This window comes from Elaeis guineensis, chromosome 7, assembly GCF_000442705.2.
Source record: "Elaeis guineensis isolate ETL-2024a chromosome 7, EG11, whole genome shotgun sequence".
Lineage (NCBI taxonomy): Eukaryota > Viridiplantae > Streptophyta > Magnoliopsida > Arecales > Arecaceae > Elaeis > Elaeis guineensis.
Window position 1 is genome coordinate 62,135,040 of NC_025999.2, and position 69,321 is coordinate 62,204,360.

At 42.2% G+C, this 69,321-nt stretch overlaps 1 protein-coding gene across 1 annotated transcript; it reads left to right on the top strand.

Moving 5' to 3' along the window:
• The first annotated feature begins 49,421 nt into the window (after positions 1-49,421).
• LOC105035019 (pentatricopeptide repeat-containing protein At3g26782, mitochondrial) lies at positions 49,422-54,295 on the top strand. The gene is made up of 2 exons (XM_010910409.3): positions 49,422-50,448; positions 52,930-54,295. The coding sequence occupies exons 1-2, from the start codon at positions 49,528-49,530 to the stop codon at positions 53,971-53,973; spliced, it is 1,965 nt and encodes a 654-aa protein (XP_010908711.2). The 5' UTR covers positions 49,422-49,527; the 3' UTR covers positions 53,974-54,295.
• Positions 54,296-69,321: the final 15,026 nt, after the last annotated feature.

The window sequence follows — 69,321 nt, forward strand, 5'->3', positions numbered from 1 at the left end:
CTCCCCTCCTCTCTTGCAGCCACCCAAGCATCAGGTCCAGGACCTAGAATCCCTTGAGAAGAGTTTGATACAAGTTTCTTTTTGATCTGGAGTTGATCTGAGGTCGTTTGAGGTGTGGGTGAGATCTCCATCAACAGATCTACAGGAAAGGCTGCAGCAGGATAGATCTGCAAGGTCTGTCTCCATCTACCTTCTTCCCTATCTAGAACACCCCGATTTGAGATCTACAAATTGAAAGACCTCAGTCCAGGCCTGTTCTAGTTGGGTACTAGATCTTGTATTTTTTAGAGGTGATTTCAGAGGCATTCTTCATCTGGAACGAAAGGCTGATGAAGAAGACAGCAACCAGGCTGATTTCGTCAAGGGCCTTAGATCGAGTCCAGGAGTCTCCAGATCTGTTCGTTGCTGGTTCCGCTACACCCAAGATCCATGGGAGGAGCCAGGATCATGCTCCAATATGTACATTACACTAACAGACCATGATATTATGTATATTCCATGTTTTAATTGTTCACGTATAATTATAGTATTATTCATAATGATATCACAAAACTCATCCTTTATTATAAACTTGAAACCAAGTTTGGCTAAAAGGCCTATAGAGATGACATTCATCATAAAAGAAGGACAATAATGACAATCATCTAACATGACACTAATGGACTCGAAGACAAGCTGCAAAGTTTTTAAGATCAGAACTGGAACAAAGCTTCCATCTCCAACGTTAAGGAACCGCTCACCCTCTCAAAATTTTCTACTTACCTGCAGTCCCTGCCATAAATTGCATATATTAATAGGACTTTCGGCATCCAATACCCAGGTAGTAGTATCACAAACAGAGAAATTATAAGGTGTTATCATATAAATACCTTGTGAAGCAACCACTTGCCTCTTTCTCTTATTCTTAGGCCTGTTTGGGTCAAAGGTGGCTATATAAGTAGGACAATTTCTTTTCCAATGATCCAGCTCCTTATAGAAGAAGCACTCTGCCTGGCTCTTATCAACTTTTGATAGTTTGCTCTGCTTGGGATCGATGGCATGAGATGTTTGCACATTTTTCTTCTTTTCTCTTTTAGAGCTGGTGATCCTTCTCAAAAGTCTGCAATAACCCTAGCAAACCATGGTAGTTTACTGTAGGCTTCGTCAGTCTATAATGACTGAGAAAGGATAGATAGGATTTTGGTAGCGAATTGAGGATAGCATCCTTGCCTAACTGTTCATGCAATAGAAAGTCAAGTTTGTTAAGGCATTCAATCTACTCAATCATGTATAATACATGATTGGTGACTGAAGCTTCCTCTCACATACGGGCATTAAACACTGCGCAGGAGGTTTTATATCTCTCTGCATCCTCATAGGTACCGAAGGACTCATTCAACATTTGAATCATTTCCTCAGGCTGCGCATCCTCAAACTTACGACTAAGTTCATCGTTCATAGCTGCCCTCATGACGCAATGCACATTCGTGTGATCATTAAGCCACTTCATGTAAGTATTTTTCGCAGCACGAGGAGCATTAGCTGTAGGTTCTTCAGGTGCCTGATCTATAAGGGCATACAAAATTTTCTCGTGCTCCAATACGATCTTCAACTTTTGATACCAGCTATCGAAGTTGGGTCTGGTGAGCTTGTCGCTATCCAATAGCAAATAAAGGAATAGTGTGTTGGCCATAACTAAAAGGAAAAAATATTAGTGTTGCCCAGCTATGCAACCCAAGAGGGGGGGTGAATTGGGTTTCTAAAAATTTTAAGCCCAACAGATAACTTATGAAGAACAAAATAATGGCTTTAAATCAATATTAATTAACTAAAGCAGTATTGCAAGGATATAAATATGATAAAGCGATAAAGCACACCACAAACACAAGGATTTATAGTGGTTCGGTGCTAACCTTGCACCTACGTCCACTCCCCAAGATCCCACTTGGGAATTTTAATCCACTATCCTTTGTATTCAACCCGAATACAAAACGTCGGAAACTCCGACACTAGCTATCCCAAGCTAGAACACTTGTTTCCCGGGTACAAGCCAACCCACAACACTCCGATTTCAGGTTCGGATCAACCTTTCCTTGTTTTGGAAATCCTCCAAAAACAAGAGCAAAAACTCACAAAGAGTAAGAATATTTAGAGCACAGATGAATACAAAAACAGCTCCTTAAATGAGCAAATATAACAATAAAAACTTTACTCAAATGAAGAACCCCTTTTTCAGATTTTCTCAAGATGAATGAACGGTTGAACGCTTGAGAAGAGGTTGATTGTTGATTGAAGATCTCTTGAAAGCTTTGAACGATCTCTAGATCAAGGTTGAAACGATAGGCGTGAAGAATTCTCTCCTTGAAAGATCTTCCTTTTCTCTTTCACAATCTCTCTGGTATATTGTGGATCCTCTCTCTTTTTCTCTATGGATATTTCGTTGATCTCAGGCTTTTTCTTGCAAATTTCGGATCCTCTCTTCTGTTCTTCTCTTTTTCTTCTCTTTTCTTCTCTACGTTTGATTTCACGTTTGATCCGCTATTTAATCTGCAATTTCTTTCATCATTTAAAGCATTTTGTAGCATTAGAAGCAAGAGAAAACAATTTAGGCAGATAAAGAGCCGTTAGAGGATTTTTAGGAAGCATAAATGGCAATTAAAACGGGCAAAAAATAGCCGTTGCTGACATTTCCCGTCGCAGGGGTCGACTCATGAGTCGACTCATGCTTCAGGAGTCGACTCATGAGTCGACTTCTGTTGCAACAGACCAGAAGATCTGATTTCTGAATTTTTCGGTTCAAATCAGCAGGGGTCGACTCATGAGTCGACTCATGCCTTGTGGGTCGACTCATGAGTCGACTCACAGGTCGTGCCAAGCCAAAAAATCCAGCGTGCCATGGGAATTTTTTTTTCGTGCCATTCAGCTCATAGTGCCATGAGTTGACTCATGAGTCGACTCATGCACTTTAAACCTTCATAACTTCAAAAATATTAGTCCAAACACAATGAAATTTTCACCAATAGATTTCAAATCATTTGTTCTACCAAATGGTACTATCAAATCAGGATTTTAGCAAAATTACGATTTTGCCCTTGAAGAGCATAAGGACTTTTTCAATTGTTTGTATCCCTTCAATCTGCTTTGTAATCATCAAAATCAATCTAGGAGCAACAATCTCCCCCTTTTTGATGATGACAAAACATATGAACAAAAATATTTATGTTAAAGCATTAATTTCAAAAGAATCCATTATGGGTGTATATGCTTGAAAAGAGTATGATTCTTTTGGCATGTAATATAAATGCAAAAATAGTTTGTCCATTTTCTTAAAGATTTGAAAAGGGTATTAGATCATTTTGAGTTCAAGATATTTCAGAGCAAGAGAAGATAAATAACTTTTTCTATGTATCAGAGCAAAAATAATTTTTACAATGATATCAGAAAAGATTTTATAATGTATCAGAGCAAATTTCATACAGTATTAGAGCAAATGTTATAATATTTTAGAGAAACCTTCACACTGTATCGGATCAAATGTTATCATGTATCAGATCAAGTTGAAAGAAATTGTAGGATGAATCAGAGTAAAACAAATTTCTTATTGATGTCTCAAGGTGAGTAAAATTTCAAAAGCAAGTTTGAATATCAGAGCATATATATAAAAAATACTTATTTGCATTGTACTCATGATTTTGCTTTTGATGGATTAAAGTTCTGTCTGATACCAAATTTCTCTGTCTGATACCAAATTTCGATACCAAAATTTCTCAAAGTTTTGTTTGTCTAATTTCTCCAATATTTATTTAATTTTTTCAATATTTGTTTTAATTTAATTTCTCCCCCTTTTTCTCATAATTTAGGGTTTTGCTTTTTGTCTAATTTCAATTTTTGTTTAATTTTAATTTCTCCCCCTTTTTGACATCATCAAACATAGTTAACTCTTTCTTTTCCTTTTCTGAAAATATTCTTTAATTTCTTCCTCTTTAGAGTTTTTCACAGATGTTTGCTCCCCCTCAATATAGCAATTATCAATAGCAAACAACAATAAGGAGAAGATAAATTTCAACAGATGTATCGGAGATTGAATTATAACCAAAATATAATCATTACAAAGAGGTAGAAATATAGGTAAAAGATGATTCCATTTATATCATAATTGTTTCAATACATAAAATTCAACCAGCTAAATGTCAATACATGGCCCCAAGGTATAGATCCTAGAACAAGATACTAACTCCTAGAACCTAGTAAAGATCAAGATAAGTCAATGATCAAGACAAATCATGGATCGGAGTCATCAGATATAGGGTGAGGAGATGATGGATCAGAAGTGCGTCCTCTACCCCGTCTGCCTCTGCCACGAGTAGGAGAACGAGATGAACTGGGAGGCTGAGAACGCTGAGATACTAGGGCTGATACCATGAGTCTGATAGAATCAAGTACGTTCAGTGCTCTGGAAACAGATTGAAGTAGAGCAGTGAACTGGGTGGTAGCATGCTCACTCGATCCTCTGATCTCTTTCCTCAGTAGCTCATATCCACCTTCTAATGCTCCTCTGAGCCTTCCAGCCTCTGCAGTGAGGTCTGTGACCTCAATAGTAGACTCCTGTGGCTGGGGATGGGCCAATGCAAGAACTTGCCCCTGCAAGTCAAGAACTCTGCCAGTAAGTCTCCAGACTGTATCCTCAAGCTGCTGTATCCTGACGGACTGATCTGAAATCATCTGAAATACAGTGGAGATGTGGGGAGTAATGGTCTGATCAGAAGAAGTAGCTCCAGGTGCAAAAGAAGTACTACTCCACTGGCTAGACAACAAAGAAGCCACACGCTGAGATATATGCTCGATCTGATCGTCAGCCAGTCTGAACTCTGAATGAGGTGCTCTGCTCTCTGGCTGATACACTGGTGTGGGCATCCTAGTAAACTCAGAAGGGCCAGCCTCAGTATCATGAATGAACTGGGTATCTGGTGAAGCTGCCCTGAAATCATGTACAGGAGAAGTTGGACCTTCTTCTTCTACTCTGCCTTCAGTTCTGTCTTCAGCTCTTTCCTCAGCTCTCTCCTCAGCTCTTTCTTCAGAGCCCTTGATCCAACCACCAACAGTCTTTGTAATTCCCATTCGGTGCAGGCTGTGTTGGTTGAAAGTGTCCACATGTGAGAGCTTGGTAGGTGTCTCCCCTTCACAGCTAACTCCAAACCTCCTAAAAACTCTAGTAAGGGCCATACCATAAGGCAAGTGTGCCTTGGATCTGTTCAAAGTTTCTCTCATGGCCTCTATCATAAGTGTAGGGAGGTTTAAGGGGGTCTGAGTGATGATATGAAACATGACACATACATCTCTGCCAGATAGTAAGTCATGTCTACCACTCCTAGGAAAGAATAGTTTTGTCACAATCTGATGCAGGACCCTCATCTCAATGGACAGTAGCTTTGCTTCCAATCTGTTTAAACTTCCTGAAAAATCTTCTCCTAAGATAATTCTGATCCCTTCTTCTTTAATTGGGAGTTCCATATATGAGTATCCTTCACTAGGCAACTGAAGTATCTCTCCCAATATCCTAGAATCCAAACAGATGTCAATCCCCTTTACAGTTGAAGTCACAGATCCGTTTCCATAATTTAGGTTCTGGTAGAACTCTCTGACTAGATCAACATAGGTGACTTCCTTAAGAGAGCAATAAAGTTCCCATCCTTGATTTTTGATCTTGGTAGCAAAATAAAGCCTTCTTTCTCAAAGAACCGAAAATCTATATTTTTCCCGGTTTCTACTTTTCTATCAGAAAGAAGATTTACATGGGGCTTATGGAGGGTTGAGAGGGACCTTGAGCAGGTACTGAAACTGGATTGGGAACAGTGGAAGACTGAGCATGCCTTTTCTTTCGGACAATTTCTCAGGTCTCGGATTGATTTCCTTCTTTGGGGAAGTTTCATCTTTGGAGCCATATCCAATAAGGTAGCAGACAAGAAGACTTGAATTCAGTGGAGGAGGGATCACTAAAGAGTAAAGAAGAATTTTGGTGGAAAAAAGAAGTGGATTTTGAATGAACGGTGAAGTTCTAGGGCACGTTCCACCCGCGCCAAACACTGCGAGAATGCACAGAAAAATCCTTTTCAAGGAGGCGATTTTTGGTGGAGAGAAGGATGGAGAATTGCCTCGAAATTAATCTTTGAATTTGGAGCAAAACAGAAGTTTGGAGAGGACGGCTTTCGGAAGGAAGACGACGAGAAGATGAGTCGTCTCATAAACAGGTTTCCCATTTTTAAAAACAATGAACCCGATGGAAGTTGGTGGGATTTACAAGTTTGCCATTGAGTCGACTCATGGGGGTCGACTCATGAAGTTCAGAAAATCAGGAAAAATGCAAATAAATTCCAGAAAAATTCAAAATTTTGGGAGAAAGAATTTTGCTCAATGATAAGTTTTTAGAGTGATAAACCTGAGCTTTTGGAACTAGGATAGATGTTGAAAATTGAGCTCTAAGAGATTTTGACATCTATTCTTTGGAAATTGAGAAATTTCAGACAAATGGATCTAGAATTCCTAGATTTCTCCTAATTTCACAGAATCTTTCCTCACTAAGGGCCTTTGTAAAGATATCAGCTAATTGATTTTCAGTGCAAACATATTCAAGAATTATATTTTTGTTTTGAACATGTTCTCTTATAAAATGATGTCTTATCTCAATATGTTTAGATCTTGAGTGTTGTATTGGATTTTTAGATAGATTTATAGCACTTGTATTATCACATTTTATTGGTGTTTCATTAAGTTTGATTCCAAAATCTTCGAGTTGTTGCTTAATCCACAAGATTTGAGCACAACAACTTCCGGCTGCAATGTATTCGGCCTCAGCCGTAGACAGTGCTACCGAATTTTGTTTCTTGCTAAACCATGAGATTAGGTTAACTCCAAGAAATTGGCAAGTTCCACTTGTGCTTTTTCTATCTAATTTACATCCAGCAAAATCAGCATCAGAATATCCTAACAAATTAATTTGTGAGTCCTTAGAGTACCATAACCCTATAGTTTGTGTACCATTTAAGTATCTAAGGATTCTTTTAACAGCATTCAAATGAGATTCCTTAGGATTAGATTGATATCTTGCACATAAGCAAACACTAAACATGATATCAGGCCTACTTGCAGTTAAATATAATAATGAGCCAATCATACCTCTATAGTATTTTAAGTCTACGCTTTTACCTTCATCATCCTTGTCAAGCTTACATGAGGGACTCATTGGTGTGCCAATTGGTTTGCAGTTCTCCATTCCAAATCTTTTGAGTAGTTCCTTGGTGTACTTGCTTTGGGTGATGGAGATTCCCTCTTTTGATTGTTTGATTTGGAGTCCGAGGAAGAAGGTGAGTTCTCCCATCATGCTCATCTCGAACTCTCCCTGCATAAGCTTAGCAAAGTCTTGACAAAGGGATTCATTAGTAGACCCAAAAATTATGTCATCAACATAAATTTGTATAATTAGCATATCATTTTGGTTTCTTTTAATAAATAGAGTTGTATCCACATTGCCTCTTGAGAAACCATTATTTAGTAGAAATTTGCTTAGCCTTTCATACCATGCTCTAGGTGCTTGTTTTAGACCATATAAAGCTTTATTTAATCTAAAGACATGATTGGGAAAAGCATGATTTTCAAATCCAGGGGGTTGTTCTACATATACTTCTTCAGAAATATATCCATTTAAAAATGCACTTTTAACATCCATTTGAAATAGTTTGAATTTCATAAAGCAAGCATAAGCAAGTAGAAGTCTAATGGCTTCTAATCTAGCAACAGGTGCAAAGGTTTCATCAAAATCAATTCCTTCTTCTTGATTATATCCCTTAGCAACCAGTCTTGCTTTATTTCTAATTACATTTCCATGCTCATCTAATTTGTTTCTAAAGACCCATTTAGTGCCAATTATTGAATAATCTTTAGGTCTTTTCACTAAGGTCCAAACATTATTTCTTTCAAATTGACTGAGTTCTTCTTGCATAGCATTAATCCAGTTATGATCATTTTCAGCTTCTTCAAAAGTTTTAGGTTCAAGTTGAGATACAAAAGCACAATGATTAAGTTCATCTCTAAGTGAAGAACGTGTTTTTACCCCATGCATAGGATCTCCGATAATTAATTCCTTAGGGTGGTTGTGAACATACCTCCATTCCTTGGGTAAGTCATTTGTACCTTGAGGTTGTTCTTGAATTTCTTCACCTTTCTCATTTTGTTCATCTTCTTGATCCTTGTCTTCTGGAGTTGCTGAATCTTTTAGAGTGATCTCCTTCATACCTTCTATTAGTGGATCTGCATCATCAACACCCTTATTCTTCCTTGAAGGAAGATCGTTAGATTCATCAAAGACAACATGTATGGACTCCTCAACTACTAAGGTTCTTTTGTTGAACACTCTAAATGCTTTACTAGTGGAGGAGTAGCCTAGAAGGATTGCTTCATCTGATTTTGCATCAAATTTACCAAGTTTTTCTTTGCCATTATTTAATACAAAACATCGGCAACCAAAAACATGAAAATAGGCAATATTTGGTTTTCTTCCTTTCCAAAGTTCATAGGGGGTTTTCTTTAAAAATTGTCTTATTAAAGCACGATTTAAAATGTAACATGCTGTGTTAATAGCTTCCGCCCAAAAATATTTTGGAAGGTTGCTTTCACAGAGCATGGTACGGGCCATTTCTTCTAAGGTTCTATTTTTCCTTTCAACTACCCCATTTTGTTGGGGTGTCCTAGGAGCAGAGAAGTTGTGGCCAATTCCATTTTCATCACAAAAATTTTCAAAGTCATGATTTTCAAATTCTGTTCCATGATCACTTCTAATATTTTGAATTGAAAACCCTTTTTCATTAGTGACTTTTCGATGAAATTCCGTGAAAATTTGAAAAGTTTCATTTTTGAGAGCTAAAAAGAAAACCCAAGTAAAACGAGAGTAATCATCAATTATTACAAATCCATATCGTTTTCCTCCTAGACTAGTGGTTTTAGTTGGTCCAAATAAATCCATATGTAAGAGCTCTAAAGGTCTAGAAGTTGAAATAGTGTTTTTGGATTTAAATGATATTCTAGTTTGTTTACCTAATTGGCATGCATCACAAATTCTATCCTTTTCAAAATTTAATTTTGGCAAACCGAGAACTAAATCCTTTTTGATTAATTTTGAAAGAGAATGCATGCTAATATGTGCAAGTCTACGATGCCACAGCCAACTAGTCTCATTTATTTTAGCATTTAAGGAAACTAGGCATTGCATGTCTAATTTAGTTAAATCATTCAAGTCTACCATATAAACATTGCCATGCCTATGTCCTATAAATTTAATGCCATCGTTAATAGGACTCGTCACAATGCATACAGATGATTCAAAACTTACTTTATACCCTTTATCACAGAATTGACTAATGCTAAGTAAGTTATGCTTTAAACCTTTAACAAGTAAAACATTCTCAATGTATTTGGAGGGAGTGATACCAATGTTACCTATCCCGATGATCTTTCCTTTGCCATTATCTCCAAAGGTGACCATCCCTCCATCAAGCGTGATGAATTGTGATTCATCACCAGTCATGTGTCTCGAGCATCCGCTGTCAAGATACCATTTCCTGTTTCCTTCTTGGGATGCTAGATACACCTGCAAGCACAGATCAAGTTTCTGTCTTAGGTACCCAAGCTTTCTTGGGTCCTTTCAGGTTAGTCAGAATGGTTCCTTTTGGAACCCATATTTTCTTTGTGTTTGCATATCTGTTAATAAGACATGTGTATGATTTATGTCCTATTCTTCCACATTTAAAACAAGTAATATTTGTAGGCTTTTTGCTTGAATAATTTGCATAAATATCCTTCAAAAATTTTTGTTTCTTCAGGGGTTTATAACCAAGTCCAGCCTTATCATATATAGCTTTCTGATTATCAAGGATCATATTTAGCTTGTTTGAACTTAAGGTGAACTTATCTACTATAGATTTCAGTTTGTTAATTTCATCCTTAAAGTTTTGATTTTCTTGAATCAATGTGAATTTTTCAATTGAAAGAATTTCAGCTTGTTTCACTAAGGACTGATTTTCCAATTTCAGCTCTTTGTTTTTCTTCCCTAGTTTCTTTAATTCATCAATTGAATCATAGAAAGCTTCATGCAATTCTTCAAAAGTAAATTCACTAGTGGATTCAGAAGTTACCTCATTTTCATGTGCCATCAGGCACAGATTGGCTTGTTCGGTTGAGGTTTCCTCGTCGGAGCTTGAGTCATCACTAGCACTCCAGGTCGCCATCATTGCCTTCTTTTTGAATTTCTTTGGACCTTTCTTCAATTGAGGACATTCGGATCTGAAATGTCCTGGCTTCTTGCACTCGTAGCATATAGGGGTTTGATCTTTCTCCTTTTCTATGCTTTGATCCCCTTTTGTAAATTTCTTTCTCATCCCCTGTTTTCTTTTTCTTAGAAACTTCTTGAATTTTCGGGTGATGAGAGCCATCTCCTCATCCTGATCTTCATCTTCAGAGTCATCTGTTTCATAATCAGGTGAAGTTGTGGATTTGAGGGCAATGGTTCTTTTCTTTTTGATTTCATCCTCTTGATGTTGTATCATGCTAAGTTCATGAGTCATCAAGGATCCAAGAAGCTCTTCTAGAGGTAGAGTGTTCAAGTCCTTTGCTTCTTGGATGGCAGTCACCTTGGCTTCCCAAGTTCTTGGCAGTGACCTGAGAATCTTCCTTACAAGTTCACTGTTAGTATAAGATTTGCCAAGACTCTTTAAACCATTGATTATATCAGTAAAACGAGTGAACATAGCAGTTATGGACTCATCATGCTCTATTTTGAACAATTCATATTTATGTACAAGCATGTTTATTTTAGACTCTTTTACTTGATTTGTTCCCTCATGGGTGACTTCTAACCTATTCCATATTTCTTTAGCAGATGCACAAGTAGAAATGCGATTAAATTCACTAGCATCTAGTGCACAATAAAGAACATTCATAGCTTTGGCATTTAATTGTGCTAATTTCTTGTCAACCTCATCCCATTCTTTCTCGGGTTTGGTTGACTCCTCACCATCTATAATCTTGGTGGGTGTGTGAGGACCATTCACTATGATACTCCACATATCATAGTCGAGTGCTTGTATGAAAATCTTTATCCGAGCTTTCCAATAGGTGTAATTAGACCCATTGAAAAGTGGAGGTCGGTTTGTTGATTGCCCCTCGGCTAGAGAAGTTCCAACATGGGTTGCCATAGATCTTTGGCTCTTTGATTGTTAGATCAAAGAAGGGCTAGAGCACTGGCTCTGATACCACTTGTTGCCCAGCTATGCAACCCAAGAGGGGGGGTGAATTGGGTTTCTAAAAATTTTAAGCCCAACAGATAACTTATGAAGAACAAAATAATGGCTTTAAATCAATATTAACTAAAGCAGTATTGCAAGGATATAAATAAGATAAAGCGATAAAGCACACCACAAACACAAGGATTTATAGTGGTTCGGTGCTAACCTTGCACCTACGTCCACTCCCCAAGATCCCACTTGGGAATTTTAATCCACTATCCTTTGTATTCAACCCGAATACAAAACGTCGGAAACTCCGACACTAGCTATCCCAAGCTAGAATACAGGACGTCGGAAACTCCGACCCTAGCTATCCCAAGCTAGAACACTTGTTTCCCGGGTACAAGCCAACCCACAACACTCCGATTTCAGGTTCGGATCAACCTTTCCTTATTTTGGAAATCCTCCAAAAACAAGAGCAAAAACTCACAAAGAGTAAGAATATTTAGAGCACAGATGAATACAAAAACAGCTCCTTAAATGAGCAAATATAACAATAAAAGCTTTACTCAAATGAAGAACCCCTTTTTCAGATTTTCTCAAGATGAATGAACAGTTGAACGCTTGAGAAGAGGTTGATTGTTGATTGAAGATCTCTTGAAAGCTTTGAACGATCTCTAGATCAAGGTTGAAACGATAGGCGTGAAGAATTCTCTCCTTGAAAGATCTTCCTTTTCTCTTTCACAATCTCTCTGGTATATTGTGGATCCTCTCTCTTTTTCTCTATGGATATTTCTTTGATCTCAGGCTTTTTCTTGCAAATTTCGGATCCTCTCTTCTGTTCTTCTCTTTTTCCTCTCTTTTCTTCTCTTCTCTACATTTGATTTCACGTTTGATCCGCTATTTAATCTGCAATTTCTTTCATCATTTAAAGCATTTTGTAGCATTAGAAGCAAGAGAAAACAATTTAGGCAGATAAAGAGCCGTTAGAGGATTTTTAGGAAGCATAAATGGCAATTAAAACGGGCAAAAAAATAGCCGTTGCTGACATTTCCCGTCGCAGGGGTCGACTCATGAGTCGACTCATGCTTCAGGAGTCGACTCATGAGTCGACTTCTGTTGCAACAGACCAGAAGATCTGATTTCTGAATTTTTCGGTTCAAATCAGCAGGGGTCGACTCATGAGTCGACTCATGCCTTGTGGGTCGACTCATGAGTCGACTCACAGGTCGTGCCAAGCCAAAAAATCCAGCGTGCCATGGGAATTTTTTTCGTGCCATTCAGCTCATAGTGCCATGAGTTGACTCATGAGTCGACTCATGCACTTCAAACCTTCATAACTTCAGAAATATTAGTCCAAACATAATGAAATTTTCACCAATAGATTTCAAATCATTTGTTCTACCAAATGGTACTATCAAATCAGGATTTTAGCAAAATTACGATTTTGCCCTTGAAGAGCATAAGGACTTTTTCAATTGTTTGTATCCCTTCAATCTGCTTTGTAATCATCAAAATCAATCTAGGAGCAACAACTTCCAACCTGTGAGTCCTGTCTTCTTGATAAAATGATCAAATCACTTTTTACTGAAAAAAGTGAGCGAGCTAGTGAACTCTTGGCTCTGGTACATTCTGATGTATGTGGACCCATGAGCTCAAGTGCAAGAGGTGGATATTTCTACTTCATAACCTTCACAGACGACCTATCGAGGTATGGGTGTGTCTATTTAATGAAGCATAAATCGGAGTCGTTTGAAATGTTCAAACTATTCCGAAATGAGGTAGAAAAACAAACTGGAAAGTATATTAAAACTCTTCCATCTGATCGAGGAGGTGAATACCTTTCCAATGATTTTCTGACATATCTTGGGGAGAATAGGACTCTCTCTCAGAGGACTCCTCCTAGAACACCACAACATAATGGTGTGTTTGAAAGGAGAAATCGGATCTTGTTGGACATGGTTCGATCCATGATGGGGTTTGCTGGTCTGTCGATCTTTCTTTGGGGATATGTGCTCGAATCGGCTTGTTACCTTCTAAATAGAGTTTCGAGTAAGTCTGTAACCAAAACGACATATGAGATATGGATAGGACGTAAGCCAGTACTCTCGCACCTTAGGGTTTGGGGGTGTCCGGCTTATGTTAAACATTTAATTACGGACAAGCTTGGACCTAGGTCTGACAAGTGTAATTTTATAAAGTACCCAAAAGAGACCAAAGGATATTACTTCTACCTAACTGATGAGCAAAAAGTATTTGTCATCCTTAAGGCAATCTTTTTGGAAAAGGAGTTTCTTGGTGAAGGGACTGTTGCCTCTAAGATCGAACTTGACGAAGTTCGGCAGGTGAAAAAATCGACACAAGTTGCTGAACCTGAACCGAATTTGGTTAGATCAGATTTGGAGCCCATTGTTCAAGCACCCTTAAGGCAATCTGGTAGAGTACCACATCAACCGGACAGATACTATGGTTTCTTGGTCCGGGATGACGATCTTATCGAACTTGATGAAAACGATGAGGATCCGATCACCTACATAGATGCAATGCAAAGATCCGACTCTGAGAAATGGCTAGAGGCCATGAAATCCGAAATGGAGTCCATGAAGGTCAATGATGTGTGGACATTGGTTGACCCACCCGAAGGAGTAAAACCCATAGGGTGTAAGTGGGTCTTCAAGAGGAAGAGAGGCACAGATGGAAAGGTGAAAACCTATAAAGCTCGTCTGGTTTCCAAGGGATATCGTCAACGTTATGGTATAGACTATGACGAGATATTTTCTCCTGTGGCAATGCTCAAATCTATTCGGATTATGCTTGCAATAGCTGCCCATCTGGACTATAAAATCTGGCAGATAGATGTGAAGATAGCTTTCCTAAATGGAGAGCTAGATAAAAAGGTGTATATGATACAACCTGAAGGATTCACATCCACAGATGAGTCTAAGGTGTGCAGGCTACAGAGGTCCTTTATGGACTTAAGCAGGCATCACAGAGTTGGAACATACGTTTTGATAAGACGATCAAGACGTATGGCTTCGTTAAGAACGGAGAAGAGCCATGCATTTATAAGTAGGCTAATGGTCCAGTAGTAGTATTTCTTGTATTGTATGTGGATGATATTCTCTTAATCGAAAATGATGTCCCTGCATTACAGAGAATAAAGATTTGGCTGTCGTCACAGTTCTCCATGAAGGATCTGGGAGAAGCTTCTTACATCCTAGGGATGAGGATCTATAGGGATAGATCTAAAAGGTTGCTTGGTTTATCTCAGTCCACGTACATTGATACTATGCTGAAGAGGTTCAGCATGAAGAATTTCAAGAAAGGCTATCTTCCGATAGGCCATGGAATTTCTCTCTCGAAGAGAGATTGTCCGACAACACCTCAAGAGAGAGAGTGTATAGATAGAATTTCATATGCTTCGACAATGGGATCTATCATATACACCATGACATGTACACGACCAGATGTGGCATACTCACTAGGGGTAGTGAGTAAATACCAATCTGATCCAGGGGAGAATCACTAGAAGGTTGTTAAAACCATCCTGAAGTATTTAAGAAATACGAAGGAACAGTGGCTTGTTTATGGTGAATCGAACTTGAGACTTATAGGGTTTACAGACTCTAGTTTCCAGTCTGATCACGATGACAGCAAAAGTGTGTCAGGATTTATTTTTACCCTTAATGGTGGGGCTGTCTGCTGGAAAAGTTTCAAGCAGCACACAATGGCTGATTCAGTTTGCGAGGTGGAGTATGTCACTGCATCAGATGCTGCCAAAGAAGTGGTGTGGCTGAAAAAATTCATCACCAAGCTCGGAGTAGCACCCTCCCTTGTTGGTCCAGTTTTGCTCTACTGTGACAGCTCTGGAGCCATTGCTCAGGTGAAGGAACCAAAGGCACACCAGCGGATGAAGCATATTCTGCACTGCTACAATCTCATCCGAAAAATTATGGATCGAGATGACGTCGATCTTCAGAAGATCGACGGGAAGGAGAACCTGGCTGACCCATTCACTAAAGCCATTGCGATGAAGTAGTTCGACAACTACAAGTCGAAGATGGGTATTAGATACTGCACCAATTGGCTTTACGTCAAGTGAGAGATTGTTGGGAATAGTATCTCAAAGCCAATCGTCAGTCTGTTGATGGTTGTGCTTATTTTTTATATTTGTACATGAATCATGAATCAATAAAAATTATTTTAGTATTTTTTCATCACAAAATATTTCATCTTCTAATGAACTCCTATGTTGTGGTGAAGTCCTTAGGACTATTTAGACTCGACAAAGGAGGATTTGTCGTTTAGTCCTTAAATCTATTCATGATCAAATGATACGTTGTTATCAAGGACGACAACGTTTATCAAGCATAGGTCGTTGTGTGCCATATAGGTTGGTTGTCCTCTTAACCAATGAGTGTGGAGACACTGGTATGGCATACAGGTGAGATGTAAGGGTACATTTGCACTGAACGTGACCGACTCCGGAGCTATTTCTGCTATCAAGATTTGCTCCGATGGAATATGGGTATAAATATTCCTCCGACCTGAGACCGCCACGGTAACTTACAAGCAACTCACTGCACTTAGGCACTGGACTACCTGAATTTTTAATTCAGTGACGGAAGGCTGCTGGGTGTAGTCAAGTACTTGACTTATCGGTGCGTGTGTTAAGATGGGATTGACCACTCCAGTTTAGGAGCAGTGTACAGTCATGTTTTAATTTAGCAAAATCTTGGCCAGGGTAGTTCTTGTGAGGAGTCACAGGACTGTTTGAGTTGAGCACGATTCGGATGATCTGATCAGGGTTGACAGTTTAATCCTGAGTCATCCTAAACACAGGGGTCAAAAGGATGAATTATACAGTAACCATATTCATGTAGGTTCTGAGTATTGCGATTGCGACTCTTCGACCTATCCAGATGTCGGGTACCATTGCTAGATGGTCACTTCGATTAATACAGAAATTGGTTCCTGTGCTACTAGCTTAGGTTCGAACCTACGGGGTCACACACATTAGAAGTTCCTATCTGATCTGATGGCTGATGTAGAATCTTACATGTTTGAGACTCAGTGATCGAGAATCAGGATTCTTTGATCATGAGTTCCACACATTATGGGTACCGGGGTCAAGAGTCCCATTGGTTGGGATTTTTCGATCAGGGTTACATATCGATGAATTCTGATGCCTGATTGCCCATCGGATTTGGACTCAGTATTTATGAGAGGTTTAATTAGTGATTTGATCGCTAATTAACTCAATTTGATTGAGTAATTATTTTTGGATCAAGTCCAATTGAATTGGATTCAGTTCGGTTTGATCCGATTAGGTTAAGAGTTGACCTAATCATCGAGATGGTTTGGTCCCTGATTTGATCAGGAGTTGGGCTTAATCAATTCTTGATTTGATTAAGATTTTATTGAGCTTAATTTAGTTGGATTTAAATTAGTCTAATTGGACCTAACTTATTTGGTTCAATTAGGTTGGTTTAAATAATTAAACCACCTTGACCCAATCTCCATGCGCCACCTCATTTCCATTGCACCCATTTGAATTCATGAGAAGGAACTTCTCATGAATTTTTTTCTCACGCCAAGCCCTCTCCATGCCCAACTTTAATGTGCCATATGAATGGATAAGGATGATTGGTTGGCCATTCAAATTCAAAATAAAGTTTGAATTTGAATGGACAATCGATCTTTGCACCTTATCTCTTTTTTTACGTCCTATTTATTACATGAGAAAAAGTTTCTCATGAAATCACTCCATGCACAATTTAAGCCATGCCTCACGCCTTTAGTGGATAAGGAATGAGTTAGTATCCATTTAAATTCAAAATTTGATTTGAATTCAAATGTGCAATTACTCATCTTTATCTTTTCTTTTGGATAAGACATTTGACGTTGTTATAAAAGGAGGAGAAGAGTGGGGCATGAAAAGAAGAAGATTTTTGGAGAAAAATTTTGGGGCGTGAGAAGTCTTGTACGTGAGAAGGAAGTCCATATCCTTCCAAGAGAAAAAGAAAGAAAAGAAAGAAAAGTGGGTGCAAGGTTTCCGGTGAGTTCCCTAGAGTTTTAGCCTGGGGTTCGGGAAGTGAGAAAGTGAGCTACGAGTGTCGTGAGCCCATAAAATCTTAGGGAGATCTTCAACATCCTCTCAAGCACATCTGTTGATGATCCAGAATATCCAAAAAATTGACAGACATCGATCGAAGGAGTTCGATCAGCATCGGTTGTCAAAAGGGCTCTACAACGAGCTAGCACTCGTGAGTCGATCAGACCGGGAGCTTCGTGTGGATGATCCGCAGAGGTCAGACACGCTATGTGGCTGTGTCGTAATGATCAGACTCTCCCGACGGTAATCAGATTGCGGCGATCTACTACCCGCACAAAGGTATTATGTTCTGAACACATTACAGTAAAGTGTTTACTGTTCGAATTTGAATTTTAAATTTAAATGAATGCATACTATATATCATATTTAGATCCTAGTGTAGAATAAATTTATATTAATTAATTAGATTAATTAATAATTTTTACTGTAAAATAATAATTTTGAAAAAGTTTTAAAATTATCATTTTATCCCTACACTGAATTTTCCCACACTAGAATCTACATGGACTGCACATGGGCTCGAATGTGATTTGGCCAACCCCTGTACACCCATGGGTCTTAACCAATTATTTCATCAAATAATTTCTAGCATTCAATTTTACCCCAGACACCTCTTCAGCAGGCATATGGCGCCTTCACTGAAAGTTCTGGTTAGGTCCAACCATTAACATATTAGAATTTAGTACATCTAACAAATGAGTGACTAGATCCGAATGTGGCTCGACCAACCTAACTATATCAGAAAGACACAACTAAATCAACATATTATGAATGATAATTTCAACAGCCAGATGAGCACCAGGCATGTGGCGCCTCCAATGATCATCTAAACTATTGGATCCATTATCACCTAACTTAATGGGAGGCTATGATCTAGTTATCACCATAACTATTTTATTTTTAAGGACCTAATAATTTTAAAAAATTTAATTAATTAAATTAAAAGATGAGAAAAGATTTGACTAGTTAATCTTAATTCTCCCACTGACTTCATCAAGTTAGATTAAAAAAGATTAGGTATAAGTTGGCCAGCCAACTAGTCATAAATCTTTCCACTGACTTCACCAAGTCATGAAGAGGACTCAAGACAAGTTGAACTAGGGGTACCTAAATCAGTCATATCGATTTTTTAGTTAGCATGGGTCAACCCCAATCATTAAGTGATCTAATCAAAATATGATTCACCATGTTGGTCAGGTAAGTGAGATCAATGGGAGGGATATGCCATTAACTCAATATAGATTCAATCTATGCGAATAGCTCTCAATTAATGATCATCGATCAAAGCTGCCATACTTATCTTAGACACCAACTGATTAGTCATTTTTAATTTGATCAATTTATAGACTTGAGTTCGACCATAGAGCTACAATCAAAGTCTATATTGATATAATCAAAGATATAGACTTGACCAACTACAACTATTAAAATTGATCAAGAGAAGAAATTGATCCAATCAGAATTAACTTTTAATTAGATTTGATCAATTACTAACATGGTCCATTATCAATGATTTCAAACCCTAGGTCTAATCCAGTTAAATGGACTTAACTCGAGCTAACCCATTAACCCATGAATTATGAAATTAATGCCTTAGATCTTTGATTATTCTCAAATCTAGATCGCTTAATTCTCAATTAAGTTTTTGGACTGACATGGATTTGCATTCGATGTTTAAAAATAATTTTTAATTTTATAAAATATTTTTATAATCAATCATTTAATAATTAAAATATTAATTTTAGATCTAATATATACTATTTCAGATCTAAAATAAAGTTTTAATTTTTTTTTTATTATTGATTATCATGAAAAAGATCATGCAGCACCCCTACATGCCATAGGAGATCCCATCGAATGGATAAATAGAGTTACGAAACTCTAATTTCTCCTATGATCGGATGGCTATGAGGATCTATCTAATCAGATTACTATATTTCTTAGATTTTAAATTAATTATTTAGATCTAATCTAAATAACTAAAATCAAATTTTATAAAGATCAGTATAAACTAGGACAATCTTTTCACTGTAAGGGGTAAACCTTACAGCAGGATAACCTTATATCAGTTTATGCGATCAGATCTATAATTAATTTTAAATTTAAATATTATATATCAGATTTAATATAAATTAAATTATAGATCTAAATACATGTAATATCAGGTTATATGCAAAAAAATTCATGTCGTAAGAAACTGCACTCTGATATCAATTGAAAAGAAAATTGATAGTTCAAAGTATGTATTTTTAAAATTTTATAATAAAAAATAAAAAATTAAATATTTTAATCTTCTAAACATATCTTAGATCAAATCTAAACTATTAATTAAGGATCTATAATATAAAAAATATATATATAAAAATTGATATAAAACAGAAAACTGCATCGATCACATCGATGTCCTGAAATTGATCTAACCTTTAGATCACATTGGTTGAGTTCAGAACTCATCATCTTTTTATGGATTGATAATCTCTATTGCTAGTAGATATGGTATGAAGCTCTCACTGATGTTGAGCAGTTGCACAGATCGTCCACTCGAAGCCCTGATCGGATCTTCCTTCGCGGGAGTGCTAGCTCGCATCGAAGGCTCTAGATGGCTGATCCAAGCTCCTTTCTTTGGATCTTCTAAACTCTTCTAGATTATAAGATAAAACTTTATAAGGAGGTGGTGGTGTGGAAGATTGAACAAGACTCACTCTTGTATTTTTCTTCTCACAAAGTCTAGAGTTAAAACCCTAGACCCTACACCTCACACCCGAGAGAAAGAACACTTCCTCTTGTTCTCATGCACAAAAGCCTAACCCACTCTCAACTTTTTATGCCCCCCCCTCTCAGATTTCTTATACTAAAAATCACTTCTAATCTCGCACAAAACTGATCCCTTTTTAAGGGTGGCATCCCATGGAAGATAAGGATAAGGAAAAGGTAGTTTCGGTTCAATTTTAAATGTTGGTTGATCCTTATCACCAATTTAAATCAAATTTGAATTAAATTTTGAATCAAACTTTATTCTCATCTTATGAACTCAGAAAGGGGTCGACCAATATCAAATTAATGCAAAAATCTTACACAAAAATACTTTATGCATAGAGAAAGGTGATGGCGTGAAGAGAAGAGTCCAACTCAATTTAGACTCTAAGTTTTTATTAAAATTCAAACCCATTTGAACCCAAATTTAAAACAATCAATTTTTAATTCAAAAAAAATTAGATATGGACATAGAAAAGCTTTTGGGTATGAGAAAAATTTATATAAAATATTTTTCTCACATGAAGAATAAGAGGGCACAGAGAAAGGAGGCACAAGAGATTTGAATTCGAATTATTTTCTCATCCAATTAGATTCTTAACCCAACCAAATTAGGTTAGACCCAATTATATCATTAAACTTAATCTAATTAAATAGTAAATAGTTTTGATTAAATCTTAATCAAATCAAAAATTAATTGAGCTGAAGTTCTGATCAAATCAGAAATCAAATATCCTTAGCAATTAGGTCATCTCATAACCTAATCGGGTCAAATCAAATTGAATCTAATTCAATTAGATTTGATCCAAATCTTAATGCTCAATCAAATTGAGCTAATTAGTAATCAATTACTAATCAATCCTCCTATAATTCACTAACAATTAGTGAATTGATTTATTACAACTTTTGTACAGAGTTAATCATCAATCGAATTGACTGTTTTATCTTAGAATGATTCTTAATCGTCGATCAACCATATGATTAGTCAGAAAGTTTTTTTGAGTATGACTCCAGAGGTTCGATCTTAAGTTGGTAGTATAGAAATAATCTTTCTATACCAATCAAAGTGACCATCTAGCAATGAAACCCGACGTCCGGATAGGTCAAAAGATTGTAAAGCATCATTCAAGAATCTATTGGCATATGGTTATCGTATAATTCATCCCTTTGACCCAAATGCTCAAGGTGATCTAGGATTTAACTGTCAATCCTAATGTGGTCATCCACATTGTATTTTAATTTTTAAAATCCATCATATGGATTACCCCGATCGAGATTTTACTGAATTAAAATACACTGATACATTAACTCCTAGTTATTCGAAGAGATCAATTCCTTTTTGACTCACATACCGACTTCTCAAGTACTTGATTGTGTCCAAAAATCTTTCATCACTGAATTAGAAATTTAGATAGTCTGGCACCAAAGCACAGTGAGTTGCTTGCAAGTCATCATAATGATCTCAGGTCAAAAGGATATTTATATCCATATCTTTCGTGAGCTACTCTTGACAGCAGAGTGCTCAGTAGTTGGTCACATTCAGTGAGATGTACTCCTATATCTCACTTGCATGCCATGCCAGTATCTCTACACTCCTTGGATAAGAGGACAACTAACGTACATGGCACACAATAACCTATACTTGATATAGCTATCATCCTAATAATAGTATATCATTTAGTCATGAATTTAAGGTTTAAGAACTAAACGATATATCTTCTTATATCGAATCAAATAGTCCTAAGGACTTCATCACATAACAGGAGTTCCAAATAAGATGTACACAGTGATGAAAAAATTAAATTATATTTATTAATTTAATAATTCATATATAATTACAATAATAAGCTCAACCATCAACAGACTGATGATTGGCTTTGAGACATAATTTTTAATAGCTGACGCATTGCATGATCCACACCACCGCACCTCCTGACTGTTCATCACACCCAATCTATGATTGTGCCACATAGGGCAAGATCCGTAGGAGCGATCCACCACCAACCACTCTCTAACATAGAGAAGTCACAGTCAATTCAAGGATGATCTTGCAAGACATTGAATCAATCGAGATGAGGGTGACACGATGCTTTGGTTAACTCTACCATCATTATAAATGTATGACTCACAAAATGATGAAACATCCAGATGCCACTTTCTAATGTGGTAATAAATGTTGGGCAGCTAAAAGGATGACTCTCCATAAAGAGCTAGGGATTAGGATTGACATGATGACAATGCTACCCTTTCCATCCAAGTCCAATGAAACTGATTTGGGACCTAACGAGGCAACATTTTTGACTTTTAACCACTTTAAGAAATGGTGAGGAAATGCTTGGGATCCTACTGACTCACACCGCTCACCCTCATTCAAATCAGATGATCACCGAGGATAACGATGATCAAAGGCAATGATGCCACTAGTCCACCTCTAACGAGATCCTGTTGGTCTATGGCTGAACATATAACCAGCTAAAAAACAACATCACCAATTTGGTGAAGGTGAGACTCCTTGCCTAAGGTCATCTAAAAATCGACCTAGAGTATCATGACTACCAAGGAAAAGGCGGCTGATATAGACTAGAACACACCTCACTCTACTGGAAATTCAACCTGTCGAGCTGACAGCCACACAATGCAAATGGAAGAAACATTAATGAAGGACTACTTCATTCAAAAGGTTTGCATTCATTTCAAAAAAAAAATTATTACAAATCAACTTCATTCGAATAAAGTTCATTACAAAAAGAAAAAAGAAAGCTCAAACTCGGGCTCGATCAATATCTTGGGGCTCGATCAATGTCCTCAATGCAAGATTGAACTACACCTAGTAGGGCCCTCAATGACATCCATGCGAGAAGATCCCCTTGATAGTCGTCGATCCCTATCAAAGGATATCGGGGATGGCATAAATGGTTCTCCTCGGAAACCCATCCATCTTCCAGATATTCCTCTAAGGAGGGTTGGAAAGCTAACTTGGAGGAGGCAAAAAACTATTTCCTAAAAGGGTCCAAGACTTTTTTGTAGAGTACAATGTAGAAGAAGCCCCCAGGTGATGGCCATTGTAGCTCCATGGTCAGAATGATAGAATTTTTCAATACCTACCATGCCAAACCAAGGCACCTGTGGACACATCCCCTTAAGGCACTCTACGGCTAATCGAAGGTAGGAAAAATCCCTCCAAAGAGAAGTGAATACTAACAACTCTCGGGCACTGGGTGGAACGGCACCACCACAACATTGCGGTAGATGATCAAAACAAGACCATCTTCTAGTGGCAAACCCCCTATTTATAGGAGGGATGGATCTAGGCATATCCTACCACCTCCCTAATTGCATGACAAGTGTCACCATCTAAAAGCCTCAGAGACCATGTCTTTAAGAGAATAGTACCCTAGCCATCTTTTTTGACACATTGTCATTTTTGGGAAGCACCGGCATTAAAGACCATGCTCTCCTAGGCCTCTAGATTGTATGACTCCTCACTGCATGCTTCTCAAAATAGACCACCTCTGACAATCCGTGAAGCATAGCACGATGCCCACTAGTGTACAACACGTGTTAGGCATAGACAAATTTGGGATTTCCAAGACCCCACTCGCCATGTGCTACCAAATAAATGCTCCAAGGAGAGAGGTCTGGGGACAGTGATCGGTAACTAAATACTCCCAATGTCAAAAGCAATGAAGCCACTTAAGACTCGGGAGTGGGGGACAACTGTTATGGGGATTACTTGTTATCAAACTCAAGCTCTCCTCAGGTTGAAGCCGAGCACCCATTAATGGCTCGATAAGACTAGACCGCCTCCCAAGGTAAGGCAGCCCTATGAGATCAGTCTCCATCCGACCTTCACCTTGACCAGCTACTAATGCCAAGGTCGAGACATGCCCGACAGCATCCGACAATTTATATGAGTGATTCTAGATAGAACCTCACCTTAGGTTTTCAGTCCACTTGACCGTCTAGATAATCTCTAAGATTCTCCAACTACCTTTAGATCGTGGGCATGACCTATAACCAACATTCATGCCTAACAATCTGGATTATGGAGTAGGCAAATCCCAAAAGCTTGCCAGGTCATAGCCTCATAGGCCTTGATAGCCTATCAAGTTCTGGCATAGCAACCTACAACACCCTCTCAATATAAAAGAGGTAAGGAGGAGACCCTCAGGTAAGGCCAACTCTTGGCAGAAGAGGCGAGCACTCTCACTCACCTTTCTTTCTCTAACTGTTTCCTAAGCTTCGACTGACTTAGACATCGAAGAGTCTCCCACATGACAAACTCCAATGAGAGAATTTTTTTTGTAAGTCCCCCAGTCATGGATGACAACTCGCATCTGGGGCACACCCCACCAGCCTCCCAATGCGGCACCACCAGAGCTTAGTGGCAACAGCAACATTAATTAATAAATCTTTTGTTAATTTTCTAAATTTAGAGTTTTAATATTCAAATCACCCTTAACCCTAAACCCATTGTCATTCCCTGATGCTAAAATTAAATTAGTAAGGAAATTATGGTTTGTTTTGAGGAGTACAATGTAAAACTTCTTGTTCGACTTCTATTTGGATGATTATGCCCCTACATAGTTGAAAATGGTAATCAAGAAAAACTATAAAGCGATTATGGTCATTGGTGAAAAAGTACAAGACAAAGAAAAAGGATAATGATGTCTATAGCTAGGTGGGTCCGATTTGGGTGAGTCAATTGGTGGACATGAAGCAAGAATCTAATCAAGGCAAAGATATATGTTAAGATAGTGGTTGTCAATGATGGGTTTCAAGGGTTCCTAATGAAGGCCAGGTTGGAGGTTGACATGGTAGGCAGTTATAGCAATGCCAATTCAGATCTTATACTAGGGTTATCTTGGGAGGTGCACAAAGAAAAAATATGGGACCCTCCTATTATGATTGGCTGAGCTATGTTAAGAGAGAAAGAAATAAGACGAGAAGAGGGAGAAAGAGAGATAAAGAGTGTTGGTACAAAAATCCGCTTGCGTCGGAGAAGCTGGAGTCGAGGAAGTCGCGGTCGCCGTCGGGACCTGCAAAAGAAGTCTAAACTGGAGGTGGGGTTGCTCCGGCAAGACCCTCCGACGCTCAAGTCAGTTCTCTGCCTCAACAAGAATGGAGTGCTCGAATGGAGAATTTAGCAGAGTTTTTAGATGAAAGATGAGAGCTTATCGAATAACGTATCTGGGGTTTTTCTTTTATAGACGGAGAGGGCAACAGGTTGATAGCGACACCTGTAACCGTCTGGTAGTGGGCCGCCCAGAGTCAGGAGGAATTTATTGCGGAGAGTAGTGGAGCGGGGTCGTGGCTATTACTGTGGCTTGCCACGCGGGATCAGTTACGGGGAGTGGAGCGACGTCCGCTGTCGTGACTCATCTGGAGGTGGTGGAATCGCACAGGATCCGCCGTAGGGAGTGGAGCAGAATCATGACCGTTAATACAGCCTGTCAGGGAGTAATGGGGTCGCGTAGGGTCCGCCGCAGGGAGTGGAGCAGTGTTGTCCATTATTGTGGCCCGCCAGGGGGTCCAGACTTGTCGGTCGAAGCTTGGTTGGAGTCGGTAGCGAGGTCCGGCACCCGTAGAAGTCCGGACGAAGTCTACTTGCAGTTGGGGTCGTGGGCAGAGTCTGGCTCCCGCAGGAGTCCAGACGAAGTCTGTCTGCAGCCGTCGGTGTCGAGGACGGAACTCAGCTCCCGTAGGAGACCGGGTGGAGTCCTCTCAGAGTTGATGTGGCGGACGGAGTCCGGCTCCCGTAGAAGTTCGGGCGGAGTCCTTCTGCAGTTGAAGTTGGTGATGGAGCTCGGCTCCCGTAGGAGTCCGGGCGGAGTCCTCCTGCAATTGAAGTTAGGTGCGAAGTCCGACTCCCGTGGGAGTCCGGATGGATCTTATCGGCGGTTGAAGTTGGTGACGGAGCTCGGCTCCCGTAGGAGTCCGGGCGGAGTCCCTCTTGAGGTTGGAGCTATGGACAGAGCCCATCTCCCATGGGAGTTCAGGCGGAGTCCTTCTGCAGTTGAAGTTGACGATGGAGCTCGGCTCCCGTAGGAGTCCGAGCGGAGTCCCTCTTGAGGTTGGAGCTGTGGACAGAGCCCATCTCCCGTGGAAGTTCGGGCGGAGTCCTTCTGCAGTTGAAGTTGGCGATGGAGCTCGGCTCCCTTAGGAGTCCGGACGGAGTCCTCCTGCAATTGAAGTTAGGTGTGAAGTCCGGCTCCCGTGGGAGTCCAGACGGATCTTACCGACGGTTGAAGTTGGTGACGGAGCTCGGCTCCCATAGGAGTCTGGGCGGAGTCCCTCTTGAGGTTGGAGCTGTGGACAGAGCCCATCTCCCGTGGGAGTTCGGGCGGAGTCCTTCTTCAGTTGAAGTTGGCGACGTAGCCCGACTCCTGTAGGGGTCCGGGCTGAGCTCGCAAGGGCTAATCCCGCTGAGAACTTCGGCCGTGGGTATTTTATACCCAACACTAGTCTCCCTACTTCCGAGTTTGAATTTCGAATGAAGGAAGTACAGAGAGATGGGCATGGCCGAAGTTATCCCCTCGAATCCTGCGCATAACCGCCCTTGGATATGTTGGCATTTAATGTGCGCACGTCAGAGCCCTTTTTTCGGTTAAGGCGACCTGAAGAGTCTTTTCGAAACTCCCGCCGAAACGTGATCCCAAACGTCGCGCTACGAAAATTTGCGAACAGTCAATCCTCGATAGCAGTGAGTGGGACACGCGGGACACGTGGTATGCACCAGTTGGCCTAGGGACACCCGCCGCCATAACTGCGCTAAGATCCGTTGGCTATTTAAACCCCCTGCTCTTCCTTCGGGGTTTCATCCTGCCGAGAGGATGGCACCTTTCTTTCGTCTAAGAGCCTAGCTACTCAGCCACTTCCTCCGCACCGATCCTTGCCGTCTTTAGCCCCTCGATTCTTCTCTAAGGGGTTCCCACGTCATGTCCTCCACCCTAGAGGCCATCCTCGAAGGGATGTCTAGGGCTTGGAGGAAGGCGAGGAAGAGAACAGCGGCCGGTGAGTTCTCCGGTCATCAAGTGGCCGCTGAGGATCCCCATCATTTCAAAGGGGGCTCAAGGAAGAATTTCTTCAACAACAGGGGTTTAATAACGGGGGCCGCCGGTAAAGGTATTCTGCCCGAGAATTTTGGAGTAGCAAGGCGGGGTGATACCGGTCAAGAGGGCAGAGCTGTCGTCACAAGCTGTGGCGGGATCCTTGATGCCGTCGGGGTCGAGGGACCAGAAGCGGTCGATGTCGACGGTGGGGCAGTAAAACTTGTTGCGGAGGCGGCGGAAGTAGCGCATGCCGACCTTGCCGGAGCGTTTTGGACGGTGGCTACCACGGAGTATTCGGTGATGACGCATATCTCTGGCGCCACCGTTGCCCCCAGGGTGACTCCGATTCTTCTTGAAATAGGTCTTCGTCGCCGCTGCCGTTGCCCTTACCGCCCCCGGGAATCTATCCCATCCTTTTCCCCCTGAGGTTGGAACTTCGGAGGTGGGGCGAAGCAAGGCGGGACGAAAGCCGATAGGCCCGCCACACGCACTGGACACGAAATGGGAAGAGAAGTTTGCAGCTTGAAGCGGCTTCCGGTGTATCCTTTCCAAACTGTGTTCTCGATGTCGTCGATGATGTATTTATTATTTTTTTTCTGGCCCACCGGGTCTTGTAACGTACACCTTGTTGGTTGAAAAATGAAAAGAAGATTTTGTTACCTCGTCTGCATCTTGCATCGAATAGTCGTCTGTCGAACTTCTTTATTCTTCTTTCTTCTCTCTCCCTCCTTTTCTTCTTTTCTTTTTCACGTCGTCCTAAGGTCATCGACGACCTCTTTTATTCGTGTTGGATTGTTATTTGCCGAGCTCCTTTTCGACTTTTACGCCGTTCGAAGATACCCGGTTGTCATTTTTCCGTCAATGGCTACAGGCTCGCTTGGGGCCATTCGGGCCTGGGGTCCCTCCTAGGGCTTGAATTCGGGGATCCGAGCTTCTGTCACCCTAAGTAAGTTGTCCTATTTTGTGTCGAAAACTTCCTCAAAAGCTGGGACTCCCGATGGGAGCCCCAGTCCTTGCGGTGACAGAGTTTTCTGTACCTCGATCGCTGTCCGTTTTCCAATCGTAGCTGTCATGGTCCGTTGCCTTCCTTTTTCCTTCTCGCTCGGAATTTTTCTCCGCTGAAGTCAAGGCGAAGTTTGGCTCCCGTGGGAGTCCGGACGGAACCCTCCTGTGATTGGAGTCGTGGGCGGAGCCCGGCTCCCGTAGGAGTCCGGGTGGAGTCTTCCTTGGCGTCGTGGTCGGAGCCCGACTCCCGTAGGAGTCCGGGTGGAGTCTTCCTTGGCGTTGTGGATGGAGCCCGGCTCCCATAGAAGTCCGGGTGGAGTCTTCCTTGGCATCGTGGATGGAGCCCGGCTCCCGTAGGAGTCCGGGTGGAGTTTTTCTTGGCATCGTGGACGGAGCCCGGCTCCCGTAGGAGTCCGGGTGGAGTCTTCCTTGGCATCGTGGACAGAGCCCGGCTCCCGTAGGAGTTCGGGTGGAGTTTTTCTTGGCGTCGTGAACGGGGTCCGGCTCCCGTAGGAGTTTGGGTGGAGTTTTCCTTGGCGTCGTGGATGGGGCCCGGCTCCCGTAGGAGTTCGGGTGGAGTTTTTCTTGGCATCGTGAACGGAGCCCAGCTCCCGTAGGAGTCCGGGTGGAGTTTTCCTTGGCGTCATGAATGAGGCCCGGCTCCCGTAGGAGTCCGGATGGAGTTTTCCTTGGCGTCGTGGATGGAGCCCGGCTCCCGTAGGAGTCCGGATGGAGTTTTTCTTGGCATCGTGAACGGGGCCCGGCTCCCGTAGGAGTCCGGGTGGAGTTTTCCTTGGCGTCGTGAATGGGGCCCGGCTCCCGTAAGAGTCCGGGCCTTCCACTTTGCTCGAGCCAGGATGAGGTTCTCCTTCCATTCCCGGCTTGGCTGTGGGGGCGCGTTAGGGCGCTGTAAGGCCTCTCCCCCCATCCGGTCTGAAAAAACTGGACCTTCCATTTTGCTCATGTCAGGACGAGGTTCTCCTCCTATTCCTGACATGGCTGTGGGGGCACATTAGGGCACTGTAAGGCCTCTCCCCCCATCCGGTCTAAAAGAATCGGGCCTCCACTTTGCTCATGTCAGGACGAGGTTCTCCTCCTGTTCCTGACATGGCTGTGGGGGCACATTAGGGCGCTGTAAGGCCTCTCCCCCCATCCGGTCTAAAAGAACCGGGCCTTTGACTTTGCTCATGTCATGACGAGGTTCTCCTCCTGTTCCTGACATGACTGTGGGGGCACATTAGGGCGCTGTAAGGCCTCTCCCCCCATCCGGTCTAAAAGAACCAGACCTTCGACCTTGTCGGGACGAGGTTTCCCTTTCGTTTTTGATACAGTTTGTTTGCATTGTCCAAGGATATATAGGTATGTGATTTTCAATTAAAATGAAGTTACTGGTAGTACATCCGCAAGTTTTTCGAGCTCCACGGTCGCGGGAGGTCGGCTCCGCCGAGTTCCTTAAGATAATAAGTTCCGGGCCGGACTACTTCTTTGACTTCATAAGGTCCCTCCCAGTTTGGGGCGAGTTTCCCTCGATCCTGAGGTTGCGAGACAGCGGCTCATCGAAGTACTAGATCTCCTGCTCTAAAGGCTTTGTTCTTAACCCGAGCATTGTAATATCGAGCAACCTTCTGTCTGTAGGCTGCCATCCGAACCTGAGCTATCTCCCGTCTTTCTTCCAGTAGGTCGAGGTTGGCTCTAAGACCTTGCGAACTTTGATGTTCGTCGAACGCCACGACTTGTGCTGACGGAAGTTTAAGCTCGATGGGGATGACGGCTTCCATACCGAAGGCTAAAGCGAAAGGGGTCTCCCCCGTGGGTAGCCTCTGAGTAGTTCGATACGCCCACAACACATGATAAAGTTCGTCCGTCCAAGTTTCCTTCGCTTTTTCAAGCCTTGTCTTAATCTCCTACAAAAGGGTTCTGTTGGTCATCTCAGCTTCGCCGTTCACCTGGGGTTGGGCTACTGATGTGAAGTTGTGGGAGATGTTTAGATCTTCACAGAATTCGGTGAATTTCGCTCCCACAAATTGTCGTCCATTATCAGTGATTAGGGTTCTAGGCAGACCGAACCTACACACGATCGATTTTCAGACGAAATCTTGAACTTTTGCTTCCATGATTTTTGCTAGTGGTTCGGCTTCAACCCATTTGGTGAAGTAGTCGATCGCTACGAGGAGGAACTTTCTTTGCCCAGATGCCATGGGAAAAGGGCCAAGGATATCCATCCTCCATTGTGCAAAAGGCCATGGGGCACTCAAGGGTGTGAGTTCGGTGGTGGGCTGTCTCTGGATGTTGGCGTACCTCTAACATCGATCACATTTTTTGACATATTCAATCGAATCACGATGCATCGTTGGCCAGTAATATCCCTGGCGGAGCAGCTTGTGGGATAAAGATCTAGCCCCCAAATAGTTTCTGCAAATCCCCTCATGTACTTCCCACAATGCGTAGTCAGCTTTCGAGGGCCGGAGACATTTCAAGAGGGGCAAGGAGTATGATCTTTTGTATAATTTGCCCTCATAAAGGATGTATCGGGAGGCTTGATTTTGGAGCTTCCGAGCCTCCTTCGCGTCCTGGGGGAGAACTCCATCTCTGAGATAGGTTATCAGCGGGTCGACCCAGTTGGGCTCGTGGTCGATCTCCATTACGGGCCGCGATTCTTCTGTACTCGGGTATTTTAGAACTTCAAAGAGGATGCCTTTGGGCAATTCGACCGGAGCCGATGTCGTCAGCTTGGAGAGAAGATCGGCTCTGGTATTCTCCAGCCTTGGAATCTGTCTAATGTTGAAGCTGCTGAAGGCGGAGGTGAGCTCCTTTACCTTCTCAAGGTATCTGGCCATACTGTCCTCCCGCGCTTCGTAACTCCCGCTGACTTGCCCCACCACCAGTTGAGAGTCACTGTGCACCCGGAGCTGACTTATTCCCAGCTCTCTGGCGATCCTTAGTCCTGCGATCAGAGCTTCATATTCCGTTCCATTATTTGTTGCGGGCAACTCGAAACGCAGAGCGTACTCTGCGATGACTCCCTCCGGACTGACCAAGATCAGGCCTGCACCTGCGCCCGACATGTTGGAAGATCCGTCCACATAGAGGGTCCAAAAGCGATCGGAGGGATTGGCCTCTTCGTTGGGGGAGTTCGGTTGAGACTTCAGGTCGTCAACTTTGCTTTGCTCAGGTTCGGCCTCCTTTGGGATGGTGCACTCTACTATGAAATCTGCCAGTATTTGGGCCTTTACTGCTGGTCTAGGTCTGTAGTTGATGTCGAATTCCATGAGCTCGATCGCCCATTTTGCCATTCTTTCGGAGGTGTCAGCCTGGTGCAAAACCGCCTTGATCGGTTGATCGGTGAGTAGCGTCACGGTGTGCCCTTGAAAGTAGGGTCGGAGTCTCCGAGCTGCAACCAACAAGGCGTAGGTCAGTTTTTCTAATTTGGTGTACCTGGTCTCGACGTCCCTCAGTGCGTGGCTAATGTAGTAGACTGGTCGCTGGACTTTCGTTTCTTCTTTGACAAGGACGACCGCGAGGGCCATGGGAGAGACCGCTAGGTATAAAAATAGTTCCTCCCCAGGTTTAGGCTTTGCCAACAGCGGGGGTGAGCTAAGGTAGCTTCTTAACTCTTCGAATGCCTGTTGGCATTCAGAGGTCCAACAGAAGTTCTTCGGCTGCTTGAGGGTTTGAAAGAAGGGCAAGCACCGTTCGGCCAACCTCGCAACGAAGCGATTAAGAGCCGCTATCCTCCCTGTGAGGTGCTGAACCTCTTTAATCGACTTTGGGGCGGTCATCTCCTGGATGGCGTGAATTTTCTCTGGATTGGCCTCAATCCCGCGCCCTGATACCATGAAGCCCAGGAACTTTCCTGAGGTTACTCCGAAAGCGCATTTAGTTGGGTTCAGCTTCATTCTATACTTTTGGAGAGCGTCAAAGGTCTCCTCGAGGTCGGCGACATGATTTCTGGAAGACTTGCTTTTTACGAGCATATCGTCCACGTAGACCTCCATGTTTCGGCCGATCTGCTCTTTGAAGATTTTATTCACCAACCGTTGGTAAGTTGCGCCTGCATTCTTGAGGCCGAAAGGCATGACCCTGTAACAGTAAAGGCCGCGATTAGTGATGAAAGCTGTCTTTTCTTCATCTTCCGACGCTATTCTAATTTGATTATAGCCGGAGAACGCGTCCATAAAGGTGAGGAGCTCATGGCCTGAGGTCGCGTCCACCAGTTGGTCGATTCTGGGAAGGGGATAGCTGTCCTTTGGACAAGCCTTATTCAGCTTTTTGAAGTCTATGCACATCCTCCACTTACCGTTTGCTTTTTTGACCAGAACAACATTGGAAATCCAATCAGGATAATTGACTTCCTTAATAAATCCGGCCTTGAGGAGCTTATCCACTTCCTCAGCTATCGCCTTCTGCCTCTCCGGGACATGACTCCGGATTTTTTCTTTCGTCGGTCGATGCTTTGGATCGACGGCCAGATGATGCTCCATGACTTTCGTGTCAATCCCCGACATGTCTGCTGGAACCCAAGCGAAAACGTCCGCATTCCTTCGTAGAAAATCAATAAGATGCGTCCGCACCTCCTCCCCCAGGTTGGAGCCAATTAGCACCACATGCTCCGCGTTCCCATCATTCAAAGGGATTGGTACCAGATCTTTGATTGGGCCGCCCCTTTCTTCGGTGAGGTCATCGCGAGCATCTAGTCCATCGACGGGACAGGGGTCAGCCTGATCGCTTCTTTGCAAGGCGATGTTGTAGCAGTGTCTGGCCAGGGCTTGGTCTCCCTGGACCTCTCCGATCCCCTGGTTGGTGGGAAACTTCAACTTCAAATGGTAGGTCGAAACGATAGCTCGGAGAGCATTGAGGTCGGGTCGGCCAAAGATTGCATTGTAGGCGGATGGCGCCTTCACCACCAAAAAATTCACCAGAGCCCTGGATTGCTTTGGATATTGACCCGCGGCCACAGTCAAAGCTATCATTCCTTCCGTCGGAATGGCGTCACCGATAAACCCTACCAGGGGGGAGCAAATCGGCCTCAGATGACCGTCAAGAGGGGACATTCTTGAAAAGGCATCGTAGAACAAGATGTCGGCCGAACTTTCGTTGTCGACAAGAATGCGACGGACGTCGTAATTTGCTATATTCAAGGAAACTACGACTGCGTCGTTATGAGGGAATTGGACTCCCTGGATGTCTTCTTCGGTAAAGGTTATGGGTTCTTCAACCTTTTGCCGCTTGGGGGATACAGACGGTATGTTGGTTGCCTCCCGTCGGGATCCCCCCGAAATGGTGTTGACGGAATCCGATAGAGGCCGATCGTCCGGCCACTCCTTGTCGGCGACCATAGCCGGAGGTAGTTGTGCGAATGCCTCGCGAGAAGGCATCAGATGAGGAAAGGAGGAGTGGGTGCCGGATAAGATGACCGGAGGTGGATCCGTTGAGCGCTCCTTTAAGAACAAGGGTATTGTGAAGACACAGACCCTTCCTCTAGCGCCAATCCTGTTGGTACAAAAATCCACTTGCGCCGGAGAAGCTGGAGTCGAGAAAGTCGCAGTCGCCGTCGGGACCTGCAAAGAAAGTCTAAACCGGAGGTGGGGTTGCTCCGGCAAGACCCTCCGACGCTCAAGTCAGTTCTCTGCCTCAACAAGAATGGAGTGCTCGAACGGAGAATTTAGCAGAGTTTTTAGATGAAAGATGAGAGCTTATCGAATAACGTATCTGGGGTTTTTCTTTTATAGACGGAGAGGGCAACAGGTTGATAGCGACGCCTGTAACCGTCTGGTAGTGGGCCGCCCAGAGTCAGGAGAAATTTATTGCGAAGAGTAGTGGAGCGGGGTCATGGCTATTGCCGTGGCTTGCCACGCGGGATCAGTTACGGGGAGTGGAGCGGCGTCCGCTGTCGTGACTCATCTGGGGGTGGTGGAATCGCACAGGATCCACCGCAGGGAGTGGAGCAGAATCATGGCCGTTAATACAGCCTGTCAGGGAGTAATGGGGTCGCATAAGGTCCGCCGCAGGGAGTGGAGCAGTGTTGTCCGTTATTGTGGCCCGCCAGGGGGTCCAGACTTGTCGGTCGGAGCTTGGTTGGAGTCGGTAGCGAGGTCCGGCACTCGTAGAAGTCCGGACGAAGTCTACTTTCAGTTGGGGTCGTGGGCAGAGTCCGGCTCCCGCAGGAGTCCGGACGAAGTCTGTCTGCAGCCGTCGGTGTCGAGGACGGAACTCGGCTCCCGTAGGAGACCGGGCGGAGTCCTCTCAGAGTTGATGTGGCGGACGGAGTCCAGCTCCCGTAGAAGTTCGGGCGGAGTCCTTCTGCAGTTGAAGTTGGCGATGGAGCTCGGCTCCCGTAGGAGTCCGGGCGGAGTCCTCCTGCAATTGAAGTTAGGTGCGAAGTCCGGCTCCCGTGGGAGTCTGGACGGATCTTACCAGCGGTTGAAGTTGGTGACGGAGCTCGGCTCCCGTAGGAGTCCGGGCGGAGTCCCTCTTGAGGTTGGAGCTATGGACAGAGCCCATCTCCCGTGGGAGTTCGGGCGGAGTCCTTCTGCAGTTGAAGTTGGCGATGGAGCTCGGCTCCCGTAGGAGTCCGGACGGAGTTTCCCTTGAGGTTGGAGCTGTGGACAGAGCCCATCTCCCGTAGGAGTTCGGGCGGAGTCCTTCTGCAGTTGAAGTTGGCGATGGAGCTCGGCTCCCGTAGGAGTCCGGGTGGAGTCCTCCTGCAATTGAAGTTAGGTGCGAAGTCCGGCTCCCGTGAGAGTCCGGACGGATCTTACCGGCAGTTGAAGTTGGTGACGGAGCTCGGCTCCCGTAGGAGTCCGGGCGGAGTCCCTCTTGAGGTTGGAGCTGTGGACAGAGCCCATCTCCCGTGGGAGTTCGGGCGGAGTCCTTCTTCAGTTGAAGTTGGCGACGTAGCCCGGCTCCTGTAGGGGTCCGGGCCGAGCTCGCAAGGGCTAATCCCGCTGAGAACTTCGGCCGTGGGTATTTTGTATCCAACAGAGAGAAATATGAAATAAAATATGTGAGGGTTGATATTTTGAACTAGAGGGTGGAAGGCTAGTAGTGGTGGTGATGGGCATTAGTTAAAGGTCTAGTCATTGGTGAAGGTTGTGATCGTAGCAGCAACATAGGCAATCAGTAAAGAAAAATAGAAAGAAAAACTAATGAATAGGGGTTGGCTTGAAACAAGGGACTGGTTTCATTCTGGCTTGGCTAGCTCGTTGTTGGCTAAAACTTTATCACATGGTCACAAGGAGTCAACAAGAGGGCTCGGGTTGTGATCTAGTAGGTCCTTAGCTTTGAATCATGATAAGGAAGTGGAAAAAGGGAAAATAAAATTTGAGATAGAGGAGGTTTTGTACGATGAAATCTAGTGACCATCCAATGATCATTAGGCCAACAATGGTGGACTTAAGGCAGGGGAAAGTGAGAAAGAGAAAAATCAAGAACAATTGACACTATTGCCTAAGCTTGCGTGAGGCTATTTGGGTAGGGCTTTTAAAGGTTTTTTGGAAGAAGAAGGGAAAAAGAGAAATTTTGATGGTGATTAGTAGTGGTGGTGCATAGAAGGGGAGGGGAGGGTTTTCAATAGATGAGCCCTAGGGTTTCATTGAGCTAGGCTGCCCGTATACTTGGACTCCTACCAAGAATAAACAAAAGAGTTAGTCTTCTTCTAGCTTTGGCACCTATATAGTACTTACCTGGCTCGTGGCTTGGCCGATCTGCCAGCCCAAGCCGATCCAAATGGATAGGGCCTTATAGAACTAGTATTGAACTATGTTTTTTATTAGTTTGATAAATTGGTTTATACTAATCAAAATTGATTTATATCATTACAAATAGAGAAAAAAAAGGCTAGGAGCTATCTTGGTACATAATGTGCATCATAACGAACATGACATGCCGAATCAATAATGTACTAATATGGTACCTATTGTTAAGATTGTGTATATTGTTTCCTACAATCTCAATTCAATAGTTAAGCAATCAGTGAAGAACAAGCCAACAGACCTAAAACCGCAACCCAAAAAGAGCAAAGGCTAAAAAGGTCTAATTTTGTCATTACGACAGGCTATCAGCCATGATCCAGGCCTAACAAGGCAGCACCGAACTAGTGAAGGATGTTAACACTCTCACTCATGCTTTCTTGAATCCCTATGCATTTTTATTTGCTGTCCCTTCCGACCATTGCCAATGCTAGACAACAAACAAAGTTGCCACCATCCCTTGGAGTTTCCTTTCGACCCAACTGATTAATATGAAGATGCCCCTGCAAGCTTGCACTCCCTAGAACATAAATCTGGAATGTCTCTTGGACTAATTTTATTCTTAATGACTAGATGAGGATGGTGCCTTCTTAAAGGCTTTTAGAAGGTCATAGGTTGATCTTTAATCTTAAATTTTTTTTGTGATGTAGCTCCTCTTCCCCTTCTTTCACTTGTTTTGCTACTTACATGGCCTTACTGAAATTGGGTTCAGGTTGTCTCAACATTTTCTCAAAAAAAAAAAAAACATACAATTAGATTCTGGACCACAAGCATTACCATTTTCATTTTGCTCATGTGAACTCTCATTATTCATCGGCATAGAATTCAGAGTTGAAGCTTTATGAATGTTTCCTTCATTTCAAATTAAAGTATCTTTATTGAAAAATGGCTTATTTCATATACGATACGATATATAGGGTACATATCTCGATGTTTTCCATGTCTCAAACGGAAACCCAGTTATCAACACAATGTAAGGAAAAAAGAGGGAAAAATGTACTTAGGAGAAGAATCACAGGGACAAGCCAATTGAGAGCAAGTGTTTAGGTCCTAATTATGTCAACCGGAGATACCTAACTTTGTGGATATATGACCTCAAGGGACTGAAATAAAAGGTTGAAAACAACATAGAATAAACATATGTATATACATTAAATACACATATATATATATATATATAATGAATGCATAAAAATTATACTAGAATAAGATCGAAGGTCATTTCAGACCCTTCAATATCATAAGGCCCTTGGTTGGTCTCTAAACCTTTCCAAGACTTGCTGAAGGGAGGACACAAAATGATACTTGAGTAACAAGTACTTAACAGACCCAACTTTTATAATATAGGTCAAGCCGCAGTTAATGCATGTTACCTCAAAAGATAGCATCATCCAAGTAGAATTTGAGCTTCAAACTTTGTCTGTCATTGAATCAGCTTTTTAATGCATCTTGAATCACCTCAATTAGAGATCTCTTGCGGATGATTCAAGCATTCTGATGAAAACTTATTATTGCTAACAAATTCAAGATTATTACAAAAACACCATTTCACGGCCAACTTGAACTATGAATAATTTTTTTAGATTTTTATCAACTTTTCTTATTTATTTCTAGAAATACTTGTTAATTGATGTAGAAGTCCTACTGAAGTTAGAAAACTATTCTCTTGGTGCTATCTTTTATCTTCTTTTGTATAATCTCCATACTAAACTAGGATTCTACATGCCTTGGGAACCCATCAATATAGATACCATCTTTTTTTGCTCAAATCACAATCAACGAAAGGATTATCATTTTGAGTGCTTGTTTATGTGTTTTTCTTACAAGTTACTTTCTGCGCAAGCTCTGAAGGGTTGTTGGAGTGACTTTGGGGGATTTCGGGAAATGATAATAATTAGTTGATAGACTCTGGTAAGTGACGACTCCCTTAAAAGATTGGGTGGCTTCCAAGCACTGATGAAAACCTTTAGATATTTTCTAGTTCTTGTGCTGGTTCATACTCTAGTTTTCATTTTCCTTAGTGTTTATTCTACTAATTTCTAGTTCTTTTTCTCCTTTCTTTTATTTATATTAGTTATTTGTAGTTCTGATTTAAGTTACTTCTAAATCTAGAATTGGTGTTGATTTCAACTTTTGCAGTGTTGGAAGCTTGTGCTGCTGTCTCCCCACCGACATCACCCAAACACCACCTTTGTTGAAAGCCATAAGCCATATGGCAAAACTATCTCAACAAAGTAGATCCATAATAATAGTTATGAGGCATGTGTGATTGTAAATCTTGACTTGCACAATTTAAGTAATGAGGTTTTGAGATGGTATGACAATTTGAAATGATAAGAACACTTTTACAACAACTTATAAGAGGCATTCATACCAAAAAAATTACTAATAATAGCGAAAACAGGCAACAACAATCTAATCAAAGAGATCACGATAGAGACCATTAATCACATATCATAAGAACACAAAGATTCAAATGAAAAACCTTGCAAGCGAGGAAAACCATAAGGCAAATCTGAGCAGAAATCCACTAAAAATTTAGAGAAATAGTTAGAAGTTCTCAAACTCTTTCTCTAGGTTTGAGGTTTCACACAGTAAATTGGAAGGATACAAAGGTTACTTCTCTAGGTTTAAAAAATACAATCCTCACTACGAAGGAAACTCCGAAAAAGGTGAAGTAGTTCCAAAATTATTGAGTTCTCCTACACTAGCTTAATCATAACTATGGTGAAAATGAAGGAAGATTTAAGCCCCAAAACTCTAGATTTTCCGCACCACAGTTAGCTTTGAAGAAACTTTATTTTCTTGCTCTCTAATACATAATACCTGTACTGCTCAAGAACAAACCTCAATCAACTTGGGAAAGCCTCTCTAGTGAAGTCTCCACATTTCATATTCCCTCTTGACATAAACCCTAAGGATACATGTGGCCGTTTTACGCAAGTGAGGAAATCCTTATAGGCTGAAGCCATAGTATAATCAACCTAATATGGTAGGCCTTCTTGCTGGACAAATCTATGGTATTACTAATTGTTGCGGCCAATCCTCTCGTCGCCTGGTCGCCGGGAACGAGCGCCTGTAAAAGAAGTCCGCACTGACCGGAGGTGACTCTGACGGGGATCCTCCGACGGTCAAGTCAGAGAGGAGACTAGGCAACAGTAGAAAAGAATCAAGGAGCTCAACGAGGGAGGGTGAGAGCGGGAGCTAGAGAGGAAGAGTTCAAGGGTTTCGAAAAAACCTCCTCAGCACTATTGCCTTCCCCGATTTATAGTAGAGCGCGGCATGGCGCCGTCATTAATGGTGCAGACAATGGAAGAATTGTTAAATCATCGAGGACTGTCAGAGTCATCGTGAGGTTGTCAAATTGTCATGGGGCTGTCAAATCGCTAGGGTTGACCCATGCCTTAGGTGGGATAATGCCCCAAGACGGCTGTGCCGCATGCCGTTGTCAGGATCAACAGTCTCCAGCAGTCGTACGGCGTTTGAAGGAGCCGACTGACTGTATGTCGGTGCCTGGTTGAGGGATGTCGGGCGAACCCCCAGGGACCCTCCGATGGTCAGTCGGGCGGGCACCCAGGGATCCTCCGACGGTCAGTCGGGCGTCTTACAAGAGTCGGATATTGGGTTCCCCAGTCCGACTAGTCGGGGGGAGAGAGAGTCGGCCCGACCGACATAGGTTCGGTCGGGCGGCGTCGGCAGTCCTCGGTCGGTAGAGTCGGATGCTGGTCAGGCGGGCCCGACAGTCAGTCGGCATGGGAGGACCGGTTGATATATCCCAACAGTTGCCCCCCTCCACTCCTGAGTCGGATGGTGTGCCGGCCAACGTCCTTGCGTGGGCGGCATCGTCAGGCGAGAGGAGTGGATATCCATCGTATTAAATTTTCACTCTGATGATCGTACCATTAGTCGGTCCGATGTCAGGCATCTTGTGAGTGTCAGACGCCTCATCCCGTCGGGGTCGGACGTCCCGTCCCATCGGCGTCAGACGTCCCATCCCGTCAGGGTCAGACGTCCTGTCTCGTTGGGAATGAAAACCATCATTCCCGTCGTCTTTTCGGGGATGCGAAACGTCATGGCCTTTTCGCCACGTGGCAGGTGGCCATTGGGCCGGGTCCGTTCGAGTGGATGGGGGTGACGTGGCTCGATCTGAGGATGGGTGTGTCGAACCGTCGGACCGAAGGATGGCCCAGATGTCGCCACGTGTCGCGATCTGGGAGATCCTCGTCGGTCGTGCTTTCATCTCGACCGTCGGAGAGGCACTATATATACAGGGTGGCCTGCATCTGGATTTCCACTTTCTCCATTTGCTGTCGAAACTCTGCCCGTGTGGTCCCCTGCCCCAGGTAATTATCTCCGTTTTTCCTCTTCTTAGGAGTATCTCTTTCCCTCTAGGAGCCTTCTCCGTTGGCCGTCTCCCTCCTTGCCTCCTCACCGTTCTCTTCCCTCTTCTCCTTATCTTCTGTCTTCTGTTCTGGTTCATGGCTAGGACATCTCCAAGAGGAGGTCGGTCGGGGAATCCAACTGACGACCCTTGGTTGACTCCGGAGGTGGAGGTCTCTTCACTTTCGGGGCCGAACGTCGATCGGCTCCGGGAGCAGTATTACATCCCGGAGCAATTTCGGCTGTTCGCCCCTGGGACCAATGATCGGATCAACGACCCGCCTGAGGGCCAGGTGGCCTTTTACGTCGAGGACCTCCGGGCCGGTCTTCGATTCTCGGTACCAGAGTTCGTTCGGAACGTGTTAGACTATTACGGACTATGTCCAACGCAACTTGCGCCGAACTCGGTTCGGCTAATAGTCAGTTTTGCCCTATTGTGTCGGCTTTTGCCGACTATCCCTCGGATTTCACTCTTCCGAGCCTTTTTTGTCCTCCGACCCCATCCTAAAGCCCGAGGGTGGTGGTACTTCAATCCTCGGAAGGGGCTCTCTTTCATCACCGGTCTTCCATCATCGATTCATGGATGGAAGAACCAGTTCTTTTTTGCCTCTTCTTTTATTCCTTGGGGGTTCCCTGCCCATTGGGGGAATCTCCGAATCCAGCCGAACGAGAACAGTCGGGTGGAAGCCGGGGACCGAAAAGACTTCCACCGCCTGAAAGATATCTCGGTGCCGAAGCAGAGGGAGCTCGTCACCGAGCAGGTCCTATATGACGCCGGTCTCAGCCCGGTCCCTCGCTTAGGTTCGTTTTCCGTCTTCCTCCTTCTTTCTTCTTTCCTTTCTTTTTTGGTGCTGATCATCTGTCGTCGTTTGCAGATATGCCACCGAGGGCGAGATTGACGGCGGCCGACGTCTGGCAGTACGCTGTGCGGAAGAGACCGACGCAAGGGGCCGGACCATCGCGGCATCCCAAGAGGCCTCAAGTAGCTCCACCGAGCGAGCCGGTTGGGGCGGAGGCGGAGCCTGTCATCGCACTGTCGGCGCCGACGGTGCTTGTCGAAGTCCCGTCCGAGGGACCATCGGTCGAGGGAGCAGCCTCGCCCGAGGGACGAGCGGTCGAGGAATCGGTCGAGGACGTGCCGGCTGCTCAGCCGGCAGAGGAGGTTCGGGAGGAGGCGCGCGAGCTCGAGCAACCCGCGACTGCTGCTGCCGCACCTTCGGGAGGGACTCGGTCGGGCTCAAGCGTGCCCTCCTTCTCCGATATCAAGGCCTGGGTATCCGCACGGGGGAAGGCCCCGATGGTGCCCGACGACAAAGGAAGGTCGGTCGGTGGTGGGGTGTCGACCGACTCTCCACTGCCCGATGGAGCGTCGGCCCTGGCCAACCATAACTTGGCCAGAAGGCTATGCCAGGCGCTCCTTCTCCCAGCCGACGTTGAGGCCATGAAGAATCAGCGTGTCTCCGACATGCTGTCTTTGTTCTACCCGACAATGATCCAGGTAAGTCTTCTTTCTTTCCGTTCTCACTACCGTTTGTTGTAAGTTCGATCTTCTGACGGTCGGCTTCATTTTGTGCAGTTGATTTATAACATATCCGAGCTGGAGGCTGGATATCGAAGATTCGGTGACATGCGCGCGGCCTGAAAAGATAAGGCTGCTGCCACCGAAGCCGATAAGGTCATACTGGTCGACCAGCTGCAGCAGTCGGTCGACCGGGAGGCCCGACTTGAGGGGGAGATCTCTTGTCTCAACGAGGAGGTTTTCCGACTCACAGGCGCCTTGGCGACTTCAGGGACCGAGCTGCAGTCGGCCCGGGACGACGTCAAGCGAAAGTCCCGAACCATCTATCGGCTGCGTCACGAGAGGGACAGCTTCGCCAAGGAGCTCAAGTCCGAATGCGAGCAGCTCCGAGCAAGTCTCGGGAACCTCGCTAAGGCCGAAGAAAGTCTGTCCATTGCTCAGGTCGACACAGACATCGCAAGGGCAGAAGCGGAGTCGGTGAAGGAAGCCATGGGTCGGGCTGTAGAAGACACTCAGAGTTGTCCGGCTCTCGATACTGCTCGACTCTAGTCGACGGTAGCCCGATCTCGAGCGGTATCATCGCTTCCGTCCCATAGGCCAAACTGAAAGGTGACTCTCCGGTGGGGACATGGGGTGTCATCCGGTACGCCCACAGGACGGAGTTCAACTCCTCGATCCAGAGGTCTTTGGCTTCATTCAGTCGAATTTTTAGTCCATGCAGAATGGTCTGGTTGGTCACCTCGACCTCACCGTTGGATTGTAGATGCCCGATCGAGGTCAGTCGGTGCGTGATGTGAAACCTCGCATAGAAGTCTCTGAAGTCCTGATTGTCGAATTGTCGCCCGTTGTCGGTGATAACGGTGTGCGGCTATCCAAACCTGAAGATGATGGATTTCTGGATGAAGTCTTCCATCTTCACTCGGTAATTTGTGCTAGGGGCTCGACTTTCACCCACTTAGTGAAGTAGTCGATGGCGATAACTATGAACTTCCTTTGGCCAGACGCTGGTGGGAAGGGATCGAGTATGTCGACCCCCCACTGGGCGAAGGGCCACGGGGCGACAATAGGGGTGATTTGGCTGGCTGGTCGGTGTTGTATATTGGCGTACCTCTGACATGGCTCACACTTTTGAACTAACTCAGCTGCATCCTTCCTCATAGTGGGCCAGTAGTAACCCTACCGCAGGACTTTGTAGGCCAAGGATTTGCCCCCCAAGTGATTTCCACAGATCCCTTCATGTACTTCTCTGAGCGCGTAGTCCGCGTCGGTCGGTCCCAAACATCTGAGCAAGGGAAGAGAGAACGATCTTTTGTAGAGTCGGCCATCCATTATCACGTATTGGGAGGCCGACCATCGGAGCCGTCTGGCCTCCGTGGGATCTTCAGGGCTGATCCCATCGGTCAGGTACCGAATAATTGGATCCATCTAGCTTGGTTCGGTCGTCAGTTGCAGCACCTCCTCGGCCTTGTCGATGCTCGACTGCTCGAGATTCTCCACGAACATCCGGCCCAAAGCGTCGTAGGCTGAAGTCGCTAACCTGGAGAGTGCATCGGCCCGAGCATTCTCTGACCTAGGGATATGGGAGATCTCAAAATATCCGAGGCGTGCCACAAGATCTTTCACCTTCTGGAGATATCTTGCCATAGCCGGGTCTCGCACCTCGAATTCGCCCTTGACCTAGCCCACGATCAACTGAGAATCGGAGAAGACCCGGAGGCTGTCGACCCAAGCTCCTTGGCCATCCTCAAGCCAGCGAGGAGTGCTTCATACTCAGCTTGATTGTTGGAAGCTTTAAAGTCGAATCGGAGGGCGTACTCAGTGACCATCCCTTCCGAGTTGGTGAGCAGGAGTTCGGCCCCGCTCCCCCGAGCATTTGAAGCTCCATCGATGTGTAGTACCCAGGTGGACCCGAGGTCAGGCTCGGGGATCATAGCTCCTCCGGGCTTCCCGCCTTCTGACCCTTGGTCGGTTGTCGGGCACTCCGCAATAAAGTTGGCCAAGACCTGGGCCTTCAGAGTGGATCGTGGCCGGTATTGTATGTCGAACTCACTGAGCTTCATCGCCCATTTCGCCAGTCGTCCCGATGTGTCGGGTCGGCGCAATATCACCCTCAAGGGCTGGTTGGTGAGGACCACAATGGCATGCACTTGAAAGTATGGATGGAGTCGTTGTGCGGACACGGTCAGGGCGAATATCATCTTCTCCGTCTCCGTGTACCAAGTTTCAGCACCACGGAGCACTTTGCTGGTGTAGTATATAGGTTGATGAATTCGGCTCTCATTCTCTCGGACGAGCACTGAGCTAACCACCTCGGGGGAAGTGGCCCAATAGAGATACAGCGTCTCTCCGACTTCCGGCTTCACCAGCAGCGGTGGGGAAGCTAGGTACTTTTTCAGGTCCTCGAAGGCTCGTTGGCACTCATCCGACCAAGAGAAGCCCCTCACCTGCCTCAGGGTCTTAAAGAACAGAAGGCATCTCTCAGCCGACCGAGAGATGAATCGGTTGAGGGTGATGATTTTTTCGTTCAGCTGCTGGACCTCCTCCTTGGTGTCCGGGTGTCGCATGTCGATGATTGCCTTTATTTTCTCAGGGTTGGCCTCGATTCCACATTGAGAAACGAGGAACCCGAGGAACTTCTTCGAAGTCACTCCGAAAGCACACTTAATCGGATTCAACTTCATCCGATGTCGTCGTAGAGTGCGAAAAGCTTCTTCGAGATCTCGAACATGATCTGTAGTCTGCACACTCTTTACCAGTATGTCGTCCACATACACTTCCATATTGCGCCCAATTTGGTCTTTGAAGACCTTATTAACGAGTCGCTGGTAGGTGGCTCCGGCATTCTTCAGTCCGAAGGGCATTACTCTGTAGCAGTAGAGGCCCTTCGCGGTCACGAAGGCGGTGTGCTCCTCATCTTCGGGCACCATCCAGATCTGATTGTATCCGACGAAAGCATCCATGAAGCTGAGCAATCGGTGGCCGGACATCGCGTCTACCAGCTGGTCGATTTTTGGGAGTGGGAAGCTGTCCTTCGGGCAGGGGCGGTTTAGGTCGGTATAGTCGAGGCAAATCCTCCAACTTCCGTTGGCCTTTTTCACCATGACGACATTGGCGAGCCAATCGGGATATATAGTTTCTCTGATGAAGTCTGCCTCGAGTAGCTTGTCCACTTCTTCGTCGATGGCCTTCTGTCTTTCAGGGGCAAAAGATCATTTCTTCTGCCTCACCGGCTTCCTCGCCGGGTCAATGTTGAGTCGGTGTGTTATTGTCTCCGGGGGGATGCCCGGCATATCCGCTGCCGACCAAACGAACATGTTGACATTGGCCTTCAGTAGCTCCACCAACTGTCGTCGCTCGGGATTGGGTAATTGAGATCCGACCCATACCATTCATTCTGGATTCCCCGTTATCAGGATGGGAACAAGCTGTTCGGCCGGTTCGCCTCGTTCTTCCTCCTCCCGTTGGTCCAACTTGTCGACCGTCAGGGAGCCCTTCAACTCGTTGCTTTGAGCGGAGATCTGGAAGCATCGTCGAGCGAGCTGTTGATTTTCACGCATCTCCCCGACTCCATTTTTGATCGGAAATCGAACCAGGAGATGATACGTCGAAACTATCATCCTGAGGGCATTTAGTCCGGATCTTCCAAGTATGGCATTATAGGCCGAAGGCACGTGGATGACCGCAAAGGTCAAGTGGACTGTGCTCTGTCGGGGTTTGGTTCCAGCCGTTACGGGCAAAGTAACTTCTCCTTCCACCGTGACAGCATCTCCAGCAAAGCCTATCAGGGGTGTAGAGACTCTCTTGAGCTGATCAGCTGACAGTCGCATCCGGGAGAAAGTCGAGTAAAACAAAATGTTCGTTGAACTTTCATTATCTACAAAGATTCTTTTTACATCATAATTTGCTATTGTTGCCGAGACAACAACAGCATCGTCATGGAGAGTTTGTATACCCCGAACATCTTCATCTGTAAAAGTAATTTTGCTATCTGGGCGCAGCTTCTTCGTCGACTCCCCTCCTGCAGACGTCCCTGGGCCCAGTCGTTTGGAGATCATATTAATGACCCCGGCCATAGGTTGGTTAGTCGTTGCTTCTTCAGTCGGCTGGGGTCGTCAGTCGGTGATGGACCGGGTCGGCAGGTTCCTCCAAAATTTATCGAGATATCTCCGGCGTATGAGGGTCTCGATCTCATCCTTGAGTTGGATGCACTGCTCAGTGTTGTGGCCGTGGCCCCGATAAAATCAACAGTACTTTCGTCGGTCGAGGCCCTTTGCCTTCAGAGGTGGAGGCTATCGCAGATATTCTTCCCCTTCGATCTCCATCAAAATCTACGCACGAGGAGCAGAGAGAGTATAGGAGTCATACCTGGGGCGCGTCGGTCTCGGACTCCGTTGTCGGGGTGACCTTTGGTTCCGTCGTGGGGGTGAGACCCGACTGTCGGTCGGGGGCCTGCTAGGCTCGACAGGGGCCCGACCCTTCCTTCGCTTCTCCTTCGGGCCCTTGGATTCGGTCAGACGTCGGTCGGAAGCTCCTTCGTCCGTGCGCATGTACTTGTACGCACGCTCCAGCAGTTCGGCATACGTCCGGGGGAGGGTCTTGTCCAAGGAGTATGTGAATCGAGATGCCCTCAACCCCCGCTTCATGATCGAGATGGCCATGTCTTCATTGAGGTCCCGGACCTCAAGCGTGGCCATGTTAAATCACGCCATGAAGTGTCAGAGCATCTCGTTTTCTCCCTATTTGAGGGAGAAAAGGCTATCCGAGGTTCACGGTGGCTTCCGACTAGTGCTGAAGTGAGCCACGAAAGAGTGCTCAAGCTGCCCAAAGGTGTAGATGCTTCCTGATCGAAGATCGGAGTACCAGGCTCTGGCAGCTTTGCGGAGCATGATGGGGAAGCCGATGCAAAGAAGAGCATCGGTCACCCCTTGGATTGTCATGAGAGCCTTGTAGCTCTCCAAGTGGTCGACTGGGTCGGTGAAGCCGTCGTAAGGCTCCACATGTGGTATTTTGAACCGACTGGGGATCGGTTCGTCGAGGATGAGTCGGGAGAGAGGTTGGGCGGTCTGGAAGTCAATATCGTTCGAGGACTTCTGTTCGTCCACCTGCAGTTGGACAAGCTGATGGTCGATTTCTTCGAACCTGCGTTCGTAGTCGTCGACCCATCGGTGCTAAGAGACTCCGAGGGTGGAGTCTCCTGATGAATCCGAGAGGGAGGCGGACAGTGTTCGCGGCCGCTTCTCCTTCTTTGCTCGCTCCAGCTGGGAAGGAGACGGTCGTCGGGACTGACGGGCATCATGCCGTGGCCACCTCTCCTCCTCTCGGTGGGAGCGCTGTGATAGGTGCTCCCGAAGAGGTGACGAAGACTGACGCGGGTGCCGGTGGCTGCTCCTGGAGAGCATCAGGTGTACCACCGGTTGCCCCGCCGGTGAGGGCGGCAACCGAATAGGTTGTTGTTGAAGGCCCTTGACCGCGTCCGTCAACACGGTCATCTGCCACACGATCGCCGCGATCTGTGCCTCCGTGGTCACCGCAGGATGCGGAGAGCTAGGTTCCACCGTGGAGGGTGGAGGAGAGGCCTCTTCCCGACGGGAAGAGTGCCTCGCCGATCCGGTGACCCTCGACCGCTGAGCTCTTGTTCTTGTCATCTCGACAGATGTTTCGAGTTCCGTGGGGGTTGTAATCCCTGGTGCTGTGGGAACCCATCCCCCCTTCCTGGCACGCCAAAACCTATTGCGGCCAATCCCCTCGTCGCCTGGTCACCGAGAACGAGCACCTACAAAAGAAGTCCGCACTGACCGGAGGTGACTCCGGCGGGGACCCTCCGATGGTCAAGTCAGAGAGGAGACTAGGCAACAGTAGAAAAGAATCAAGGAGCTCAACAAGGGAGGGTGAGAGCGGGAGCTAGAGAGGAAGAGTTCAAGGGTTTCGAAAAAATCTCCTCAGCACTGTTGCCTTCCCCAATTTATAGTAGAACGTGGCATGGCGTCGTCATTAATGGTGCAGATAATGAAAGAATTGTCAAATCATCGAGGACTGTCAGAGTCACCGTGAGGTTGTCAAATCACCGTGGGACTGTCAAATCGCTAGGGTTGACCCATGCCTTAGGTGGAATAATGCCCCAAGGTGGCTGTGCCGCATGCCGTTGTCAGGATCGACAGTCTCCAGCAGTCGTACGGTGTTTGAAGGAGCCGACCGACTGTATGTCGGTGCCTGATTGAGGGATGTCGGGCGAACCCCCAGGGACCCTCCGATGGTCAGTCGGACGGGCACCCAGGGACCCTCCGATGGTCAGTCGGGCACCTTACAAGAGTCGGATATTGGGTTCCCCAGTCTGGCTAGTCGGGGGGAGAGAGAGTCGGCCCGGCCGACATAGGTTCGATCGAGCGGCGTCGGCAGTCGTCGGTCGGCAGAGTCGGACGCTGGTCAGACGGGCCCGACAATCAGTCGGCGTGGGAGGACCGGTCGGTATATCCCAACACTAACAAAAAAAAATCTGTTTAGATGATTGGGCAGAAAATTCTATAGGATTCATATGTGGACTAGTATAATTAGTAAAATAATAAGATTACAGATTGAGCTAGGCGTATATTTATAAAAATATCTAAGAGTAGCTTTGATGTTGGCTAGCTCAGATCTTATAGAGAGAAAAATATTCTATTAAATATAAGTTCAGTTCAGCTTGTAATTTTATGATTTTGTTAGTTACACTAGTTTCATCCATGGATTTTACTGTACTTTCAACCCACTCATTTGAGCAAATCCTAAGAAGGATGATGTCAGATGTTTTATTTAGTTGATATTGTTCCAAAGAAAGTGGTGAACGAGGGTACGAAGGGGGCACGTTAAAATATATACTTGTGGTTTTAGGATGGGATCCATATACGAAGAGAGAGAGAAAGAGAGAGAGAGAGAGAGAGAGAGGGAGGGAGGGAGGGAGAGGGCCATGAGGGGGCATTTGTGGTGGATGAAAGTCAGGGGACTAGTTGGTCGGTTCTGTGTGAGCATGAGGTTGAGACAACCATGGGCCCCAGGTTGCATGTGGGATCAGGATCGTAAGCTGGTATGACAAGATGATCTATAATCCTAAGGATCAACTAGCTCTACTAGTGGATGCAGACCCAATAGCGGTTAGTATCTTTCTAATATGTTAATAATTTAAAAGAAGTATATCTAAAAACATTTCATATTCATTTTTTATCAAAATAAATTTTTTATACCGTCAAATCTTTTTTCTTTTGAACTTCATTATAGATTCTCTAATCACACTATCAAATGGAAGCGCAAATTACAACCATAAATACGTGAATATGGTAAAAAATGCACACATCCTACCCAAGACAAGAGAAACAAATGGATACATATTCTAATCATGCATATATAAAGCACGCTGTTATATGAGAGCAGTGATATAACGTTCCAATAAAATCTAATATAAGTCACTAGTAAGAAAATAAGAATAATTTATACATATTAAAATGAAACTAAATATGTATAGCAAAATTTTGTTCAGGCAGAACCTACATTATATCTATAACAAAAAGTGCCCCATCAAACTCCTCCACACCATCTTCTTCTTCTTCTTCCTTTTTTTTTTTTGGGGGGGGGGGGGGGGAGGTCTTAATGGGTTGCCGGGTGCGGGCCAGAGAAAGCAGGGCTAGCTAAAAGGGGAGTGAGGCGCCCTCTGGAAACCAAATCAAATGGAATGAGGTTTCTACCCGCCAATCTCATTCCTACTCTATCCCTCTCCAAAACTTTCTCCACCGTCTCCTCGATCGCTCCGACCAGCCTCGCCGCCCACTTCGCCCGCGCCGTCGAGCCCTCCTCCGTAGCCTCATGGAACTCCGCCATCGCCGACCTCGCCCGCGCCGGCGACTCCGCGGAAGCCCTCGCCGCCTTTGCCTCCATGCGCCGCCTCCGCCTCCGTCCGGACCGGTCCTCTTTCCCCTGCGCCCTCAAGTCCGCCGCCGCCCTATCTTCCCTTCGCTCCGGCCGCCAGCTTCACCTCCTCGCCTTCCGCCTCGGCCTCCACCCCGACCTCTTCGTTGCCTCCGCCCTCGTCGACATGTACTCCAAGTGCCGCGAGCCTGTCGACGCTCGCCGCGCCTTCGACGAGACCCCCCACCGCAACGCCGTCCTCTGGACCGCCATGATTGTCGGCTACATCTGGAATGACGCCGCCCGCGAGGCATTGTCTCTATTCAAAGAATTCCTGGCAAAGGAGGGAGCTTTAAGCTTGGACACTGTGGCAGCGGTGGCGGCGCTTTCAGCCTGTTCTCGTATTTTGGATAGGAAGGCCACAGGAGGGGTTCACGGGCTTGCAGTGAAGGTGGGGCTCGACATGGATGTCGGGGTGGGGAATACTTTGATGGACGCCTATGCAAAAGGTGGTAATTTGGAGGTGGGCCGGAAGGTGTTCGATGGAATGGCTGAGAGGGACGTGGTGTCATGGAACTCTATGATTGCTTTGTATGCTCAGAATGGGCTCTCAGCAGAAGCACTGGAATTGTACTGTAAGATGTTGAGTGATGGAGGTGTTAGGTATAGTGCAGTTACGCTGTCAGCAGTGTTATTGGCTTGTGCGCATGCTGGGGCACTGCAGATTGGGAAGTGCATTCATGATCAGGTAATGCTGATGACTTTTAGTCCAAACTTTTTATCTGGTTTATAGGTTTGCTTCTTCTGAATTTGGGTTCATGTTTTGCCAATTGAACAGATCTGGTTGTTTAATTTCAATTGATTTTGATGTGACGGTGATGTGCGTTGAGTTCATAAGAAACTTTGCTATAAAGTATTAATATTTATAAACAAACAAGAAGAGATAATTGGGAAGAGGAAAATTTTAGAGAGAGAATACATGGTGAGGATTATTTAGAGCAATTCTTAAAAGAAAGAAACTTTGTTCATGCATTGCATATAGAGCTTATCTATGTTACTGAATGAATTGTGTTTATTCTGTTAGTATGAAAGTTGGAATGTTCTGGTTTTTTCTTTTAGTTTGGTGAGGTTTGGGATCACAAGTGCTACATGTTGGTTCATGATTATGTAAAAGCTATGACATTATCCATCTTTGTGAGCAACACATGGGGAAATAAGTGAGAAGTTAAAAAGTTTGAATGAATGAATAAGAAACAAAAGATATGGCAAGGAAGTGCAAATTCCTTAGGATAGCATTTGGTGACCCAAATGGGATCATTGCAGTGATCTAAGATCACCGGTGATCCAAATTTTGTGTTGATTTGATCACCAATAATCGAAGATTACAGTGTTTTGTAGGCCCTGGTTCGATGATTAAAGATCCTTGAATATCCATAAGTAACTTATTTGGTATTCTATGGTAATCCAAGATTACTGATTATATTATATCAAAACTACCCATAATATATTCCATAAAAATATATTTATTAATCATATATAATATATTACAAATAAAATATTACTATATTTATTAATATATTAATAATTAATAGATTCTATAAAAATATATTTATTAGTCCTATAAATTATTAATCCTTTAAAAATATATTAATTGTTATTATAGAATTAATATTTTTATTTATACTTATAATATATTATTTATTAATATGAATATTTACTTCGATTAGAAAAATAAGGTAAATAAAAGTAATATATTAAATATTTTTATTATATAAATATAAAGTATAATAATATATTTTTACTTTAATTTAAAATTATTATTGAATCATAATATGACAATAATATGCTTAATAATACATTATAATGTAACATATATGATAACTATAATATATAATATCAAATATAATATAATATCATATATACAATATTAATATAACATATTAATGATATATTGATATACCAATTTTTTTGCTAGATTGAGGGGTATTTGTGTTCTTATTTCAGCTTAAGATCATTGCATGGGGGTGATCTTAGATTTTCGACCTCGAGGACGGCTATCCCATCACTAGATTGGGGGGTGATTTGAGGAATGGTGATGATTTGAAATCACTGTTACATAGAATTACTATGGTGCAACTAAATGCATTGATTTTATCATCTCCATCCACATCACTCTTGATCCTGGGTGGATCACTCCATACCAAATGCCCCATAGAGGAACAAAATTTGCTCTATCAAAAGAAGTAGAACTGTATTAGCGAATGAATCGGATAGATGATATTACAGCTAGACTCATTGGAGTCAACATTAATGAATCTACCTGGTGTGTTTGGACGTCGGCAAGTTTCACACTGTTTTCAGTTTGGATAAAGATGACTAATTTAGTGAAAAAAATGTGAGTCATCCTTTTGCTGAAAGTTCAAACACAAAGCCTAAATAATATGTGGCATTTCTGAGTTATGAAGAATATTGCTCTAACCTGACAGATTTGCAGCTCTTGTTGGAAGAGCCTCTTAATCTCTGGGTTCAAAACTTTCCCTTACTGGAGATAAGTGTACACCATCTTTCAACAAGCCCAACTTTGCCTTTGTATTTTCTGGCATTGTTTAAATTTTTGTCAAATGGTATATTAGCTGGTCAATGCATGATCATTGGTCTCAAATAGCTCGAATTGCACTTTCTAATTATCTGTCAAGGTTTTAGTGGTGGTCCTTTCACAGGATATAATGTTGAAATGTTGAGATAGACTTAATAAACATAATTAAGTACAAAGTATAATCCTATGTCAATATGAAATATGAACAGCATGTATATCATTCTATTTTGGAGGTTGGCTTTATGGATTCTAATCTGACAGTGGTCATTGTCCAGAGCCAAGTTCTTTAAAATGATAAGTAAATAATGTATTCCTTCTTATTAAGTTTATCCAACTTTTCTTTGGTGTTTCCCTCCTTTTTGTTCCCTCAGGGTCTGACTTGAATTTAACAACCACTTCATGGTGTGGTACTCTCAGCATATGCTTCATGGGTTCTAACCATCTCATGTAGTTGCTGGGTCATATCTGTCTTGTACTTATACTATATAAGTGTCCACTACTCTTTAGGCAGATCTAAACACTTACATGGAATGTATTCAATATTTTGTTATGCAGTACTTCCCGTAGATTTCCTGACCTTGTAAATGCACTGCTTGGGAAATCTAATTTTTCTACAACTGGAGCTTTTGTCAGGTGGTAAGGATTGGTTTGGAGGAAGATGTGTATGTTGGCACATCAGTAGTTGACATGTATTGCAAGTGTGGGAGAGTAGAGATAGCAAGGAAAGCCTTTAACCGCATGAAGGAAAGGAATATCCTCTCATGGTCTGCCATGGTTGCAGGTTATGGCATGCATGGCCATGGCCGAGAAGCTCTTGAGGTTTTCTATGAGATGAGGGGATCTGGAGTGAAGCCAAATCATATCACCTTTGTATCTGTCCTAGCAGCTTGCAGCCATGCAGGGCTTGTGGATGATGGCAGGTGTTGGTTTCATGCCATGAAGAAAGAATTTGGTATTCACCCTGGGGTGGAGCATTATGGATGCATCGTGGATCTCCTTGGTCGTGCTGGTTGTCTTGATGAGGCCTATGGTTTGATTAAGGAAATGACAATCAAACCTGATTTCGTGGTCTGGGGTGCTCTTCTCAGCGCATGTAGGATTCATAAAAATGTTGAGCTAGGAGAGATTTCTGCAAAGAAATTGTTTGAACTGGATCCGAAGAACTGTGGATACTATGTGTTGCTTTCAAATATATATGCAGATGCTGGAAGGTGGGATGATGTCCAGAAGATGAGGGTTTTAATGAAGAACAGAGGACTGGTAAAGCCTCCAGGGTACAGTTTAGTTGAGCTCAAGGGTAGGACTCATGTATTCTTGGTTGGGGACAAGAAGCATCCCCAGCAGAGTGATATCTATAGATATTTGGAAAAGCTAACCGTTAGGATGCAGGAAGCCGGCTATGTCCCAGATACAGGATCTGTTCTCCATGATGTAGAACAAGAAGAGAAAGAGTCAGTTTTACGTGTTCATAGTGAGAAGCTTGCTGTGGCTTTTGCAATCATGAACACAGCTCCTGGAACAACAGTCCAGGTAATCAAGAACCTCAGAGTGTGTGGGGACTGCCACCAAGCAATCAAGTTGATTGCCAAGCTTGTGGATCGGGAGATTATTGTCAGAGATTCCCATCGTTTTCATCATTTCAAGAACGGCTTCTGTTCTTGTGGTGATTATTGGTGATGATATATGATGAGAAGATATTAAGACTGCAACTCTCATGCACTGCTGCCAGGAAATAAATACAATCAGGGGTTGCTACACAAAACTTTCAGCAAAAGAAGTTGACAACATGCAATTAAGGTCCTATTTATAAAGAGATGGGCATTTTTCCAGTGAGCATTCTTATATTGCTAACAGAAGCATTAACTTAATTCCTTCTATAGTTATTTGAGAGTGGGATTTTTTCACATGTTTAATTCTTTGACTGATAAAGTAGAAGCCTGGGGCCCAGATGACGTGTACCATTTATAAATATTAATAGAGAGAAGGTTATCATGGTCAATTCAAGCCTGCAGGTTTAAATTTACCCCTGCCTTCCTCCAATGTTACGTTTACAGTAGTATTTTTTTAACTGAAACGTAATATTGTATTTCCTGAAACCCATGCCGGATAACAATCACAACCATTGGAAAATTTTCTGTTCGGAGCTTTTATCTTCTTCTGATGCACGGCGGGATAGTCTCGCAAATTGGTCTTATAGTTTGGAAGCTACCTATATCGGAAAAGATTAAAACCTTTATCTAGTTATATTACCGTAACAAAATCCTCACCGCTGAAAACTTAATGAAAAAAGGAGTTAAGGGATCAGAATCCTGTATGCTGTGTAACAACCATGCTAAGTCAACCAATCATCTATTTACAACATGCAGATATTCGATTAATCTATGGGAATCAATCTCTCCTGGATGCAAATGAGATCGCCTACCATCTAACTTCAAAGATCTCTGGGGGTCATGGAGATCTAATGGAAATAACAAAGACGAAACCCAACCTTGGGATTGCCTAATAGCCATATTCTGCTGGTGTATATGGATGGAGCGTAACAAAAGAGTGTTCGCTTTTGAGGCTAAAGCTTTCTTTGAAGTGAGAAGATCAGTTATCTCTCTTTTAAAAGACTGGACAGCAGATGCAAACAACGAAACAATAAAGCAACTACTTCAAAGCCTCTAAACAATCTAAGGGCTTTCAAACCACTGCTCTGATAGGGTCATCTGGGGCGTGAAAAACTCCCGCAAAGACAATAATAAATTAATTTTCAGAGCACTCCTTCAAAACCATGAAACGACTGGAAAGCAAATGCTGAAGTGTTTGGTGATACGCTGATGCATGAAAAACGGAAGAAATGTTCAAAGCCCTCACAGGTCCTGTAAATGTCTGTTAAAATTTCTGTATGTCTTTTTTACAGTCCTGTATTTCTCAGCAAAGTATGTTTCTCTGTTAACGATCTCTAGGTCATAGTAGCTAGGATTTTCTGCATGGGACTTTGTTTCTCCCATAAGCCGCTGAAACCACGTCCATAGGACGTGCATATCCTTTCTTGGTGGAAGTATCCTCCATTTTCCTCAAAAAGAAACAATCACAACCATTTAGAATATAATCAGTTTGTTCAAGCTAGCTAGAGTTTGATATTTCCATCCACGTCTCACACTCAAGAGTCATGATTATCAACTTTCTTATGAACGTTTTTCACCTCTTAAGGTGAATTGAGCTAAAGAAGAAAATTTAAGCACAAAGTAGTGACTGGAGCCAGAACTTCTGATTGTTGCGTCTTCTGCATTGAAATGAGAAATAATCGATTTTGTAGTTGAAAGTTGCCACGGCTCCCCAATTTCAAATTAATATGTCTGGTGGTAGTGTTTCTTTTGATACCCTGTGTTGCCTACTTTTAGTGACAAGCTAAGAGCATGGTATAGCAACTGGTTATGTTAATTATTTTTTTGTTTAAATGTTTTGTTAGTATTTCATTTTCTTAGTTTTTTATTTAGGACGCTGGTCGTTATCTTTTTGAAACAAACATATTTCTTTTAAGAGTGGATTTCATTTTAGGATCTTCAGCCAGTCCATCATACCTATCCTGATGGTCAGGTCTTTCAGCAACATTCATTTGATTTATTTTCATATCATCTGTTTCATTTATTGCCCTTCCCTTCTGCTGTTCCTTTATGGTGTTTTCATTCTATGTAGATAGGTACTTTATTTTTATAGTAACCATTTTGAAGTTAGCAGTTAGGGATGCTTACGTGGAAGAGCCTTGTTTCTAGTAATCTAAGGCTGGGTTTGGTCAGGTTGGGGGCCAGTTCCTTAAGGTGCTTTTGGAGTGAATACAATCTCTGATATTTCTTGATTTTACATGTTTTCAGGAATGGCAAAATATGATTATAAAATATGGGGTTTATCGCATTTGTTTGACATCAATTATCAGGTTCCCTAGGGTTGCCCTACATCAGGGTGTTCTGTTTGTGCAATAAATTTTTCATGAAGCTCTACAATCATGGAATAATTTTTTTTTTTTTACTTCGAGCAGAATCCTCCAAGTTAATGTTTTATTTGAATTTTCAATCTTTGGTGTTAACCAACTAAAAATTTTAAATTTAAGAAGAAAATCATAATTTTGACATAAAAACCTCCAAGTGCAGCCAGATCTGATCTTGGTGTTGCTTCTACTTCTTAAAATAATCTTCCTTGGACACCCATCTATTCAAGGGTTTCAGGAAGACATTCTCTTCCTAAATTATCGGTTTAGTAGTCATATGACATAATGATTTGTTCACAAGTAACATCCATAGAGAGGTAAGCATATATGGATCTGCTTGAACAGAGGTTTAGCCTGATCTAAGTTCAAGTTGGATGTTTAGCATTAAAACTTGAATCCCACATGTTTACTGACATATTCTGAACGAAGTTATATATACTTACATGCGCACATGCGCATGCGCGCGCAATATTCTGAACAAAGTTATATATACTTACATGCGCACATGCGCATGCGCGCGTGCGCGCACATGCGCATGCGCGCATATATATACATATATATCCCTGAACTCAATGTAAGTTTTTTTATTTTGACTTGCTTTCCCGCCGTGATCGAACGAACGCGCGCATGCACACACACACATATATATACATATATATCCCTAAACTTAATGTAAATTTTTCTATTTTGACTTGCTTTCCCGCCGTGATCGAACGAAAATGGATAAGAGGCTTGTGGAATTATCGTGATAGAGTCAGAATGGCTATATTGCTAGAAGCAAACTCCAAGCTAATATAAAGCACATGGATACAAGTTATGCCTTGGAATGAAAGATAATTTCGAATCAACTTTATCTACGAACAAGAAAACTATAAGTAAAGTAATATAACTATGAATCTCATGGAGAGTTCGATCCTGGCTCAGGATGAATGCTAGCGATATGCTTAACACATGCAAATCGGACGAAAAGTGATGTTTCCAGTGGCGGATGGGTGAGTAACACGTAAGAACCTGCCCTTTGAAGGGGAACAACAACTAGAAATGGTTGCTAATACCCCGTCAGCTGAGGAGTAAAAGAAAGAATCCGTCTGAGGGGCTCGTGTCTGATTAGTTAGTTGGCGAGGCAATAGCTTATCAAGACGATAATTAGTAGCTGGTCCGAGAGGATGATCAGCCACACTGGAACTGAGACATAACCTAGACTCCTACAAGAGGTAGCAATGGAGAATTTTGTGCAATAGATGAAAGTCTGACGGAGCAATGCCGCGTGAAGGTAGAAGGCCCACGGGTCGTGAACTTTTTTTTTGAAAAAGAAGCAATAACGGTATTTGAGAAATAAGTATCGGCTAATTTTGTGCCAGTAGCCACAATAAGACAGAGGATGCAAATGTTATCCAGAATGATTGGGCATAAAGTATCTGTAGGTGGCTTTTCAAGTCCGCCATCAAATCCCAAGGCTCAACCCTGGATAGACAGTGGAAACTATCAAGCTGGAGAGATCAGAAAGAACACCAACGATGAAAGCACTCTACTGGGCTGACACTAACATTGAGAGAAGAAAGCTAGGAGAGCAAATGGGATTAAATACCCTAGTAGTCCTGCCATAAACATATTAAGCACTGTGCATATTGACCCGTGCAGTACTATAGCTAATGCATTAAGTATCCCATCTGGGGAATACGTTCGCAAGAATAAAACTCAAAGAAATTGACAGGGGCCCGTACAAGAGGTGGAGTATGTAGTTTAATTCGATGCAAAGCGAAGAACCTTATTGGGGCTTGACATGCCGTCAATTTTCTTGAAAGAGAGGGGTACTTTCGAGAATGTGGACATAGGTGGTGCATGGCTAACATCAGCTCGTATCGTAAGGTGTTGGGTTAAGTCCCATAACGAGCACAACCCTCATGTTTAGTTACCACCGTTGAGTTGGGAACCCTGAACAGATTGTTGGTGATAAGTTGGAGGAAGGTGAGGATGACGTCAAGTCATCATGCCCCTTATGCCCTGGGCGACACATGTGCTACAATGGCCGAAACAAAGGATCACGATCTCACGAGGGTGAGCTACCTCCAAAAATCCATCCTCATATCAGATTGTAGGCTGCAACTTACCTACATGAAGCCAGAATTGCTAGCAATTGCTGATCAGCCATATGGCGGTGAATTCATTTTCGAACCTTGTATACACCATCCGTCACACTATGGGAGTTGATCATGTTCGAAGTCATTACCTTAACCACAAGGAGAGGGATGCTGAAGACTGAGTTAGTGATTGGAGTGAAATCATAACAAGATAGCCATACTAAAGGTGCAGTTGGATCACCTCCTTTTCAGAGAGAGCTAATGCTTATACTTATTGGATATTTTGGTTTGACACTGCTTCACACCTAAAAAAAAGCGAGCTACATCTAAGCTAAGTTTAGATATGGAAGTCTTCTTTCATTTCTTGATGGTGAAGTGAAGTAAGATTAAGCTCATGAGCTTATTATCCTAGGTCGAAACAAGTTAGTTGATAGGATCCCCTTTTTTATGTCCCCATGCCGTCACACAGGAGGGACATTTGAGCACAAAAAAAAGGTATATATACATACACACATACATATATATATATATATATATATATATATATATATATATATATATATATATATATATATATATATATATATATATATATATATATATATATATATATATATATATATATATATATATATATACATACATATATATATGTGTGTATATACATATATATATATTCTTGGGAATTATATCTCAAAGCTAATTGTCAGCTTATTGATGGTTGTGCTCATTTGTACTCGTATATAAATTATTTACTAATAAAAATTATTTGGCTATTTTATCATAAATATTTATATTTTTCATATAAACTTCTTGATTATGATGAAATCCTTAGGACTTATTTAAATAAAGAATTTAGTCTTCAAACTTATTCACGACTAAATGATATGTTATTACTAGGACGATAACGATATCAAGTATAGATCGTTGTGTGCCATATGAATTAATTGTTCTCTTAACCAAAGAGTATAGAAACACTGGTATGGCATGCAGTAAAATGTAAGAGTACATTCGTATCGAATGTGACCAATTGCGGAGCACTCTACTATCAAAAGTAGCTCACGAAGGGTATGGATATAAGTATCCCTCTGATCTAAGATCAATATGATGACTTACAAGCAACTCACTATACTTTGGTGTCGAACAATCTGAATTTTTAATTCAGTGACGAAAGATTTTTGGATATAGTCAATTACTTGTCAAGTCAGTGCGTAAGTCAAGATAGAATTGACCCTCTAAATTAGTAGGAGTTAATGCATCAGTATATTTTAATTTAGTAAAATCTTGATTGAAATAATCTATGTGATGGATTTGAAAGATTGAAATACAATGTGGTTAACTATTCTAGGGTTGACAATTAAACCCTAGGTCGTCTTGAGTATTAGGATCAAAGGGATGAATTATACAGTAATCATATGTTAATAGATTTTTGAATATTGCTTTGCAATCATTCGGTCTATTCAGACGTCGGATCCCATTGCTAGATGATTATATCGATTAGTTCAGAAAGTTATTTCTGTACTACCGACTTAGGTTCGAATCTATGGGGTCACGTTCAAAAGAAGTTACTGACTGATCAATGATTAAGAATCATTTTAAGATTTAATCATCAATTTGATTGATGGTTAGCCTTATGCAAAAATTGTAATCTATTATAGGAGGATTAATTAGCAATTAGATTGCTGATTAACTTAATTTGATTGAGCAAAGTAATTTGGTTCAAGTCCAATTGAATTGGTTCAAGTGAGATGACCTAATTATCTAGGGTGAATGGTTCCTGATTTGATCAGGACTTGGGCTTAATTAAATTCTGATTTGATTAGAATTTAATTATATTTGAGACCTAATTAGATTGGATTCTGATTGATCTAATTGGTTTAACCTAATTTGATTAGGTTGGAGACCTATTGGATGAAACCTTAGAGTCCAAAACAAGTTGGACTCTTCACTACCATCGACCACCCTTGTGTGCATGCCCTTCCCAACACCAAATTTAGATTGGCATGATGGATCTCCAACCTAAGAAGCCTTGTCACCCACTCTTGATAGCGATCAAGAGTTTGGACCAAGTGGTTGATCCAATCGAATTCAAATATGATTTGAATTCAAGTATAGATAAGAAATCTGTTCTCGTCCAAACACCTCCACGCCTCATCTATATAAACCTTTGATTTTTATGGGACAATAATTAGAATATAAAGGTCATTGAGAGATTATTGAGGCTAGGGTTTTGGGGCATGAGGTCTTGGATTGGATGGCCATCATTGGCGTGTGAGCATAGAAGAGAACTTCCTCCTCTTGGGTAAGCATCCTAGAAAACTGTTCTAGGATTTTGGGAGAGAGAATATCTAAAAAAGAAAGAGTTCTTCTTTCCTTCTTCCTATGCCACATATTACTCATAATCCTTCTTCAGATCTGAAGGAGTCTGAGATATCTAAAGACAAAAGATAGATTAGCCATCCAGAAGTCGTTACATGAGCTATCACTCTCAGGATGACAGATCAGCATAGAACTTCGAGTGGATCACCTGTAGAGGCTAAACATCCTGTGTGGCTGTGGGCAAACTTCAAGTCCATGAATTTCAGACATAGAGTCCTTCTACCCATGCAAAGGTATCGAGTTCTGAACTTGATTGATGCATAGATTAGATCTATAATCGCATATTTGATATGTCATATATGTAGATTTCATTTTCAAATCATGTACATGCATTATATCATATTATAGATCCTAGGATAAGTGTTAAGATTAGATCTTAAGCATGTAGTATAGATTAAATTATTTAATCTGATTTTTTACTGCATAAAAAATTTTAAAATATGTGTTATGCGCTTGTCGATTTTCCAACAATGGTATCAAAGTAAGATTCTATTATAACATGTATATATATATGCATGTAGTATTAAAATTTTAATTTTGATTGCAGCATGATCTGATTATAATAAGATCTGACATGATTTAGATTAGATCTAAATTTTTTATATGTGATATGATTATATTAGAAGCTTATTAGCCAAGTAATTGGATTGAGCATTCTTGGCCATCTGGTCATAGGAGAAAGTAAGATTTTGTGACCCTCTCCTCCCATTCCATAGAGATCTCTTATGGCATGTAGGGGTGCTGTTTGCTCATGAAACACAAAAGGTTCAAAACTTACTTTTCTGTAAAATCCTAATTTTTGAAACCCTAGGTTTTGGTTGTATGTGATACAAAATGGATGAAAAGTAAATTATCTAATCTAAAGGATTAAAATTTATTTTAATCAAGAAAAATAAAATCTAGAATCATAAAAGCTTTGGATATGATCTAAAAATTGATTTATGATTGATTTTATTTCAGATTGTGCAAAATTTTCATATGCTAAAACTCTAAAAATCTGTTGGCATGCGAACTGAGCTGACTCAGTTATAAATTGGGTTGACCCAATCTCCTAGGGTAGTCGGCTCAGTGCTGGCTGAGTCGACCCAATTGCATGAGACCGAACAGTAACAGTTACTGTTCATCTACAGTTAGCTGACCAAATATCAAACTTGATTGATCCACTATTATTAGCCGACTCAGTCTAAGACTGAGTCGATCCAATTTTGAGAGATGAAAATTTTCCATGAATAAGAATAAAAAATTTATAAAATTAAAATTATTTTAAAATTTAACCTAAACCCATGTTAAATTGAGATTTAATTGAGAATTAAGTATGAAACTAATTGGATCTAGAATTGTGAATTAAAGATCTAATGATACTTTCATAAAACATGGGAATGATATGGGTTTGCTTGATCAGGTTCTCTTAATTGGGTTGACCTAAGGTTAGAATCAAATAGAATATGGACTAATTAAAGAAATTGATTAAATCTAACCAAAAATTGAACTAGATTAAATCAGGCTTTCTCTAGAATCATTATAATAGTTATAGTTGGTCAAAGTTCATGTATTTGATTAGACCAAGATGGATCTCGATTGTGGCTCGATGGTAGAGCCTAAGTCTTTAGGCGAACCAAATTGAATCTGATGAACCAATTGATGTTTAAGATAAGTTTGGCAGTTTTAACTGATGGTCATTAATTGGGAGCTACTAGCATAGATTAAGTTTATGATGAGTTAATGACATATCCCTCTCACTGATCTCACTTATCTAGCCAATATGGTCAATCAGCTTTTGATTCAGTTGCTCATTGACTCATGCTGAACCCATGCTACATGGATTAATCAGTATGACTGATTTAGGTGTCAGAATCAGTTTGAATCTAGTCTTCTATGATCTGACTTGGTGAAGTCAATGGGAAGATTATGATTAGCTGATCAAGTTCAATTTCTTATCTTCAATATCTCAATTAAATCTTCTAAATCATTAAGTTCATAAAATGAGCTAGTTATGGGGATGACTAGATCATAACCTCCCATTAAGATGGATGATAATAGATCCATTAGTTGGATGATCATTGGATGGCCCAAAGGTTAGGTGCTTATCTACTTGAAATTATCATTCATAATATGATATCTCAGTTGAGTCTTTCTTATGGGTGGTCAGCATGATCGACAAAAGTCAAACCTAATCATTTGTTAGTTAGATTCTTGAGTATGATCATGTTAATGGTTGAACCTAACCAGACCTTTTGATGGAGGTCAAAGCCTACTATTAGGAATCTGAGATAAAATTAATTACTAAAAATTATTTGATAAAATAATTAATTAAGAACCTACTCATAGATGCACATAGATGAGTCAGCCAAAGTCAGGCTCATGTGTAATCTGTGTAGATTCTAGTATCCGCTAAGAAATTAGGATAGTTCCTCGAATTGGAGGTAGAGACTCTCAATTTATACAAAATAGTGGGAGAACCTTTAGACTAAAGTTCATATCTCTAGGCTTAATTAATTCATATACTAATTAGGTTTATAATTTTTTTTATGCAGTTATGGCCACCAACTTATCATTTTGATCATTGGTGGATAGTGATAAACTGATGGGATCAAATTTTGACAGCTGATATCGAAAACTAAAGATAGTCCTAGAGCACAAGCGAATCTTGTACGTGCTGACAGATCCAGCACTTGAGGAGCCCACTCAGAGCACTCACGATGCGGTTTGAAATACTTATCTGAAGTGGCTCAACGACTGTACCACGATGCGTTGTATCATGTGAGCGGCTATGAACAACGAGTTCAACCATAAATTTGAGGAAGCTCAACCAGAAGACATGCTCAATGTGTTGAACAAGTCTTTTGGCACTCCTGATGACGTTGAGCGGTACAAGATCAGTTGTGCTATTTTTAATGCCCGAATGAGGGATGGAGCGTCGATCATCGTTTATGTATTATACATGATTGAACAAATCGAGTGCCTAAGCAAACTCAGCTTTCTCTTGTACGAGCAGCTTGAGAAGGATACAATCCTAAATTCTCTATCGAAGCCTTATCTACCATTTCACAGTCATTACCGAATGACGAAGCCTATAGTGAACTACCACGATGTGTTGGGGTTACTGAAGACTTTTAAAAAAGATCACCAGCTCTATAAGGAAACGGTGAATATAGCAGGAGGATCTTCTTCAGGCGGACATCGTCCCTTTAAGAAAGGGAAGAAGAAAAAGAATAAAAAGGTATCAAGTGCTGGGAGTCAGACCAAGAAGTTCAAGTTCAAGTCCGACTAGAGTCAGATAGAGTGCTTCTACTATAAGAAGCAGGATCATTGGAAGAGAAATTATCCTCAATACATAGCTTTTCTTAATCCGAACAGGCTAAAAAAGAAGCAATCAATTGCTGGGCAAGATAATTATATGATAATACCTTGCAACTTCTCTGTTTGTGATACAATGATCTGGGTATTAGATACTAGTAGTCCTATTAATATTTGTAATTCGTTGTAGGGACTTTAGGTTAGTAGGAGATTTGAAGATGGTGAGAGATTCTTGAACGTTGGAGATAGAAGATCAGTTCCAGTTCCAGCTTTAAGAATCATCAAACTTGTATTCAATTCTCATATCATTGTTCTTAGTGATTGTCATTTTTGTCCCAATTTCTTATTGAATATAATTTCTGTAAGATTTTTGATCAAAAAAAATTATAAGATTTCAATAAAAAAAATTTTTGTGATATCATTTTGAATAGTGTTACAGTAATGCATGGATAATTGAACAATAAAATTTATGTTGTATCGCGGCTTAATATAATGTACACATCAAGAAAATGTCATATGATAGATGATGTCTCGGATGGCTTCTTTTGGTATTGTAGGCTAGGTCATATTAACAAGAGCAGGATGAACAGATTAATCCAAGAGGGAACCCTTAAGGATAATAATTATGAATTATTACCAACCTGTGAGTCTTATCTACTTAAAAAGATAACCAAATCATCTTTTACTGAAAAAGGTGAATGAGCCAATGAAGTTCTAGGTCTTGTACATAGTGATGTATGTGGATCTATGAGCACAAGTATCAAAGGTAGATATTACTACTTTATTACATTCGCAAATGACCTATCTAGATATGGATACGTCTACTTGATGAAATATAGGTCTGAATTATTTAAAATATTCAAACGGTTCCATAATGAGCTAGAAAAATAAATTAAAAAGAGCATTAAAATTTTTTGATCTGATCGAGGAGGTGAATATCTTTTCAGTGAGTTTTTGACACATCTAGAAGAGAATGAGATTCTCTCATAATGGACCCCTCCTAGAATGCCACAGCACAATGGCGTCTCAAAAAGGAAGAATTGAATCTTGTTGGATATGGTTCGATTCATGATGGATTTTTTTAGTCTGTCAATCTCTTTTTAGGGATATACACTCGAGTCAGCTTGCTATGTATTTAATAAGATTCTGAATAAGTCTATGAATAAAATACCATATGAGATATAGACTGGACATAAATCAGTACTCTCATATCTTAGAATTTGAGAGTGTTCGGTTTATGTCAGATGTTTGAAAATAGATAAACTAAGACCTAGATCTGACAAGTGTATCTTTATAGGATACCCAAAAGAAACTAAGGGATATTACTTCTACCTTGCTAATGAACAGAAAGTGTTCGTCAGTAATAAAGCATACTTTTTAGAAAAAAAATTTCTTAGTAAAGAAATTAATGCCTCTAAAATCAAACTTGATGAAGTTCGATGAGTATTAGAATCGACACAATCTAGTGAACCCACAGAACAGGATTTGATTGAATCAAATTCGAAGCCTGTTGTAAATGTACCATTAAGAAGATCTGATAGAGTATCGTATCAACCAAACAGATACTATGATTTCTAGATCCAAGATGGGGATCCTATTGAACTTGATGAGAACAACAAGAATCTGATCTCCTATATGGATGCAATATAGAAGTCCGACTCCGATAAATAGCTTGAAGCCATAAAATCTGAAATAGAGTTCATGAAGGTCAATGATGTATGGACATTAGTTGACCCACCTGAAGGAGTAAAACCTATAGGACGTAAATAGATCTTCAAGAGAAAAAGAGATAAAGATGGAAAGGTGGAGATCTATAAAGTCTGTCTAATTGTCAAGAGGTATTATCAACATTATGGTATTGACTATGACGAGACTTTTTTTTCTATGGCAATATTCAAGTCCATTCGAATCATGCATGCAATAGTAGTAGATCTCGACTACGAAATCTGACAAATGGATGTGAAAATAACTTTCCTAAATAATGAGATAGAAGAAGAAATATATATGATATAAATTGAAAGTTTCACATCTACAGACGAGTCTAAAGTATGCAAACTTCAGAGATCTATTTATGGATTGAAACAAGCAAGCAAGAGTTAGAACATGCATTTTGATAAAATGATCAGAACATATGGCTTCATTAGGAATAGAGAAGAACCCTACATCTATAAATAGGTTAATAATTCTATGGTAATATTTTTTATTCTGTATGTGAATGATATTCTCTTAATCGAAAATGATGTCCCCGTATTGTAGGGAATAAAAATTGGGCTATCACCTCAATTCTCCATGAAGGACTTAAAAGAAGCATCCTACATTCTGAGAATGAAGATCTATAGAGATAGATCGAAGAGAATGCTCAGATTATTCCAATTCACATACATCGACACCGTGTTGAAACGGTTCAGCATAAAAAAGTTCAAAAAAGGATATCTTCTAATGGGCCATGAAATTACTCTCTCAAAGAAAGATTGTCCGGCAACTCCTCAAGAGAAGGAACATATGAGTAAGATTTCATATACTTTGATAGTGGGTTCTATAATGTATGCTATGACATGTACAAGACCAGATGTGGCATACTCACTAGGGGTAGTGAGCAGTTATCAGTCTGATCTGGGGGAGAACCACTGGAAGGTTGTAAAAATCATCCTTAAGTATTTAAAAAATACTAAGGACTAGTAGCTCGTTTATAAAAAATCTAACTTAAAATTTATGGAGTTTACAGACTTTAGCTTTTAGTCAAACCTTAATGATAGCAAGAGTGCATCAGATTTTATATTTATTCTGAATAGTGGAGCAATCTGCTAAAAAAATTTCAAGCAGCACACCGTGGCCAACTTAGTGTGCGAGGCAGAATACATCGCGGCATCCGATACTGTGTAAGAAGCTGCATGGTTGCTAAAATTCATCGGTGAGCTTAGAGTGGCACCCTCTCTAGATGGTTCAGTCTTGTTATACTACGACAGCACAGACGCCATTGCTCAAGCAAAAAAATCAAAGTCGCATCAGTGCATCAAGCACATATTGCGTCACTACTACCTAGTTCGAAAGATCATGGATCGAGATGATGTCAAGCTTCGAAGATCGATAGAAAGAAGAATCTGATTGATCCATTTACTAAAATTCTCAGTGTTAAGAAGTTTGAAAATTATAAAATAAAGATGAATATACGATACTATACTGATTGGCTTTAGTCCAAATGAGAGTTGTTGAAAATTATATCCTAAAGTCAATCGTTAGCCTGTTGATGGTTGTGTTCATTTATATTTATATATGAATTATCTAATAATAAAAATTATTTGATTATTTCATCATAAATGTTTATATCTTTCATATGAATTTTTGGATTGTGATGAAGTCCTTAGGACTTATTTAAATAGAGAATTTAGTCCTTAAACTTGTTTGCGACCAAATGATATGTTATTACTAAGATGATAACAATATCAAGTGTAGGTCGTTGTGTGCCATATGGATTGGTTGTCCTCTTAATCAAGGAGTGTAGAGACACTAGTATGGCATGCAGTGGAATGTAGGAGTACATTCATACCAAACATGTTCAACTGCGGAGCACTCCACTGTCAAGAATAGCTCATGAAGGGTATGGGTATAAGTGTCCCTCCAACATGAGATAACCATGGTGACTTGCAAGCAACTCACTGTACTTTGATGTCAGACTATCTGAATTTCTAATTCAGTGATGAAAGATTTTTGGATGCAATCAAGTACTTGTCAAAGCGGTGCGTGAGTCAAAATAGAATTGACCCCTCTGAATAAGTAAAAGTTAATGCATCAGTGTATTTTAATTTAGTAAAATCTTGATCAAAATAATCCATATGATAGATTTGAAAGGATAAAATATAATGTGGTTGACTATTTTGGGGTTGATAGTAAAATCCTTGATCGTCTTGAGCATTAGGGTCCAAGAGATGAATTATATGGTAACCATACGTTAGTTGGTTCTTGAATATTGCTTTGCAATCATTCAGCTTATCCAAACTTTGGATCCCATTGCTAGATAGTTACATCGATTAGTTCAGAAAGTTATTTCTGTGCTATCGGTTTAGGTTCGAACCTAAGGGGTCACACTCAAAAGAAGTTACTAACTGATTATATGGCTGATCAATAATTAAGAATCATTTTAAGATTTAATCATCAATTTGATTAATGGTTAGTCTTATGCAAAAGTTGCAATCTATTATAGGAGGATTAATTAAGAATTAGATTATTGACTAGCACAATTTTGTTGAGCAAAATAATTTGGTTCAAGTCTAATTGAATTGGATTCAATTGAGATGACCTAATGTCTAGGGTGAATGATTTCTGATTTGATCAGAACTTCAGCTTAATTAAATTTTGATTTGATAAAAATTTAATTATGTTTGAGACCAAACTGGATTGGGTTCAGATTGATCTAATTGGTTTAACCTAATTTGATTAGGTTGGAGACCTATTGGATGAAATCCTAGAGTCCAAAATAAGTTGGACTCTTCACTACCGCCAACCACCCTTTTGCGCATGCCGTTCCCAACACCAAATTCAGATTGGCATGATGGATCTCCACCCTAAGAAGCCTTGTCGCCCACTTTTGATAGGGATCAAGAGTTTGGATCAATTGATTGATCCAATCAAATTCAAATCTGATTTGAATTCATGTGTAGATAAGAAATCTGTTCTCGTCCAAACATCTCCACATCTCATCTATATAAACCCCTGATTTTTATGGGATAATAATTAAAATATAGATATCATTGAGAGCTCATTGAGGCTAGGGTTTTGGAGCATGTGGTCTTGGGTTGAGCGGCCATCATTGGTGCATGAGCATAGAAGAGAACTTTCCCTTTTTTGGGAGCATCTTAGAAAACTGTTCTAGAATTTTAGGAGAGGGAATATCTAAGGGAGAAAGAGTTCTTCTCTCCTTCTTCCTATGCCACATATTACTCTTAATCCTTCTTCAGATCTAGAGGAGTTTGGAATGTTTGAAGATGAAAGATAGATCAGCCATTCAGAAGTCGTTATGCGAGCTAGCACTTCTAGGACGATAGATCAGCATAGGACATCGAGTGGATCACCTATAGAAGTCAGACATCCCTTGCAGCTGCGAGCAGACTTTAGAGTTCTTCTACCAATGCAAAGATATCGAGTTCTGAACTTGATTGATGCAAAGATTAGATCTATGATCACATATTTGATATCTCATATGTGTATATTTCATTGTCAGATTATGTACATGTATTATATTATGTTATAGATCCTAGGATAGGCGTTAAGATTAGATCTTAAACAAGTAGCATAAATTAA

Bases quoted from the DNA above. Each gene is read 5' to 3' on its own strand.
- LOC105035019 (XM_010910409.3), top strand. From the start codon at position 49,528: ATGAGGTTTCTACCCGCCAATCTCATTCCTACTCTATCCCTCTCCAAA. The intron at 50,449-52,929 runs GTAATGCTGATG...AGCTTTTGTCAG, and splicing joins GGAAGTGCATTCATGATCAG to GTGGTAAGGATTGGTTTGGA.